Here is a 72089-nt window from a genome sequence, read left to right as displayed (position 1 = left end):
GTATTTAGAAAGTCTAGCAGTGGAGGAGTATAAGTTCATGAATATGTAATGACTGTGTATTTTTGGTAGATTCCATTTAATAATGTACTGTTTTCATACATATAGGAAGTCTTTTGGATAAATTTTAAGTATTGGATTCAATCCTAAGATCCTAGCATAGTTACCATATTTAGTTTTGGGGGAACTTCATGATTGGATTTTGTGATCTGCAGTAGTACCTAGCGATGTTGACTATGTAGCTTTGATGCCTTTGCTTTCTTGTGGCATGGGAGAAGTGAAAAGAATGAGACTGAAAAGAGGGTGCTGTAATCCAACATTGTTTCTCCACAACTGTCTTGCTTATGTCTCCATTTAGCTTCAAGCTTTACCTCATTGTTGGTTGTAGAAGTGAACTTAATTTAGTGACCTGCAAGAGCCATCAATTGTATGAAATTCTTTTTCTTTTATTGTTTTCTCAACCCTCACCCCCACGGAACTGACTGTGTAGAATTTTTTTTTTTTGGGTGAATGAATATGTATTACCAAACCCCAAGAGGGGGCAGGAAAAGAAAGAATATACAAGGGAGAGGGAGGGGGGGGGAGAACAAAACCAACCTACGCAGAGGTGGAAGAAAAAAGAGAGGGCAGGTCAAGGCCCCAAATACAGTAATATGCCTATTCCTAGGGGTGTCCCTGACAGCACGAAGATGGCCACGGCTGAGCTTGGAAGAGACTTCAAAGGAGATGGCTTTCCAAATCAGATCGAAGGATCGAGAGATGGAAGTCCATCTCCTGAGATTGCGCTCCATCCAGATGTAATGAATAGCAGCTCCAAAATCCAGCTTTCCAATGGTGTCACAAATCGAGGACCCTGAGAAGGATTTAGCCACCCAAAGCCATTCACGGTTGAAGTGAAGGGGTCTCCTGTTGCAGTGCCAGATGGAGGAGAGGGCTTTTTTCCAGATAGTGGAGGTGAAGGGGCAATCAAAGAAGAGATGGGGGATGTCCTTAAGACCATTCCAGCAAAGGGAGCAGGCAGGAGAAGCGGGGATGTGACGGTGAATGAGGAAGGCTTAGGTGGGAAGGCAAAGGCGAAGGCGAAGGGATCTCCAGGTAGTGAAACTGTGGCGGGGTATGTGGCCCTTGAACCAGACTAGGTTGTGCCAGGGTACAGATGGGGCGATGGGTCTGACAAAGTTCTAGGCTGAGCTGGTGCTGAAGAGGCCATTGGGGGAGGGCAACCAAAGGGTTCTATCATCATGGGGGGGGGGGAAGGGGGAAGGGGGAAGGGGGAAGGGGAAAGGGAGGGAGGGCAGGCCAAATCCGCGAGACGATGGAGGGGTTGAGATAAGGGGGGGGACCAGGAGCCAGAGGAAATGAGACAGGACAGGGGGCATTTTTTGGAAGGCCAGAAGAGTAGATCGCCCTGGAGCCAAGAACACAGTAAAGGATGCCAAGGGGGTGCCAAGGATCGAGCCAGAGGGAGGTGGAAGTTCCTCGAGCAAGGGAGGAAGAGATGCCACAGAGGGCAAGGGGGCGGAGGGCAAGGATCTTTCTCCAAATCCAGGAGGCATCAGAGGGGGTGGGGACAGTCCAGATGGAGTCGGATTTGAGGAGGTAAGAGTAGACCCAGTTAACCCAGATGGAATCGTGATGGGAGGAAATTCTCCAGATTAGCTTAAGAATGCCAGCCGTGTTGGAGTCTTTAATACGCTGGATCCCAAGGCCACCCTCGGCCTTTGGGACGCAGATAGACTTCCAGCTAACAAGATGGAGGAATCTAGAAACGTCAAACCCTTTCCAGAGGAAAGAACAAAAGAGGCGCTCCATCGCTTGGATGCTGGCTTTGGGCAATCCGAAGATCCCGCTCCAATAGATGTAAGAAGCTTGGAGGACAGAGCGGATGCAAGCAAGGTGGCCAGCATAGGAAAGGAGTTTGCTTTTCCAAAGCTGGAGGCGCTTGCGGATGTTATCCAGCATAGGAGCGCAATGGTGGTTAGAGAGTCTGGTCGGAATGAGAGGGAGGCCAAGGTATTTAACAGGGAGGGAACCAATGGAGAATCCAGTGAGGTTCAGAAGGGAGTCTCTGTCCAGGTTAGAAATACCAGAAAGGAAGATTTTGGATTTGAGGAGATTTATGCGAAGGCCCGAGAGGGTCTAAAAAAGGTGAAGAGAATTCATGATAGTAGCGATGGAGGAGTGAGAGGCTTTGGAGAAGATCATCAGATTGTCCGCAAAGGCGAGATGGGTGAGGTTGATGTGCCTGCATTTAGGAATGGGAGAGATGAGATGAAGGTCGGTCTTGGATTGGAGGCTGCGGGATAGGACTTCCAAAGCAATGGAGCAGAGGAAGGGGGAGAGGGGGCAGCCTTGGCGGATGCCCACTTTGGAATGGAAGAAACCAACCGGAGAACCATTGACAAGAACCGAGAAAGAGGGGGAGGAGATGCAAGCATGAATCCAGCGAACAAAGGCAGGAGGGAAGCCCATTTAAGAAAGCACTCCACAGATGAAGTCCCATCAAAGGGAGGCAAAAGCTTTGTGAAGGTCTATCTTCATAAGGGCCGCCGGAGAGTGAGATTTGCGGTCAAAACCCCGCACAATCTCAGAGCAAAGGATAATGTTGTTTGCAATGCTTCTCCCTGAAATGAAGGCGGATTGATTGGGGCTGACTAGAGAGGGGATGACAGCCTTGATTCTGTTGGCAAGGATTTTGGCAATGAATTTGTAGATGAGGTTGCAGAGGGAGATAGGTTTGAAGTCCGAGAGCGAAGTAGCACCCTTTTTTTTAGGAATGAGGCAGATGAAGGTTTGGTTGACCTGAGCCAGTTGACTGGGCTTGTAGAAGAAGCTGCAGATGGCTTTGAAGAGGTCACCTTTGATTGAATCCCAGCAAGTAAGGAAAACTCCCATGCTGAATCCGTCGGGACTAGGAGCGTTGTTGGATTTGTAGGAGTGGATAGCCTTGGAGATCTCCTCATCGGAAGGAATACTAATGAGGGATTCCGCTACAAGGGGAGGGAGGAACTTGTTGATGAGATGAAGGGGGATAGGGGGGTAGAAAGAGGGGGGGGGGGGGTTGAACAAGTCGGAGAAGGAGATGGAAGCAGATTTGATGTCATGGACCGAGGTTAGGGGGGAGCCATCAGAGGAATGCAGGAGGGTGATGAAATTGGAGTTGAGCCTGGCTTTGAGAGACCTGTGAAAGTAAGCAGAGTTTGAGTCTCCCAGCTCGAGCCACTTGATACGGGATTTTTGGCACAGGAAGCTTTCCTCAAGAGAGGAGAGAGAGAACAACTCCTCAGAGAGGAGTTTTTCCTCAGAAGCAAGGATAGGATTGAGAGGGTCAGATTGGAGTTTGGACTGGACGGAGGAAAGGTTGGATTTGTAGGTGGAGAGCCTCGAGTTGATGTTGCCAAAGGTGGATAGATTCCATCTTTTGAGGGCAGCTTTAGTGTTGCGGAGCTTCCTAGACAGGGCAATAAGGGGGAGGGAGGGGGAAGAGACCGGGGTGCACCGGGCCTTAAGGACGGTGGGGAGGAAAAGATGGTGGGAGGTCCACATGTCGAAGAATTTGAAGGGTTTAGGGCTTAAGGAGGAATAGGGTTGGATAAGGATGTGGCAGGGGCAATGATCAGAGAGGTCCTGAAGGAGGAAGTTGGCAAGAGAATGGGGAAAGGTGGAAAGCCAAGCCTCGTTAGAGAGGAAGCGATCTAACTTGCAAACGATACGATCAGGGCCAACACGCCGGTTGTTCCAAGTAAGGGGGGAACCAGTCCAACAAATGTCCTCAATGCCTAGATCTTCTAAGCACTCGTTGAAGGCAAGGACAGAGGAGGAGTCAATAGGTCTGCCGCCCAATTTCTCTTCTTGGGATCGCACCACATTGAAGTCCCCGCCTAAACCCTAAGGAGTGGAGTCCATGGAGGACTTGAGGAGGGAGAGGTCAAGCCAAAGAGAGGAACGGTCAGCAACATGGTTGCAGGCATAGACAACCGTAAGAAAGTGGAGTGGGAGTTGAGAATGGAAAACCTGAGATGGAGAAATAGGGAAGAGGAATAGGAGAGTGATGCTGATTTTGGAGGGGTCCTAGAGGACCCAAATCCAATTGAGAGGGGAGTGATTGTAATTAGAGAGAAAGGACCAGGAGGGAGCAATAGAGGCAGCAATGCGGGAGGCATTGTCTTGCAGAACGCAGGTCTCTAGAAGGGTACAAAAAGATGAATGGGTGGTCTTGATGAGGGATCGAATTTCCTGATGCTTAGCCAGGGAGTTGAGACCCTTGACATTCCAAATGAAGCCTTTAGTCATGACCACTAGATAGGGAAAGGCATTGTGCGCACCGGAGGGGTGCTACGATAGCGACGTCGAAAGAAGACTAGAGCCGGATCGCAGGCGAGAGGCCTGCGGGGGAGGAGGGAAGAGCAAGAGAAGACGGAGGGGGGGGGGGAGGTCAGAAATAGGGGGGACAAGGGGGGGAGTCCAATAATGAAGGGGAGGAGATGGATCTGGTGAGGGAGTAGGAAGGGGGGTTGGGGAAGAGTTTATGGTAGAGGTGGGCTGGAGGTTGGATGATAGGCAGGTTATAGGTGAAAAAAAGACTGGGCTTGGGTTAAGGGGGAGAGGGTAGAGGTGGGCTGGGAAGAAGTGGGCTGGGTTAAGAGGGGCAGGGTAGAGGAAGAATGCTGGGTTGGGAGGGGGGCAGAGGTTTGTGCCAGGCTGATGGGTCAGAGATGGAGAGAGGACTGGGCCGAGACCTGTGCAAGAGAGGGAGTAGATGGGGAGTCCACCAGATTGGGCCTGGGAATAAAATAGGGGTCGTGGGCTTGGGGAAAAGGCCCAATAGGGAAGGGGATGGGTTTGGGCGAAAATCTTAAAACATTAGGGGTATGAGATGAGGGAGGCCAGGGAGGGGTAGGAAGCAAGGGGGGGTAGAATAGGTAAAGTGGTGGGTAAAGAGGGGGGTAAAATTGGAATGACAGGGGCATAAGTGCACGAGGAGGGGGTAAAAGGGGGGGGAGGTCTAAAGAGGGGATGGTTGCTGGTGAAGAGGTTGCAGGTGAAAGAGGTGAAGCGAGAGAATGGCAAGGGAGGGTCTTCGTCAGGGTGTCGACAGGGACATCCGCAAAAGGAGCGAGCTTGTCGTAGGAGCTGCAGGGTGGCCCAGAGGGGGTAGGTAGGGAACCAGTTTCCCTTCCAAGCACAGCGTTGGAAGCCGTGGCCAGTTGCAGGGAGGTCAACGGAACCTCGTCATGGGAAGGTCCAAACCCAGGGATCTCTCTCTCTTGTTCTTCTGATGTTGCAGCTTGCTCAGGGATCGAGGAGTCAGACAATTGCAAAGGAGACGTAGCAGGGGTTTGAGAGACCTCGGTAACAGGGACAGTCTCTGTGGCGCAAGCAGGGGCTTCGTCGGCGACGATGGCGGAGGGGCCGCGGTGTTGATGGCTGGTGCGACGACGTTGGCGGTGGAGCCTGATTTGTTTTTGGCCTTGATTCCTAGACGTTGAAGGGCCAGAATTCGAGGCAGGAATGGTGTTGTCCTCAGAGGGAAGGACTGTTGAAGGAATCTCCGTTGAGTTTGAAGCAGGGATGCGAGCTTCAAGGAGCGAAGGCTGCGATGCTGCTGTAGCAAGAGCCGTTGTGGCAAGGGGCATCGAAGCTGGGCAAGCAGTGGTTGAATGACCAAAAATTTTGCAGTGCTGGCCGGGGGGGGGGGGATCCAATCGTATCTCACAGGCTGTTCGAACCAGAATCCATCTTCCTTGATGGAGATAGACGAAGGAAGAGGAGAATCAGCCGAGATGTCCACACAGATCCTGGCGAAAGATAGACGATTCAGCTTGAGGGTTCGCAGGTCAGTGCGAAGAGGGCTTCCAATGACAGAGCCTATACGGCTGAGGCTCTCTTTGGTCCAGTATTGCAGGGGAAGACCAGGGAGATTGATCCACAAGGGAATGGTGTTGAGGTTGACCTTGTGGAGAAGGAGATGAGGCTGCCATTGTCGAAGGAAGATTGGTTTGGTGCCTACTATCCAAGGGGCTCCATCCAGTGCACGGGACTTAGCTTCGTCAGAGAAGAATTTGAAGAAGAAAACTCCAGAGTCAAGGAGGTGGACTTCCAGCAGTCCAGCTGCTTTCCATTGTTTGGTGAGAGAAGCTTGGACGATGTTGAAGGAGGGGCGGGTACCCAAGAAGTGACCAACCAGACAAGAGGACCATTTAGAGAGTTCAGGGGAGAGGATGGAGTTTGGGCAGAGGGCAAAAGGTACTCCATTCTCAGAGGAGGGTTTAGCGTAGAAGAGGGAGGTGTCAATAGGGGAGGAAGGTGATTGCTGAAGCAGGGCTGCCCAGTTTTTGGGACCAGTGGTGGAAGCAGTGGCGGGATGAGCATTGGAAGGTGGAGCAGAGTGGGAAGGGGAAGGCGGCAGGGTGGGAGAAGGGGGAGAAGCAGAGTGGAGAGGGGAGATAGCGACGGAGGTGATGCCGGGAGATGCAGGGAGAGGTGACAGCGAGGGGGAAGGAGGCGGAGCAGGGGTGGGAGGGGGGAGAGAGGTCATTGCTGGGACAAGCAGTTCGATTGTGTAGATATTACTTTCCTTGCATGATCCATGTGTTATCTTTGCCATAAGTGAACGATGATTTAGGCAGTTATTGGTATCACACTTTTTTGCTCAATCTCTATCCAGTTCACTTATCCCATTTTTCCTTTGTCCAATTCCTTAATGTAGTTACTGTTGTCGACTATCTAATTCTGCCTTTTGTAGGGATTATACATCCAGGATATACCTGCTTTGCACAAAAATCTTATCAGCTCCCTCTTCCTACCATTCATATCAAACCTTCAACACTGCCAACTATATTCTGGTTTTGAGAAGCATGAGTCCATGAATCTGTATTCCCTACCAGAAACCATGTGACTGAATAATGCATCTAACATTCTAATATAATAATAGTAGTATGACTTCATTCGACTTAATGAAATTCCTTAAGAAAGTCATTAAGAACCTTTATTTAGTAGTAGAGATTGGTATTACTGGTCTCACATTTTAGCTGCCAGTCCTTTCCATATACACACTGTAGGCTTTCAGCCCATAGCCCATGAGGTCCTTAACAACTGTAATTAACGCAGCCTTCTTTTAGGAAGTAGGATTTGTACTGCTGGTTTCACATTTACTTCTTTAGTTCCTTGTCTTTGATATCTTTGTCCTTGATACCAATAGAAATAACACATAAAAAAGAAAACCATACTTGGTGGGAAGTTGTCACAATAAACACCCTACAACTCAAAGATAAAAATACAAACCTAAATATTACAGTGGTAGGTCACCCTTTCACCAATGCTTGGCCAAATAAGGCTCCTAAACGATCAGGAGAGTCTCTAAGGAGAGCCAAAGCCAAAACATTCCTTGCACTTCTCAAGGTTTTTGCATAGACATTCTCTATGATTTTACCAGTATTTCAATTCTTTCAGAGTATCTAGGATAGGCCTATGAAAGAGGTTTCTGTTGAGGCTGAGAGCAACCTACAAATTACTTGGCATTCTCTGAATCTTCCCTCCCAAATCGTTTTTTCCAAGCTGGAGTTGTAGCGGTGAGTTTTAGTTCACAAATGAATCATTACTTGACATTCATAGAATCTTCCCACTCAAACCATTGTTTCCGAGATGGAGTTCTAGCTGTGAGTATATGTTCCCAATTGAATTGGGTATTGAACTTGATTCTTTTTCTTTGCTTCTCTGGTCAATAGTTTAGTTTGGAGGCTTCTTTTCCAACAGTGGGTCATCATTATAGTTTGTGTTTCATCTCTTCCAACTATGTTGTCTTACTTAGCCAAAGTTGAGGTTGATGTTTCTTTGCTATCTAATCCTTTTTTTTGTGCTTTTAAGCTTGATAATAGCACCATCTTTCATAATTTAGTCAAAGCTTGGTCAAGTCTTTACCAGATTATATTCATGATAGTTTTTAGAGGTTGAAAAGGTCAGATTTTTCACTGTATCCCCTGTATTATTATTTTGACTTCATGTGAATTTTGGTTTTACTTTGTAGTATTGAAGAATGACAAATCAGATCCATCCCCTGACATTATTTGGTTTTAATGTTAGTGTTACAGTGACGACAACAGAAAATTGGGAGAAGGCACTGGAATATCTAAGTTTGGCAAACGGTGAGAATCATTCTATGCAATCAGAAGCAGCGCAAGTGCTCTCTCTCTCTCTCTCTCTCTCTCTCTCTCTCTTCTTTATGAATCTTTGCTGTTGGTGGGAGGTTCAACATTATGAAAACCTCCTCCTTTAGATTTATGTTTTATCTATTTCAATATTTTGTTCTTCATGAATTTTTTATTGTTGAAATGATGCTTCTTATTTTTGTTTTTCTTTCAATTGTTTTGAGTAGCATTAATGTTGATTGAACCAAATTTATTCTTGCATTTGAATAATGTATTTTCCAAGTAGGTGACTTCTGTTTAAAATAAAACTTGTTTGAATAACGAAGTGCTTTGTTGCAATATAAGACTAATGGCTATATAGCAATGGGTCGGAGGAAACCCAATGGTCAATGCTCAAGCATGGATTATTTGCTTTTTAAATTTGTCATTTCTAATGAGGTATTAAATTTCAATTGTTTTTAACATTTGTCAGGCTTCCTAATATGATGGTGGAGGTTTCATGCTTTATGCTGAATCATTTGGATCTACCACAAGAACCAATTTACTAATGGTTGAGTCTCTTCATCTTCTTCGTGCTTTTAAAGGTCAGATTCTCACCCCTCTCCCCCTCTCCCCCTCTCTTTTCTTCTGATGCATTAGAGAACTAGATATAATTTTATTGTTGCATACTTGCGTATATCTCCTTTTCATGCCCATATGTTATAGCTGTGAGTGGGAGAAATGAATACTATACAACAAACAAATGAGCAGATATCTGTTGTGTATATCTCCTTTGGCTGTGAAGAACTGTTAAGCAACATCACACATCCTGCTCATTTGTTTGTTATATGATTCACCAAGTCCGTAGTTTAGTGAGTCATCCGGAAGTTGTGAACTACGTTCTCCTTGACCATCTCAACTATCTAAATTTTCCTTTTTTTCCAGGTAAGTACGGTTACCAGGTTCGTTTTACAATATTTCGTATGACGCAGACAGAACCTTAGGGGACTCGTCAGATATTCCCCAGCTCGTCCCAATTTTGAATTGCTCTGTGGTTCAGTGGCCCAGCTTTTACAGGTAAGCTTCCCAACAATTGAAAGAAGCGGCTTTCAGTGTCAGAAAAGAACGTCAAGTTAGCATTCCAATTATAATTAGTTCATCAGGACCGACCACCCTGTCGAACCATATATGAGGCTCCGAAGGAGTGGACTTTAACAAAAATAATACTACTTCAAGTTTATTTAGTATTGCAGTTAGTGACATTGATTTCTGTTTGCGGGCAATTATTCTTCTGTGTCACCATTGGTCTATGGTCACTCATTATTGGGTTTGTAACGGAGTATTACACCAGCAATGAATACATGTTTGTAGTCGTATGAATTTCCATCTCTTCCATTTTTAAGTAGTTTCTGTTTTAACACTAATGTCTAATCATGTTTTTGCAGCCCCGTTCAAGATGTGGCAGATTCCTGCATAACTGGAGCTGCTACTAATGTCATCTTTGGACTTGCTTTGGGACACAAGTCTCTCATTATTCTCATTTTTGCCATTGCAGTCTGTATAAGTCTGTATAAGTCTGTATATATGTAGGTTTCAGCTTTGCTGCCATGTATGGTATTGCAGTGACTGCTCTAGGAATGCTGGGAACCATTGCTACTGGATTGGCCATTGATGCTTATGGCCCCGTCAGTGGCAACACTGGAGGCATTGCTGAGATGGCCGGCATGAGTCGTAGGATCCGAGAGAGAACTGATGCCCTTGATGCTGCGGTGAACAACACTGCTGCTATTGGAAGGTAGTATATATCCATGCCACTCTATGTGCATTATACCAAATTAACGATGAACCTTCAGAGTCAGTAACTTGAATCAAATCATTGAACCTTGGATGATCCACATTTATCAGAGCTGAAGATGTCTGATAACACTAATCTCCAACTAACGTTAATTACGAATAATTAATTGTTTTTTTTAGATTCTACAGAGAAATTGTTGAGGTCTCCTTTTTCAATTCTTTATATTAAATTTGAGATCAGATTATTGATATTATTACCATAGAGCATGGGGGATAAGGCTTTGTTTTGATCTTTACCCTTTGTCTATCCTTCTTTCCTCCTCGTTCACGTTACCTATTGTAACGCTACTGATTTACTAGAATAATCTAATACATTAAAACTTTAATAAGTAAACCATCCTAAATAGGAAATTCCCTAATATAACAATTCATATTCCCATTGTAGCCTTCCTTGAGGATTGGGCTCCTCTCCCGCGTAGCACCGTGTGCAGTGCACATCGTGCGGCTGGAGAGGTCTTGATCCACATGCCAGCACATTGGGATCTGTGCTAGTGGATCGGAGCTCCCCGGAGCTGGATCCCTCCCTTGATGATTTGAAGAAAGCCATCAATTCACCCTCTCTCTCTCTCACTCCCACACACACACACACACATTTAAAGAAGACTATTGATTTAGAGAAGTACCACTTCAGTTTTCATAGCATATTGTTGGCTTTGAGTCCCACCTTCATTCCATAAATGTTTTAAGTTTTTGGAACCTAGTAGCAATGTCACTCACTGGCATTGGCTTTTAAGATTAAGCACAGAGAAAAGATTACACAGCTAATACAATCCTTGGCAGTATCAAGGATTCTTAACTCAATCTACATAGAAAGGTCATTCAGGTTTTTTAAGAAAAAAAAACCTTCTTTGAGAAGCCCTATTCCATCTTCTTTAGCCCATTTTTAAAACTCCCGTTCTTTGTAACTAGTTGTAAACAAACCACTGAGGCCATCTCATCTCATTAAACTATAGACCAAGTAGTAGGTCGTGAGCATTCCCCAAACCGTATAAGGTATGTGGAAAGAATCAAGCTAATAAACAAAGCCATGCTTTGTATGTTCCAATTGGGAATTGATTAATTGCGATACATATTTAATCAATATGGTACCGACACCGTGTTTTACAACCTTGGGGTGAGATGCATCTGTATTAATTTAGAAAGGTGATAATAGTAACGTAAAGTAAATGTCTTATGTTTGTTACGTAAGGATTCTTATCTCAAACCATAAAGTAAATGTCTTAATGGTTTAATGAAGTTAGTAATAAAAGAGTAGTCCATTGGAAGGGAACAGTGAAGCTTGTGAGTAAGGTGTTTTTGTTTATTGGATCGGTTTCAATTTATTAGTTGGGGTCAAAATGCAATAGACACAATCTGGAATCAAATTGCAAACTAACGAGTTCTAAGTTCCCAAATATATTCAGTTTCGATTAATCGGTTCAATAGATTTCCTGTCACTTTTAAATTGTAATATAGAGAGAGAGAGAGAGACTCTGGAAGGCAGAAGAGTTGAAGTAGAGTTGTTTCAATGAGTGTTTAGTCCAACCAAACAAGAAGTAGCAAATGTTGATTTATTCGTTCACATTTGTATAAAAAACACAAAAACATTCTGGTTTAGTCTAGTCAATTCATGAAACCAAATCACACCTGAAGACTTTAAGGGTTAGGTGCATTTTTTATTTTTTATTTTTTTCGGTTATGGTGAAATGGTTAGGTGCTATTGGGTTTCGGCCGTTGTAGCGGAATCATTCATGGCACAGCATTAGCACTAGCAGCAGAGTATAGTGAGGAGTTGTTTGTGAATTGTGGGACTCTGTTGCCACATCCACTTGACAGCACAGTAACATACCACACCATACCACCACATGGAAATCATGGACTGAGGCCTGAAAGACAGGAAGAGAGCAGAGAGCAGAGGGGTTCTGTTCTGTCTTCTCAGGTTTCAGTTCATCTGACTGGAACAACCCCCCCCCCCCCCCCCACCCAAATTATTACCACTATCGAAGAAGTCAAAAATGTAAGTGGGCAGAGGACCTGAGACTCAGAGAGGTAAAAAAAAAAAAAAATAACAAAAAGAAGTTCAAAGAGGAAAAAAAAAAAAAAAAAAAAGTAGTAAAGAGCAAATCGCCAAATCGTACCATCTGGTTCTTCTCAGTGTCTCAGACTTCAAGTCTTCAGACTCTTCACTCTTCAGGCTTCCCCTCTTAATAAAGTGAACCTCTGTCATTCAATACTCTGTCTCTCTCTCTCTGTTGTTTATAGAAGAGACATCAGATAAGAGCAGCAACACAGGCAGCATGAGTAGCAAAAAAGCAACGGAGGTGCAGTCGAACAGACTCAGGAGAGAGGTGGCAGTAGCATCATCAGAGCCATTAAGTTTTACCCATGTACAGATGATTCTGCAACAACTGGACTAAATAAACAAAATGAATACAACCCACATAATCTCTCTCTCTTTTTCTCTCAGATTCCGGTCTCTGTTAACATCAACCAGCTTAATAAGTCCTTGTTTCTTCTTGGTCTCTTTATTTGGGTTTCTGTTTCATTCTTGCTTCTCCTCCACGATGAACACAAGACATGGTTCTCCTTTTACTACAATTCAATGGCAAGAACTTGAACATCAAGCTCTCATATTCAAGTATATAGTCTCTGGAGCTCCCATTCCACCTGATCTCATCTTCCCTATCAAAAGAAGCCTGGACTCTCTACTCGCTTCAAGGCTGTTCCCTCACCAACCCAGTAAGCAAACACCTTTTTTTTGTGGTCATTTTTAACTCTTGCGCCTCTTTATTTGGTTTAAAGTTTGAAAATGGGATCTGGGTATTTGTGATTGCAGTTGGGTGGGGTTGTTTTCAGGTGGGTTATGGCAGGAAAGTAGATCCAGAGCCAGGGAGGTGCAGGAGAACAGATGGGAAGAAATGGAGGTGCTCGAAAGAAGCATATCCAGATTCAAAGTACTGCGAGAAACACATACACAGAGGAAGAAACCGTTCAAGAAAGCCTGTGGAAGTTATAGCTTTAAACCCCTCAACAGCCATTTCATCAATCGCTAGAAATCAGTTCGTCACCACCACTCCTTACTCCCTTTCCTCTCTTTCATCATCAGTCGCAGCTGAAACTCATAATCACCACCATCCTTACTACAATGCCTCACCGTATCCCTTCCATTATCCCCACTCTTCTTCTAGACCTCCAGGTATCGGTTCTTCAACCCAAAACAACTCTACACATTTACTTTTAGACCCTGGATCTTACTCTCACGCGGATAAAGCTTACAGGTTTGTATTTGAAATTTTTAATTTTTTTTAATTCCTCTTTCTCTCTTTTTCTTATTCTAATAGGCAAAGACGGTCTCTTTGTGTGAAGAAGAAGCAGGTATTCTAATGGACTGAAGGGGGATGTGGATGAGATTACCTTCTCTAAAGTCTCAGAGACTGTTAGAAGTGTCCCTGATTCGCCCTTCGATAATCCATGGCACTTCACGCCGCTGAGAATGAGTTCATCCTCTCTAACTCAACCAAAACTGAAGAGTTGCTCTGCTTTGCAAGGTGAGTTCACTCAATTGCAGTTCCAGAACTTCACTGATATCTCTACACGTCAACAAGAGCTGCAGAATCAAGAGCAAAACCGCTTTGTTTTGGGTGCCGAAATAAAAAATGAAAGACCTATGAAAATGGAGAGGGAAGATGGAACCCAGCAGCAGCTGCTCCACTTCTTCGATGAGTGGCCACCGAAGAACAGGGATTACTCCACAACCCAGCTCTCGATTTCAATTCCCATGCCCTCTCCTGACTTCCCAGTGTCTAATTCCCGAACCCAAAATGGTATTTTTTTGAGGGGGTTCCCTTCTTATTCTCCTCCAATATCTGCTTCTTGTAGACATCTCTGTTTTGTGTGTGCTGAGTCCACTATTCTTATTCAAACATGCCATTTTCTTTCTGTTTGTGCAGATGCTTGAAGTTGAACTGTTGAACAGTCAAAGTGGGTGTTTTTTTCTCACTGGATCAAGAGAACTGCTCTGTTCGTTGCAGGAGCCAGAAGGATTCCCATCTTTTTCAATTGTTTGTCATTTGTGCGTTTGTGTTAACTTTGATTCCTGTCTTTTTCAATTGTTTATGAGAATCTTTGGGATTTGGAGAACGGATTCCGCATCTGTGTTAACTATTGATTCTCATTTTCTTCCATGGACCAGTCTTGCTTATTAGCATGTGTTAAAAATTGATACTTCTCATTATTATTTTAAATGGTAAGGTTATCTGAGACGCCATTACTCTGACTAAGTGGGCCAATGGTGGAAGCCTTTCAGGATTCATGGAACTGCACCATCTTCGTCTCCATCCCCTGCTTAAGAACAGTATTCATTGGACTGGGTTTGAAGGATGGGAGAGTAGGGGGGGGGGGGGGAAGATGGAAGGATGAACAGAGACCTAAGAGGGTATCCCCTTCCACAACCGCCCACACAGGATGGAAATTGATTCTCTAATGGGGCAGAAGTGCTTCATACAGATCCTGATATACTGATAAAGAAGATTAAGAGAGACCAAATCACTGCAATTACTTAAAATCAAAACAATAACCATACTACACCAAATCAATATAGGAATATACCTATATTTTATAGTCACTTTTTCAAACTTTCAATGCAGAATGTAGCTCTGTCTATCCAGGGCTTGCCCTGGTGGTTTGTTCTTTCTTTGGGAGAACTGCGTCAGGAGCTTGATCGGTGGTTCAAGTCTCTTGAGCGACATCTAGTCCACATTTATTTGCTTTCCAAGAAGTGGAGCCTATGGGTACCATATTTGACCCCTTGTGGGTTCTCTCCTTGCCACCTTGTGGGACCCTGATGGAGTTGATGGCCGGCCCTTGAATTGCATCGGAAAAAAAAAAAACACACGCAGAATGTACCTCCTCCCACTTGCTCTCGTTGGATTAAATTCGGACCGAAAAGACCAAAAAGGAAATGAGTTTTTAATATCGGAAAACAAGGAAGGGATATGAGGATTACTTCCCATGCTCTCTCATATAATGAACTGTGAGCCCGCACTAATACTCTCCTCAACCATAGTTAGGAAAAACAAAACGGCAATAAAAGGGAAATAGAGAGCAGTAAAAAATGGAAAATGGACGGTACAGGTTTTAAATATATATATTTTAAAAAATAAATTAAAAAACATTAATATTCTCATATAAATTGAGGAACTTTTACTTAAATCTACTTCTAATGTTCAAAACAACTATAACATCTAAAATTAATCCATACACATGTCAAAACCCATTGTAAATTCCAAGACATGCCATCTAATATCATCCAATATCAATGCCCAATTCATACACCATAATATCCTAAGTCTTGTTGAGTAATGTGGCTTGGCTATGGAGTTGCTAATTGTTATCAACACGGCCAACACACTCATGGAGTGATGCATGTTAAGTATGTTCAGTTGGAGTTGGGAATCATCGTTTTAGAAATTCTTTTCAGTAGATGCATCAGTTTTTAGCTTAATTTCGGGGTCCGTGCATTGACCTTGAGTTGAAAGTGATATCATGAGAAATGTAGCCCTTCGAGTAAGGATTTTTATCGTCTCAAGTGCATGATCCACCACAAGTACACATCAAGTGCATAGCCTGGTAGACGACACGTAGCAAAAGTGAATCATACGGCTGAAATTGAAAAACCAAATTCACTTCCCTAACCCGATCCAACCCGTATCGTCCAATAAGGCAATATCTGAAGCTCGAGCACTTCGTCGATTGTAGGACTAGAAGATAAGAGATTCCATATTACAGAGCTTTGCAGGTAAAATAATGTTAGAGAGTCGGGAGCATTTATCAGATTAGCAGAATGGTCCAACCGAACAATATATATATATATATATATATATATATGACCTTTCACCGAGCAGGATCTATTTAAACCAAGACTGGAGAGAGTGGATTGCGTCGGCTGGTGGTTTTCCTTTGCTTTGCGATAGGTATCTGCTGCCTCTCTTTCTATCTTCAATATTAGGTTTCTCTTTCACCTTTGGAAGGCTGGAGTGAAATGCCATTCAGATCGGTGAAGAAGAGGACGGCTAAGGGTATTGGTAGAGGCTGTTCAGATTTGAGAGATCGTGTTTGCAAGAGAAGATGAATAGTTTACCGGCTATATGGTTAAAGAGCAGGTAATAGTTTTGTTAGTGCTTTAAAAATTGAACGTTTCAATTTACAGATCATAAGATCAATGACTCATATTGATGGAGCACTGCTATCACTATTTTATAATGGCAACATCAATTTTTACCCTCATTGAAAGATAAAAAAAAGTAACATTACAGTCTTGTTGTAAACAACATTGGTTATGACAAAATATATATATTGGTTATCTAAACATGGGAACCACACAAGGTGCACGACCAGGTAGTGTTTTATTTCCCATATATTAGTTAGGCCAAATGTTCTCTGTGCAACAGCGCAGGCTGCACCCAAACACAAATGACCACCCTACTCCCCTGAATGGGCAGCCCATGTGTCTGGGCACAGCCTGCTCTGCTGCACAGTGAACTTCCGCCCTATTAGTTATGACAAGAGTGTACACTACCTTTTTGACTGCGTATGGGCCATCCCCAACCCAACAGAAATTCTTTTGGGCCCCAATTGTGCTGTGCTTTGGTTGGTCTCAGTTAGGCTCGACGGGTTTTCTCTTCTTTAATGATCTTATTGGGAATTTTAGCAATAAAATATAGGTGGTAAAGAACCCACCATGCTGGGTTGTTGTAAATTCAATGGGCATTTAAATAGTCAGGACTTACCCATAGCAGATTCAAGTGTCTTGGTGTAGCCTCTTCCAAACACACCTATGGATTACTCTACGCATTGAAGATGATTGCACACATCTTTGCTAGATAGGTTTAAATTTCTGTAGGGAAAATTTGAAAAATGGCTTTCAAAAGTTAAAGACACTAGCCTTTATAGAGCTTTAATCCAAGTAACAAATGAAAATTACCTCAAACAGCAGTTGTTTCTTCTCATATCAAGTTCTAACCTTCAAGTCTGACCTGTTGTGAGAATTTTCGATTTCTATGATTCTTGTCTACTGATTTCTGGTTAGAAATACAATTTGCTTCTGATTTAATAATTCAGCTCTCATGTTCTGATTGTCTGTTAAAACCTACATAATTTTCAAATTCAAGCCTGTTTCCTGGTTTTCACTGCTAGCTTCTACAATTTTTCTCTATCTTCTTATCTTATCGGAGGAATTGGGAATTTCCTGCCCTAGTATCTGCATTACAACCCCTCTTGAAACCATTAAAGACATCAGATATAAATGAGGTTAAAGATGGTATTCTTTATCAAAGCCCCATGCTACCAGATATTCCTAGTAATGTACAACAAACGAAACTGGTGAGAAGGTCAATGAACAAGTAGGCACAAAACACACACTACCTAAAATTCTAACTTGCAACTGAAAAGGGTAAATTGAAGAAGGAAATAGCCATGAAAGTAGGCTATCATATAACTGAAACCACTCAACAATTCTCACACCAACCAAGCAATTGCCCACCCCTCATTCATGTAAACATTAAAGCCTATGCTTACCCCAAAAAAAAGGCATTAAAGCCTATGGATTTTTAGAAGCAGTCCACGAAAAGTACAAAGCAATGGCTGATTTAGTACAAGAGGTCCACAAGCAACTTAGGGGTGTCACTCAAACGTTGTCATGTTATCTTACTATTGCCCCACAAGCGAGGAGGAACAATTAGTTTGTTCCTTTACATCTTTGGAAGTTTATGCATTCTGTAGGAACAAAAAAAAACAATTAGTTTGTCAATTGAAGAAATGTATCAGGTATGCATATGAACACTATCAAGAGTAACAGAATGGAAGTTATAACTTATTTTTTAACCTTTAGTAGGAGATCAATAAGAATTATTGCAAAGCATTTGTGTTACAAGACAAGTTGCAGTATGTGCAATGACCAGTGCAAATAATATGCATGACCAAACTCGTACGACCAACAGAGTTTTACATGACCAGTCGCTTAGCAAAGCGTTCTTGCTAGTTACAAAGAGATTCTATGACAGATTGAACTAAATAATTCATGCAACCAATTCTTGACCCTCTAATGCAACTACTTCAATTAAACAGTTAGAAGTGCAAAAGTGAGTGAGATAGTTTAACAACAAAAAAATTGCAAGAGGAAGTCACAAACAGCAGCTGTAAATAAATTAACAAAGCAATAAACCAATGTGCATGTCTATTGAATTCTGAAACTCAATCCATGAACTGTCTGGAGTGTTCACTCCTGTCTTCATCATCTACTTCCGGAAGGCCCTAACTCCTCCACAAACGTCTATTGAATTCTGAAACTCAATCCATGAACTGTCCGGAGTGTTCACTCCTGTCTTCATCATCTACTTCCGGAAGGCTCTAACTCCTCCACAACCAGACTCCACTGCTCGAATGTTTTTTCTATGGCTTCACAGTTTAGGTTCCTCAGGCCTCACAGACGAACCCATGAAGAACCGACGTGGAGCATTGTTGCCATTGATGCAGCAGTGTTGGTGACAGCTATTCCGTCATAGCAGAGGAACTATTCGTTGCCTATCCTCTTACAAGCTTGACCACTCCCGTTTCTTCTATTGCTTGTGGCAGAGGGAGAGAGTGGAGAACCTGCAGGATGGCGGCCAGAATGATCTCCCCACCCGCTGAGTTTTCTTTTGGCGAAATGATATCCCTCTCCTCTGCTTGACATATTCGGGAAAAGCTTCCGTGCAATGTAAAAAAGAAGAAAAAAAAGAATATACCAGGTTGTGGAAGCTTTGAGTTCCGTTTTCTAGTTGAAGTTTGTGAGGGGTTATTAAGGAATTGAAAGCTACTTCTCTCTTCAATTCAAACGGGCCCTCTAAAAATGAAGAATACTGATGAGGAAATTAGTCCACCTGGCTGTGGCTTTAGAGTCTACTAGAGGAGGATACGTCGGCATCAGCCCTCCATGGCATCTCTTGAGACTGATGATAAGTTTAGGGGCTATCATATTGATAGGAACCAGCTGGTGGGCTCCATGGTGGATCCCACACATGATGGACAACAAGCCTAGTCTTAGTTTTTATTTTCTTATTACTATTTCTGTTTATTATTATTTTAGGACAGGATGTATATCTTTTTTTTTTTAAATTTATTGCATGCAATTCAGTTTTTTCATTCTAGTGGTAGTATGGTGGGCAGTTATAACCATCCAATCACAGCAAGTATGGTGGGCAGTTATTTCTGTGGCTAACTTTTGTTCTCTTTTTCTTAAAAAGGCCAAGGCAGCTCTTGTAATAGTTGTGGAAGAATTAATGAAAGTAGAACTGTTTCCCCCATGTGTGAGTCTCTCTCTCTCTCTCTCTTTCAGTATCTGATCTTTTTCTTCTTCTTCTTGAATTCTGCTCCCTTTCTTCTCCTTCTTATTCCTCCTCTCTTCTCCTTCTTTGTTTCTTCTTCTATTCTCTACTCTAGACTCTCTATATTTCCCCTTTTCCCCCCACCTTGTGTACTGTTGCCTTCGCATTTCTCTGCAACATAGTGACTATGAACAGAACCTGCCGTGTATGAAGACTGATTGGAACTTGCATTCTTCAAGTCTGGGTTGATGAATGGGATGCTGAATGAATGGACTGAAGGCTACTGTTGTTCCATCTCTCCAATGTGTAAGATCTCCCTCTCCTTCAATCGTATCATCTTCCTCTTCTCTTCTCTGTCTCTATGTGATATAGGTGGTAAAGTCTGTCTCCCCTCCCTATTATTTTCTTCTTCTCTTAGCCTCTATGTTTCACTTCAATCCTGTTAACAAATGTTCCCTACCTTTTACTGTTTTACTTTACATTTTGTTATTGTTAATCAACTGACCTGTTAGTACACTGCCATCAGTTTCCACTTCTCAATTCCTTTATATTGAATGTTTGCTGATTCCATATGTTAGTTGAATGGTTAAGTCACTAACAAGGCACACATCATTTTTAGAATGTTGAAAGTTCATGCATTCAATTTGATATCTTGCTGCCCATGCTTCCCTACCCCCATGTTCCCAATTGATGCCATGTTAAGTTGATTGCATTCAGCTAGGACTATATTGCTCATTATTACTTTAATTCTGTGTTTTAGTCTCTATGTTCATCATGTATGCTGCTACCATTCCCTGACGTTAGTCCACCTATAAGGTTTGAATAGTCTTGCATAGCCTATCCTAGCCAGCCCTTGTACGATTCCTTGTTTCTAGCATTGTTCGAGAACTCGTTTCGTTTCGGTATTTCGGGCTGACCGAAATATCCGAAATATTCGAAATTTCGGATATTTCGGGCGAAATATTGTATTTTTCTGGTATGTTTCGGTAGGTCATTTCAGTGGGTTTTAGGCCAAGTTAAGGCCTGAAACTTCATGGAAACCCTATTTTAGGCTATATAAACACATTTAAATGTTCAAATTGCAAAAATAGTCACCCAAAATGGTGTTTTCGACACCGTGAAGCTGTAGATCGGCTTCCGGTGTCTAACATATATTTATTTCATCACAAACAAACATATTGATCATGCATTTCCCTAAAAAAAACCAATTTTGAGAATATGGTTTTACCTGGAATAGTGGAAAGGCTTCACAGATGTGCTAAGAAGTTTGAATCTGTGTTCTCCAAGTGGTTCCGGCGTAGATGCGGCAAGGATTCAAATGGGAAGTGGAAGAATGGAGAAGAAATGAGCAAAAACCAAGCAAAAACCAAAAAACCAGAGCTGTTTTGAAGTCTCGTTTCGACCGAGACTGACGAAATGTGGTCTTTTATATAAAGGGGTTTGACGAAAAATTCGAAATCTCGAGATATCACGAAATTTCGAGAATTTCGCTCGAGATATTGTATTTTTTCGATTCGAAGTAGCATTTCGTTTCAAGCAGCTCGAAATATCCGAAATCTCGATCGAGATTTCGCGAGATTTTGAACTATGGTTTCTAGGTAATCCCCTACATCACAAACAAAAGTGGTAAATTAAAAACCCATGAATAATAATAGAATGAGAAGGTACTGAAGAAAGTCAGTCGTTTGTACTTTCTAATTTCCAACAGTTCAAGGAAGAAGGTAGTGTGCTATTTCACAGATGTCATATTTTTGTCTACATGAAGAAGGTACGAAACAAATGAGAAACAATAAAATGATTATCAGGGGAAAAACTAATCCAGCAAACCAGATGTGAAAATTTTGAGGAATGAAAAAAGTAATTCCATGCATAATATATGACAGTTTTGAGGATTTCTCTCCTAATTCAAATGAGATATATCAAGAACTTTTGACTCTTGAATTCAACAGCAGAACAAAGGACGGTATAAAAACAGAGAGAGAGATTGGTTCTCTTACAACGAACCTCGATTTAGGAGTGATAATGTGATATCTTTACTGCAGAACTGCCCAAAATAAAGGCTTCTTTGTTGTAAATCCCCATCTTCCAGTACTCCCAGTCTACCAAAGATGCATGATACGTTGGGAAAACAGACTGAGAATTCAAACGACGCTTTAATTTTCAAGTGAAATGGCATTGATCTTTGATATCTTCCATTAATTGTGTCAAAACATACATAGAACAGAACAGACATGAGAGAGAGGGATGGGATAGGAAAAATACATATGAGAGGGAGACAGGAAGGAAGGAACTACCTGACTCAGAGTCTTTTCACTCTGATTTTGGTAGCAACAATAATCGAGTCTCCGCTTGCGATTGAGATTGAATGGGGAAATTGCCCACAACAATTCGTTTTGTTGGTAATCCCCATCTTCAGTACTCCTCCCAGTCATCCAAAGTAGCAGAATATGTTGGTCGACAAAGTCAAAGAATTCTAACAATGCTTCAATATTCAAATGTAATGGCATTGATATTTGGTATCTTCCCTTAATTGAGTGTCAAAGCATTGATAGAACATAACCAGACATGAGAGAGAGAGAGAGAGAAAGGGGGGGGTGGGATAGGAAAAATACGTATGCGAGGGAGAGAGAAAGGAAGGAACAAATACCTGACAAGGAGTCTTTTCGCTCTAGTTTTAGTTGTACAATCGATCAAGTTGCCGCTAGCTTTGTTGCCATTAACTGAGTCCCCATTCATGGTTGAGGATGAGATGTGAGAAACAGCGAATGCACATGAAGCGGAAGAGGTGTCTCCCCATAGTCAAGATGTACGAGGGAAACAACCAGCATGGAGCAGCAAACTTTGGCACACAGGAGAGTTACTTTTGAGGTGGCTCAAGGGTAGTTTTGTCATTTTAAAGGAGAAATTGTTTGACACATCCACATTCACAAACAAGAGTTTTCACTTCTTTGCAAGCTTTTGCTCTGCAGGAACAACATTTATTTGGAGAAGTGCCATGACTGCATGTGGTTTCTTTTTTAGTCAATCACAGAATTACTTTTTTCCCCATTGTTGGATACAGACATACATGCAAGCATTTCTTCTTATTCTTTTTTTTTTTTTTTGTCGGTTGGGGGGGGGGAGGTACCAAAGCATTCTGCACTTCCACTAATGTAAATGACACCCTCCCTTTGAAACTTGTACATGTCATGTCATATAATCATATTCGTTTTACACACTCTAACAAACTCTACTTATCATGTAACTCTTATTTTTCAAACATTTGTATAATAATGGAATACGTCCATGGACAATGACTTTAGAACATTCTTACAGAATTACATTAGCATGCCTGTAGGTCAGGTTTGCAATCATAAAGCATGTAAATGTAACACCTAAGATTCAAAATTCCATTAGTGACTACAAAAGTAAAACTCAAGGTCTGTTGATTTTGTATGTCTAAATTAGTTAATAAATTCCACACTTAAGACAGGAAAATCAATAGCCCACCAATAATACTACGTTGGAATTTTATAACTTGCACTGATGTGTGAAATGAGCATCATAATTTCAATTGAGAGATATGATTGAAGTGACAGGAAAAAGACTTGCTTCCCAAGGCTGATGGTCAGGTCGACCCTTGTTATCCCACAGATTTTATCACAAAAATAGTAGCAAGAACTATTTGATATTAGGTCTCCAAGGAAATTAAGATCTATCTAAGTGGTAGCATTTTATTCCCTAAAAACTAAGAAGTGATAGTTTCATGCGAATAAATTCAACAAGTAGTAAATAGGAGAATTGACCAAGTAGAAAAGCTAGAAGGTGATCATGCCCAAGTATAGAGTGTCCTGTAGTTGTTAGGTTGAGTAACAGCAAAATGAAGCAATAAATGGCACTGGATAACACATTGTTTTCAGTATCAGTAACAGTCATACAATTTTCCCATAATATGCGACAGAAAATTAAATTGTTTGTAGGAGAAAAAGGTTTGGTTGTATGAAGTTGCAAAACAAAATCATTTATGAATGAGAGGATCCACCTCCAAAAAGTGCGTGATGCAATAAGGGTGTTTCTGGTGCCACTCAATAATGGATCAATTAAATTCTAAACCCTTTTCCCTTTGGAGATCAATTCTCTCCCCATTTGATGTAAATGGCATCCATGTTTCCTCCCTGTCTCTTTACTGGTTCTTGGTTATGAATATCTAATAAGAGCACTCCAGGCTTCAGTTGTTCACAGTTGGTGACAACATAAAGTCACCGTGATCCTTGTAAAAAGATTCAAAAACCATAGAATAGATTCGTATTTTTCTCTGCTTGGGATTCAATGTAAAAAAATCACCATTACATGAAGCAAAAGATTGAAACTCATCATCATAATAATGTTAGACGGGACAAGATACAGATGGAAACATAGAAAAGTTTAAAAAAGCACAAAGCTAAAGAAAGGACAAACCTTTGAATTACAAATAGAGTAGAGAAGGAAGAAAAGAGGAAAACAACGGGGCACAAAAAATGTCAATCAATTTACCAATTTACAGAATGGAGAAGCCCGCCCTAGTTAACCAAACATCCTTCTGACCTTCCCGTTTGCCCCTAAATCACCAAAGAATTCTAATCCCAAATCAATGGATCAAACTCGAATGCGCTCTCCACTTGGGAACCGTCCCACCAAGGTGAATGATAAGAGAGAAAATTGGATACTCCCAAATCAATCACCAAGGCTAAGTGTCATGTCTGTCCTTTAATCTTTGAAATCTGCCGTCTCTTCAAAACTAGAAATCCCACCACAGCGACCTGCAATATAGTGGCGATCCCAGCAAACAAAAATCCGATCTTCTTCCCCAGATTGATCTTCCGCACCGAGGTCTTTCTAGTGGCACCATTCGCATTGAGTTGGCTACCCGATGACCGCTCATTACTATGAGGAGGTGGAGGCGTAGAATGTGTTGAACGTGAGGCTACGGGAGATTGTCGCCGTCGAGGTGGCGGTGGAAGCGATGGTGGTGGGGGTGACCGTATCCGTGGCGGCGGCGGTGGTGGTGGCGACTGCAGCAACCCTGGCGGTGGCGGGGGCGGTGGCGACTGCAGCCCTGGCGGCGGCGAAGATGGAGGGGGAGGGGGAGGGGGAGTGGGAGTAGGAGGAGGAGGAGGAGGAGGAGGAGAAGGAGGAGGAGGAGAAGGAGGGGGAGGAGGCAGTGTCGGAGGCGGGGGTGGAAAGACTGGCACAGCCGAAAGAGTAGAAGTGATGAGATCCAATCGGTCCAGCGATAGAGACCCTATAATCTCCAAGAACATGAATATTAACGTCAGCAACGTCCGTTCCATGAGTAAGACGAAGACGAAGACTAAAAACGACAATCTGTATCAAGGGCTACTAAAGTTGGATTCACGATTTCCGTCGGAATCCGGCATCTGGGTATCGCTGTCCGTCCTCCTCTCTTCCACAAAGCAAAGGTAAAAGAGAAGGATTCCGTGGCGCCGAGTTCAAGGTTTCTTTCTTGGTCATTCCTTGGAGTCTCGGTCTGAGTCTGAGTCCTATTCTGTAGAACGACAGAAATGGGTCTTTCTCACTCCAAGGGAATCTCTTCTTCCATCCTCTGGGGTAGGAAGTGAGAACCCATGAAAGTGGCTGTTTCTTCGGCTCCTATAAGATATCACGGGACCCGTGGAGAGAGAAAGAAAAATAAGAGACAGCACTCATAGGCTCATAGCTGAGAGGGAGGATTGCACGTAGAGATGTTGATCTCCACGGGTTTCAACAGTTACCAAATTTGGGTAAGTGATTGGCAAAAACGCGTCTCTTTACGATTTGCAGATTTTTCGTTTTGAAAATTGGAATTCAGGCTATGTGAGCATCATCGAACCTTTCTCTCTCTCTCTCTTAAATGATTGTTGTATCTCTACAATTGATTAGAGTGCCATATTTATGTTCAGTTTCAGTTGGAGTTAGTTCATAAAAATTCCCTTTTTCCTTTTTCTTTTTCTTGCTAACCAAATATACCTTTGGGAGCCAACCTGGTCAAGTTAATTACCAATAATCCTCAAATGGCTTGAAATAGTGAGTTGTTACGAGGAGGGCTACCCTTTACAGCTGCGTTAGTGTCAGCACCACTCATCCCCTTTCACCCCCTCCCCCCTCTTCTTCTTATGCGGCTACAACTATGCTTTTGGACTTTAGAAATCTAGCTTTCACTTCTGGTTTTTTTTTTTTTTTTTTTTTTTTTTTTTTTTATGGTTTTTCATGATATAGTCTCCAACTCTGCTTGCATTATTGATCGTTCTCTTCAAACGGTCACCCATGTTCTTGTTAAATAAGTCAACAGATTTTAGTTCCATCCTTTTCTTTTAGTTTTTTTTTTTTTTTTTAATGATATTCAATCCTTACGTTGGGTGTCCATAATCTGCCATGACCAATCCTAATTTAAACCGATTCAGGAATCGGCGAGGACCAATTCAACCCTTGATTCCAAAGTGGTGAACATCTTCTGCAGGATTCCTGCAACTCCTTTTTACTAATAAATGAAAACTCTCTTATTTGGACTATTAAAAAAAAAAAAGGCAGAAATATCTGTTACATATCTATCCACCCAAACAAGAGAACCCAGACAGGCACTGAAGTATATAGGAAAGAACCCATAAAATCAAGGGAGAGGGTTCCCCATGCTGAAGTTGTGAGGGAATCTGGATACAAACACCAATGGCAATGTAAAAAATGGTATCATCCTCATAGAATGCATATAAAACAGAGAGTTGGGCTCCTCTGTAGCGCGACAGGGAGTGTAGCGCATATCCAACGGCCTGTAGTGCTTGGGCACGCAGCCCAACACCCCACCTGTGTGTTGGGTTGCATGCCCAAACACTACAGGTCGTCGGATGATGGTGCGCTACACTCCCTGTCGCACTACAGAAAATCTAAATCCTAAAACAGAACGTACATCTCAGTATGGACTCCACATCTCATTATGTCCTGCCCTTCCTTTTCCCTAAAATCAAATAAATACTATATAATTCATTAGTGTTTTTTGATAAAATTTATAATTCATTAGTCAATCACCCAAATCTCCTGTATGGATTAGAGGGTCATTTTCATTTTTCCCAAAACGGAAAAACTCATTTGAGCAGCCCTGCTAAAATGGTCCATCCTCATTGTGACATGGAAATTAAGAGAACTAGTTTCATAATTGATTTTGGGTTGGGTTGAGTTGCTCAGAAAATCTAGAACAGATGAGATGCATCTTTTTTCTTTTGTTAATTGTTAAAAAGGCAACCGAAAAAAAAAATCCCCAAGATAAAGTTTAAGTACCAGTGTACCACCCTTGTTCCTTCAAATATTATAATATTCTAGAAATAGATAAATTGATTGCAAGAATTCTCAAAATACAACTGCAATCGATGTAAAATAGATACAATGTGGGCACAACCCCCAGTCCAGACAACAATTTTCTTCTCTATTCAATGACGAACCTCACATGTAGGGAATCTGCAGAAACCCACTACCTGCCTAGTACTGGAAAGGCAAATTCAATGACATCGAATGAGGTATCTGCATAAGAGTAACCCCCACTGAATGACAACCCCCTAACCAAAATTTAATCTCTTACAGACCTTGGAGGAACATGAAGAGCGTATTTGACATGGCTGTAGGACTCAGCATTCAACCTCAGTCATCTTCTTCATCATCATCACCAGCAGCTTCTCTATTAGGCTTGTTACTTTCTCTGATTTCTCCATCACTTTCGGGCAACTCAGTGGAATTCTCTCTATTTGGACTGGACTCTGGCTGTCTCTCTGCTGGCTCATCCTCATCAGATTCTGACCATGCCCATTTCCGCCGGTTAATGGTGGACGATGGTTCAGCCTTCACCAACAAAGAAGATGGAATTAGATACTCGGCCAAGAAAAGATGCACATTAACTTGTGGGAAAATGACAAACACAATAAACTTCCAATGAACTAGTTGAACACAATCCTAGTTCCAGTAGGTGTTTTCATGTGACAACACCATATGACTGCTTCTGAAAGCCTGAAAACATGCCCAGGACTTTTCTTTTCTTTTCTTTTCTTTTTGGATAGGTAACAGAAAGTAGAGAACCATGACAACAACAAAATTTGTCAGTATTTGGATAGGTAACGGAAAGTAGAGAACCATGACAAGGAAAACATTTTTGTCAGTATTGCAAGTAGCATTGCATCAATGAGTGCCACATGTTCCCTTGGCAGCATTTTCAGCTCAATTTATGAGGGTTCTCCAAAAGCTGATAGTCAAAAGTTGTAAATGACATAATGCTGCTTCATAAAGTCTAGGGGCGGAAAATTAACCCAAGGTAAGGAAGAAATCAACATTACTACCTCATCCTCAGCATCAGAATCTTCAAGCCCAGCTGCTACAAGAAGATCCTGAGGATTGTCTGCCCCAATATCGTCGTGGTCATTCATCTCGTTCGTTTCAACTTCCTGATCGTTCATGATGGTTGCATCTTCATGCTCCATTTCTTCATGATCATCCATCATTTCAGCTTCAGATTCATCCATGTCATATCGTGACTTTGAGCCCTTGTCATTCTTTCTCTTCTTCCCACTTCTCCTCCTCTTCTTTTCACTATGTCCACCATCTTCATCTTCAGCCTGTGGCCTGTCTTTACGCTTAGAGGCAGGCGTACTACTCTTCCATTGTTCCTACAAATACATTGAATCCAGAAGTTGTGAAAGCAGACAAACAGGAATATGTAGAAATCCTATTACTATAGTTTGCCTGAGCTTCACATGAGATAACTGAATCAATATTCTACAATTGATAAAATATGTCCACAGCAATATTTGGGAAAAATAACAATTTCATAAGCTTAGAACGGTAAGATAACCAAGCTACCTTGCAAGCAAGACTTTGCTAAAAGCTTGGATCATCATGTCAAAAGTATCGGACACGCAAGAGCATGCGTGCAGTTTGTTTCCTTAACAACCATGGTATCCTCAACATGGCAGCTTAGTTGGCAGATTTTGTCAATGGCCACAACAGTTGATGCAGTGAATAATTATTCATGAGGTCTATCAACGGATTTTTATTACTTCCTCTTCTTTGCCCCCCCCCCCTGGGGTGGAGGGATAGGTAGTAATTGTAACATGTAAGGATCTTTTCTAATCTTCAAAATATCTATGGTTCAGCAGTAATCATTTTGAGGCTTAACATTAATAGAGTTTGTATCACATGATGCATGTTCCCTTATCAGACCCATTGTTCACAAGACCCTACCTATCCCAAAGACAGTTGATATTGGAAGAACAATATATGATTTTCAATAATTTTTATGCAAAAAATTTGAAGAATCCTTAATACTGACATTCTTAATGAAATTAAATTACAAAGAATACTGATGTAGCCCCAATTTCACTCGCATAAACATGATAGGAACCATTCAAGAAGGAAAAACCCCACATACCTTTATACGTTCAAAATGCTCCTCTTGTTGCATCACTTGCTTTAGCTCATCTTCTTGTTTTCTTCTCTCCAACTGCATTTCACCAATAGAATTCAGGGAGCCACTAAATCAGAACGTGATCCCCAAAGATGTGCCTCATTCACCTAATAATAACATAATAGCAGACCTGGAATTTTCTCTGCTCTTCAGCCTTACGACGGGCTTCCTCAGCCAAGGAAACCTGACGTGCAACTTCTAGTCTCTGCCGGTTTTGCTGCTCTTCACGTTCCGCTGCTTCACAGTGAACCTTTGCAGCATCAAGTAAGTGCTTACAGTACCCAACATGGGTCTCAATTTTTCTCTCATCAAACCCATGGAAGTTTTGGCTGGACGCTGCAGACAACTGACTAAATATTCTAACAGCATTCTTTAACTCCGCGACAGTTGCACGTACCTGCAATATTAACAAACAGTCTCAAGAAGCAGTCTTTCACAGAAATATAAAAGTATAGCACTTCAATGCAACAAGTACTTTCAAGGCAAACTAATGTGAACAAAGAAATTATCTCAGTATTTTATTCAATTAACAGCTCAAAAAATATACTCATGTATTCTAAAATGAAGCAATAACAACTTTAATGACTTTCATTAGTTGTTCCTCAGACTGGAGTTTTACAATCTAGAAACTAAGATTTATATTGTTCAATAAATACTGGACATAGTGAAAATAGAAAACAGCCTTAAAAAAACTTTTTGGGGATCAAGGGACTATTCAATAAATTTGTTAGTGAAGCAACAGTAGCACAGCTTATTTTCATCACTTGATTCCTCAGACAAGTGTTTAAAGAGACCAGTATCTAATGGGGGACAGAAATCGAAGAGGATTGAAGGAGGTAGACGAAGAAACCAGAGGGGGAGGGGATAAATCACACAGAAGAAAGGGGAAGAAGGAGCCGTGAGAAGAAGGGAGAAAGGGGGGGTTGTGTGCACACTCGCAAACTCACTTTTTTTTAATTCATTCTTGTATTCATTAATTCCCAAAACGTGGCTGAGTACAATCTTAAATAAAGACAAAAAAAATGTAAATCCCTAAAATAAAGACTCCTAATTAGTTACTAAAACTACGCTAACTAAGATAGAAACCCAATAAAACTAAAATTGGAAATTTCCCTATATGTCTAATAACTACCTTAAAATAAAAGATTACATAATAATTTTCCAAATAAAATAAACTACCTAAGATCCTACTAGATCCAAACACTCAAACTGGACCCGGTTCAACTGGGTTTGGGTCGGTCCCATGTATTACACCAGTTGGGTCGAGTCGGCCTGGTCCAAGATTGTCCTGCATCAACTCTCCCGTGGTTAAGAAAAACTTGTCCACGAGTTTTAAAGAAGGAAAGGATCAACACCACTCGGTCGGTGTCCACGAACAACAGCTTTGATGGAGCGATGATCAAGCGCACATCACGAACATCAACAGTCAGTATAGGGATAAAAGGATCAATCGCTACGATCTGTTGAAGATCATCCATCAACTGTATTTCATCGATTGGAATCTCGTCGTGGGGGTTCAAACTATCATTCGGACCGTCGTTCGATTCTTCGGGTTTGACCTCAATCTGACCGTTGAGTTTATTCTCGATCACGGGGTCATCCTTGTGCTCTTCGACAACCTGTGGGGGAATTGGTTCTTCATGGGACTACGGTGTGGTTACCTTTGGCTTTAATCCTCTCAAAATATGACCCTTGGTCAAATGCAATGGCCTTAGAATACAAGTGTTGTTGAGAAGGTCAACGTTGCCACAACGCTCATTCACCCAATCACGGCCCACTTTGATGATACGCCTTGAGGATGGAAATATCCGACACCATGCCCCATCATAGTATGTGGTATGAGCAAATTCGACGAAGTATTGATCAACAAGATCATCATAACATATCTCGCCGGTCTTCGACAACATCTCTACTACAGGTTGCGAAATGAAATTGCTACTTTGCTCATTATCAACAAGGAATATGACACCTTTTCCATTGGGCAATCCCAATCGAGTGCAGAAAATATGTGATGCAGATTCATCACCTAAATGGGCTTATCTCTTTAGAAAACCTAAATGGGCTTATTTCTTTAGAAATAAGTCTAGGGTTGGGTAATATGTATGTTGGGCCTTTGATCCCATGGGTTTTCTATGTAATAGGTCACTTTCATGGGCCTAAAATATGGGTAATTAGGTTCCATACAGGATTAGCTGTTTTAATTCCTTAGTTTTGATTTTTATGTAATTAGTGGTCATGTGATCACTTAAGTAATCATGTGACTTGTTTAAGTGGTCATGTGACAACTTAAGTGGTCATGTGATGTAAGTTGGGCAGGATTAGGATTCTATAAGTCCAGCTAGGTTTTGAATCTATTTCTTTTGGTATTTTAGTTTCCAAGTCAGTTTAAGGATTGGGTTAGACCTTTCCTTTTTAGAGTAGAAGTCTATTTTTTAGTCTTTTATATAAGGTTGTAAGGGGGCAAAGCCTTGAAGACGAATTTGATTAATGAAAAAAGCTTTTGATTGTTGGCTGCCGTTGTTGCTGCTCCTGTGCTCCTTGTGGTTCTATCAAGGTGGAAAGGGATTGGTGGAATCCGATAGACTCCTTACGCCGTGACGGCCGAGAGGGTCCCAATTCAAAGGTGGTTCTATCCTTCACTTCTGTCCAAGCTGCTGCTAGTGGATTTCTGCTGCAACTTGTTCATTAATTTCTTCTTCTAATCCTCTACTCCCTTCCCCAATTGATCCCTTTTTATTTTTGCTTGAATTCCATTAAACCCTAATTCCATTCAACTCTAGACCTTTCTGCTCAGCCATATTTATCCATCAAAACCCTAATCCCTCATCCTTCATTAATTTCCCCAAAACCCATACTCGATCCTGACTTACTGCCCAGTTTTACAGAATTTCCAAAACACTTAAAACTCTAAAATACCTACATTATTAGAGTCCTATAAACCTGCCTAGCCATACTCCCTAAGCCCCCCTTCCATTATCCTAACCTAAGCCCTAGATTTGACCTAAAACTGCAATTCTGTCCTACTGAAACTGCAGAACCAACAGCCCCTTAGTTCCTTGTTATTGGTCCTGGTTTAATTGGCTTCTAGTAGGGCTTTACCCTATCTAGAACTAGGGCTGTAAACGGATCGGATTTGGCTCGGATAGTGCTATATCCGCATCCGCATCCGATTAGCTATCGGACGGATTCGGGTAGTGCTAAACAGATACGGACACAGATACGGATCGGATATTTTATCCGTTTACATGTAAATATAGATTTTCAGATAGCTATACCCTATCCATATCTGCATCCGTCTAGCTTTCGGACGGATTCGGATAGTGCTAAACGGATACGAACACGGATACGGAAACGGATTTTGACTATTCATTTACACTCCTAGCTAGAACTACATTAATATGGGTTTCCATACCCAGGGTAAAATTGGAAGATGATAATAAAAAAGGATGAATTAGGGAAGAAAAAAAAAAGTAGATGAAAGGGGTAATTCTGGAAAAAGGAATATAAAAGGACCTAAATAAATGAGAAGAATAAAGTGGGTGTATTATGGAATAGTGGGTTTAAATGAAGGGGTAATAACAGAATAAGGATAAACTAGAGGGGGCAGTTTAGGAATAAAAAGAAATAAAGAAAGAAAATGGACAAAAAGTGAAATCGTGGGTCATGACAACGTAAGAAGGATGCCCACTTTGAACTGGATTCTGCTATGTAGTCAAACCAGAGGATCAGCGAGGAAGAAGGCGGGAGAACAGCTGCGAGTTGTGAACAGGCTGGAGTTTGAGCCACAGTTGCAGCAATCAGGTATGATTGCCTTGTCTCTCGCTCTCTTTTCTTCACTTTTTTTTTTCCGGCTCTGGCGGAAACAAGAAGGGGTGGTGGGTTGGGGGTTTTGGTAGTGGAAACGAAGAAGATGGGATTGGGGGTTTGTCGGTGGGAATTGCAGGGATTTTTTTTGTGTTTTTTTTTTTTTTTTTGTGTGTGTGTGGAATCGCAGGGGAGGTTGCTAAAGTTGAGGTTTCAGTGGAAGTCAAGGGGACGGGAGTGGGTTTTCTGCTGGATTCAAAGGGAATGGGTCGATGGGTTGCTGCACATTACTGCAGCGTCAACGAAATCTCTATTGGTCTCTTGCTGCCAGAACAGAAACTGGGAACATATGAACCATAATACCAGGGGAGATAATAACGTAACAGGGAATAGTAGAAAGAATAATAAGGAAGTACCAGGAGATGTAAGAATAGATAAGGAAGAGAAGAAATAGCAGGGAACAGAGACTGAGAAGATGAAGAATGAGAGAGAGGGGAAGAGATTCACCCAGGTTTGGGCTCTGATACCAGATAATGGGGGGCAGTAATCGAGAAGAGGATTGAAGGAGGTAGAAGAAGAAACCAGAGGGGGAGGGGAGAAATCACATAGAAGAAAGGGGAAGAAGGAGCCGTGAGAAGAAGGGAGAAAGGGGGGGTTGTGTGCACACTCGCAAACTCACTTTTTTTTAATTCATTCTTGTATTCATTAATTCCCAAGATGTGGCTGAGTACAATCTTAAATAAAGACAAGAAAAATGTAAATCCCTAAAATAAAGACTCCTAATTACTTACTAAAACCAGGCTAACTAAAATAGAAACCCAATAAAACTAAAATTGGAAATTTCCCTATATGTTTAATAACTACCTTAAAATAAAAGATTACATAATAATTTTCCAAATAAAATAAACTTCCTAAGATCCTACTAGATCCAAGCACTCAAACTGGACCCGGTTCAACTGGGTTTGGGTTGGTCCCATGTAGTACACCAGTTGGGTCGGCCCGGTCCAAGATTGTCCTGCATCAGTATCTCCAAATAACAGGAACCTCTCACCATACACAGAAACCCATCAGCCTTACTAACGACCAACCATATTTTCCTCTCTTTTAATTTTTTTTTTTTTTTTTTTTGGGGGGGGGGGGGGGGGGGAAGGGGGTGAGGATGTTGGGAAGGAAGGTATAGAGGAAGTGATAACATAATATGGATAAAACTAGATATGAACTTACTGCTTGATCACTTGATCTGTGATCTCAGGGGTCTATCCTACAGCGATATTGTTGATACTTTAACGTCTTCCAACAACAAAGATTTTAAATACTTCAATAAACTCTAAAATTTCTAAAAGCATCATCATTTTATTATTGTTAAGTCTAAAAGAATCATCCCATCTTGCATTCTCACTGATATATTGGGTCGCAATATGTATTTCTTAAGAATATTCTAACTTTTTTTCACCGTCAGCCTGATGCATATGCCACTCGGGTTTCATCAATACAAAAATCTACTTCACCAATGTAGGTATTTGAAACTCCTAAGCCACACCAAACATCACAAGGGAAGAGATTTTCTAAAAACATTCATTTCACTTGGAGGACACATCATAAATACAACCAACAAACATACATTGGCAGGATTAGAAATTTAGAATTAGAAATGAACCACAAATTTAGATCGGAAAAATTAGTGAAAAAGCAACCAACCTCGTCTGCTGTTCTCTTTGTCTTCTGTAATGTAGATGCTGAGAATTTTTGCATCGCAACACCTGCATCAAATCGTAATGTGTAATTTGATGGTGCCAAATGTATGGCCCTTAGTAATGTTCTCTTGCAATCTTGCCATTGCTCAGCCTCATAATGGGTGCGAGCTAGATAAAGAAGAACTTGAGTATCTGTATTATAGAAGAACTTCCGCAAGCAATTTTGATACTGCAATGCGACAAAAACCATAACCATAAATGAATGCATAAAAAGGGGTATGAATAAATTATAAATATGATTTAAAGATGACAGAGAACCACCATTTTCACAGCCAAAGAAAAATGCCCTTGAGCAAAATAAACATGTGCTAAATTTATCCACACATCCGGCATCTGGACAAAAATGCTTCCACTTGCAGCTTCTTGAACCTGCACCCCATTTGAAGAGAACTTGAACACATATCAAGTGTTATGGCCATATGAAATAAAGGAGTAATTCCTGACCTGTGTAAAAATATCTTTTGAAACATCAAAGTGGCCTTTCTCTGCCAAAACCACTCCTGCACCATTTGCAGCATATAGATTTGCAGGACGTTGAACCAGAACCTGTCAAAAATGGAGAGTTAAGATGAATTTTACAGCAGACAGACTGCTTTCCATCAGGAAATGGTAGAATGCGAAACAGAAAGCACAAGAAGTAATAAAGATATAATCGAGAATGAGCACATGACATCAAGGAATAATAGATTTACCCAAGTGTCCATTTAATGTCACAGTGGACTTGCCACTACTTGAAATTTAGCAGGCACAAGTGGGTCCATGTTACAGAGGACCCCACATCAACCTCTTTGGTCAGGCTTCAGTCCCAAAAGAAGAAGATTTCATCATTCTCAAATAGTGTTTTCACAATCTTTGGATTACTGGACTCATTTTTACCATCTTTTCTTTTTCTTGGCCAAATTTGACTAGTTAGATGAGTGTAGGGTCCATTATCACATGCTTGCCATAAGGCAAGTGGTGACAGTCTAAATATACCAGTCATGACATTTATATTTACCCTTAATAAGACAAACTCATCTGTAAGCATCGCAGAATTACAGGAAATATCCTATCCTGTCAGAAATAAATTGAATCCATAAAAGCAAGAAAAAAATAATGTTGAAAGCAGTCAATTTGAAGATGAAGTAGTCGTGGCGCAGGTCAATGAAGTCAATCTTCCCATTTGGTCTCCACATTTTCAAAATTTTCTAATGGATAATTTGTTACCCCACTGTCTTACCCAGAACCTTAACTAAGTGTCAGAAAATATTGAAAATCATCAAATAGAAACTGTGTACCTTGTGAATTGATAAGTTTCAAATTTATATACAACCGATTCTCCATTCATGGGAAAAAAAAAATTGGATGAAAATAATAGAAAGTTTTAGGATTTATTCAATATAGTAAAATATAAATTCTGACAAAGCCATAGTTTTTTGTTTTTAATTTTTTTTTGGGGGAAGGGGTAGGTACTAGAATAAAATCCAAGACAGTGGCAAAGCTGAGCCAATATATCATGAAATATTAACACTTCTTCCACTAACAGAGACAATTCAAGGTTTCAACCCTTTTTTTTTTTTTTTTTGGGGGGGGGGGGGGGGGAAGGGGAGGGAGAGGGAATATTCTCCTGGGTCTCACTTTAAACACCTCAGAAACTGCAATCACAAAATGCAGATTATTCCATCTCAAGACCTTGCAAATGGAGAACATAGTAGTTTAAAAATCAACCAAATTTAGTTTAAAAAATAAGTAGCAGTCCAAAGCACTCCTAACAGCAACAGAGTAAAGATACATAGAAGACATGTTCAATTAAAGAAAACAAGCAATGACGCATTATACTTTGGTATATAGTTCCTTAGCCTTTTCCAAATGAGTTGCTTCAAGTTTGGGACCTCTCTTCTCAGAACGAACAGCTGCAAAGTAATTCCAATTCCCCTAACCGAATTCAAAACAAGGAAAAAAGAAGTAAAACTGTAGTGAGAAAGAATTAAAAGAATGGCATAATATAAAACACTACAATAAGAGCAATCCTGAATTGCAAAATGAAGTTGAGTTCATTCTTTCATTTTTGGGTCAAAATATCCCAATTTCGACCAGCAGTGAAAACTATGTCTCTTTAGTCGAAAACAACTGAAGCCACATAAAAATAACAATGATTCCATTTGAAATAACCGAAATCAAAATGACCAAAACATTTAGATCAAAATTTTATTCCTTAGTTGAGTTGCTGAAAATATCTCCAGTATGAATCATATGCACTGTAATAACACCAAACCCTAGAAAACCAGCAGTGAAGAAGAGAAGAAGAACCAAAAGGGAGAGAAGAGAAAACGAGAGAGAGAGAGAGAGAGAATGTGAGTCTCAGCAAGACAAAATGTCTAGCTGATACTCATAATGAACTATTTATAATAACTATGAAGTGCAATTACAAATAGGAACACAATTTAAACCACCTAAATACTATACTACCTATAACTCACTACACACTACCAAAGATACCCTTAGAATAATAGAAACACCTAATAATACTTAAGACTCCTCCTCAAGCTGGAGCATAGAGATCTCTCATACCCAACTTGGAACAACCACTAAGGAAGGCAGGTTCAAACATGCCTTAATAAACATAGCACCGAGTTGATTGCTGGAATTAAAAAACAGAGTGAAAATCAGCTTCTGCATGACAGCATTCTGCACAAAGTGACAATCGACTTCAATATGTTTAGTCCGCTCATGGAACACGGGATTACTAGCGATATAAATAGCCGCTTGATTGTCACAATACATCTCCATGGGTTTGGTGACTGAAAAACCCAACTCCTTCACGAGAATTTTCAACCACATCAATTCTGTTGCAGCATGTGCAATAGCCTTATAATCAGCCTCTGCACTCGACCTTGATGTAAATTGGCTGTCTAAAACCAGCCGCAAGTGTAGGGATTCTTCCCTACACCAGCATGAGTAGCCATCGGGTAGGTGTAGTGGAATCCCTACACCAGCAGTTAAAATCGTGGGCTGAGTTAGGATTTTTAATTTGTTATTTTTTCTTTAAGGCTGTCTTTTATTGAATTGTAGCTCTAATTAGGATTCCTACTGCAAGTTTGAATCCTAGTTAGAAGTCCTAGTTAGTATTCCTATTTCAGTTATGAGTCATAGTTAGAGTTGAGTTTTGTTCAGCCATAAGGCTATATATATGTAAGAGCTCTTGAGAGCCTCCCACAATTTAATGAATGAACAATTTGCTTTGCAAACACACTGTCCTGAGATAGGCTGTGAGGATGAGATACCCAGGCTAAGATAGCCTTCACTGCCTCTCTCCTATGATCTGCAATCAAGCTTTCAAGTTGTTTCAATTCAGCCATAGGCGAAAGTTGAAGTTTGGATTTCAGTAGCTGATTTTCTGCATCAAGTTCAAGGAAACCCTAAGCTAACAAGTTCACATCCCCATCCCTAAACCCTTCTTCTAATCCTCTAAACCTAACCCTAACATTCCCCCCATACCCTAAACCCTGTCCAGCCCAATCCACCCATCAAAATTCCATCTTTCCAAGTTCGATCTTTCTCCCATACCATAAGGGAAACTCGATTCTGGTTTTAGCCCTAGGTGACCACTTTAAACCCTAGATTTTCCTATATTCCATTTTCCCAAACCCCAGAAACCCAAACCCTAATTTAATATTCATCTTTGGTTACATACCCAACCTCCATAAAACATCTCAAGACCTTCACTGGAAGACTTCCCTTAATTAACTTAACATAACCCTACCTTCAAACCCTAGATCCCATCTAACCCTAACCCTAATTTCAGAATTTCATCTGTTTTAACCTAGCCAATTCCCATAACCCTTATCATCTATTTTACATACCCAGCCATCTAGAATTACATTAGACCAAGCCATTGTAGTTTGCTTCTTACCACCAACAAATATGCAATATACAGTAGTACCTATGATCATTGTTGGCACCAGCCCAATCAGCATCAGAGTAACCCACAATATCAGTATGACCATGACAGCGATATACAAGACCTTTCCTGGGATAACCTTTAAGATATCTCAAAATGCAACAAGCAGCATCCCAATGAGCCTGCTTAGGATTCTCCATAAACTGACTAATAAGACCAACAACAAAATCAATATCGGGATAAGTAATAATCAGATAAATAAGGTTTCCAACCAACCTCTTGTACTGATGTTTATCCTCAAATTCTTTGTTATCACACACCCTAAGTTTCAGATGAGGATCCATAGGGTTATCATCCGGCTTATAGCCCAACATGCCAGTTTCAGATAGAAGGTCAAGTGCAAACTTTCTCTCAGACAAACTTACACCCTTTTTATTATGAATAACTTTAATTGCCAAGAAATATCTGATAATCCCTGAATCCCTCATCTGAAAATGTTGATGTAAATGTGCTTTGACATCTTCAAAGCCAAAAGAGTACAAAGGGCGTACCCAGTGCACGAGGCTCCCACCACTGCGGGGTCTGGGGAGGGTCATATTGTACGCAGCCTTACCCTGGTTTCGCAAAGAGGCTGTTTCCAGACTTGAACCCGTGACCACTTGGTCTCAATGGAGCAACCTTAACCTAAAGAGCCATTACAAAAAAAGATAATATCATTAACATACACAACAAGAATGAGGATTTTGGCACCATGACGACGACCAAATATAGAATGATCAGAGAAACATTGTGTGAACCCATAACCACCAATAACTTTACTAAACTTGTCAAACCATAGTTGATGATTTAATTTCATAAAATCATCAACTAGGGTTTCGTAGGATAGATATGGCAGCATAGTTTGCTGCAAACTACAAAGGAAATTCCCTAGTAGACAATCAAAACAAGGATTGAAGAAGAAGACTGATCAACTGTCTCTAATACCATGTAATAATACCAAACCCTAGAAAACCAGCAGTGAAGAAGAGAAGAGAAAACAGGAGAGGACGGGAGTCTCGGTTAGTCTAGCCGATACTCATAACGAACTATCTATAATAAAAATGGCGTGCAATTACAAATAGGGACACAACTTGAACCACCTAATTAGAAAACTATCTACATTCACTACACAACACCAAAGATACCCTCAGAATAATGGGAACACCTAATAATACTTAACATACAAAGGAAAAGCACTTCCTCAATATAATAAAGTAAAATACGCAGATATACAGTTATTTCATCATCCAAAATATGGGTAACCAATTACTTTAAAAAATCTAACTGGACCATGTCTCAACAAGCTTTCAATAATACACCAGCATATGACTATATCAAACAATGTAAGAACAATAAAATTATATAAAAAGGAAAAATACATACCAGGGAAAGAGTAGCATAAGAATCCTTCCCATCAGTTGCATCTCTTGCAGCACGGAAGGTATCTTTTGCTTTCACCCAGTCATCACTCTTAAGCTCCAAGTTTCCAAGCATAGACAATGCATTTGGACACTTGTCATCGACCTTAAGAGCATCCCCAATCTGCAACCATAAATCATTTCATTGTTAAGTAGATGGCACAAGCCTGGAACGAAGAACATAAGTAGGTAAAGCCATAAGGGCAATAAGGTACCAGCTCTATGCTTAGCTGAATGTTATTCCTTGCTTTTGCTACAGCAGCGAGTCTCAGATAAGCATCTACATAGTCCGGATACTGTCAAAAAACAAAAAATATGTCAGAAGAAAAACCCAGTTCAAATTTGATGACACAGAAACATGTTTTCTTGTGCCATTCTTTCATTGTTTTCTTCCCCAGTCCCCAAAGGAAAAGGGGAAAAGACAGCTAAACTAAGTTGCATCCCAACCAAATGGCTTGGTCACACAACAAATAAGCTCAAATAAAGTCATCCAAAGCAAGGTTCAAAATTTCGCAGAGGGTGACATCCACCTCTGTCAAAACCGAGAAATTCCACCATTTCTTGGTGTAGCAGAATTGAGAAATGTTGTTGTCCAATATGTGAATACATTATAGTATCTGCATGGCTTTATTTCAAAAAATTAAGAAAAGAAATGGAATATAATTGCTAGGTCCATCACATAAGATACACCACATATCAAGATATACCACGATACACTCTTAACATGCTTTAAATGCATACAGTTTAAGAATTGAGATATTTGAAAATAAAAGTTATCAATTTTATAATCACTTATAATGGTTTGTTCCACCAATTATTTGTCACCAAGTAATCTCGTCCTTATTTGTCATTATGGCTTACTTTATTGATGAATTGGAATCTCTATATTGCACACAATGGTTATCATGGAAATAAAACCCTTTGATTTTCTTCACATTACATCACCATTCTGAACCAAGTAAGATCACTCTCTCATATCTTGTAACAATAATCATGCTTCTCTTTCCCTGAGAGTTAACTCTTCCATTATCATCTTTAATAATCTCAAAAGAAACAACCGAGAAAGAAAGACACACACACACACAGAGATAGAGAGAGAGAGAGAAAGAGACCTTATACAAGATCAGTCGGTATAGAAGACTTGCTTTTTCAGTGTCATAATTTTGCTCCAACAATCTGGCAAGGTTAAATACTGCCGTGACTTTATCCCAAGGTAGTTCCACAGAAGTGCCATCTTCATCAAGTTGTTGAAATAATTGCATATCCTTGCATTGGCAGGTAGCAGCACCTGAGTCTACAGTAGAATTATGTATTTTACCATCCAAGATAGCAAGCCAAATGCCATCACCTAGTGCCTCCTTGAAGGTCTGCTCAGCCAACTGAGAAAGAAGAAATCAATAAAGTTAACTTATTCTAGGCAGCACAATTTGAAGATGTGATATGGACATTCTTTTCCGCATGGATGTGAGGTACTCGATGTGATGTGGATATTAGAAGGGTGACATTATTTCACCCAGGAAGGGACTGGAAGCAGTTATAAAGATTTAATCAGAGTGAAATGCAGGTACCAAGTAAGAACATGCATATTGTTGCATCCTAAGTTGTGACTAGAATATTGTAAATATATATATATCCTGCTGTTACGGACCTCAAACTCCCCCCGTTCAAAATGAAGGACTCCAATATTGTTGAGCAGATCAATTGGTACCTCTTCACCTCCCTTTTTTAGAAGACCACGTGCCTATCAGATCATAGTAACGTCTAAATCATATGAGGAAACAAGAAGCAACGATCATAAAGTGCAGATGAACTTATCAAATTAAATCTTGGAAACTGAAAATATAAGACAAAGCAAATGTAAATAATGGCATTGGAAGAATAAGCAGCACAGTTCAACAATACCTACTGCAGATAAATTCAGTGTATACTAAACATAGTTGTCAATGCGTCGCCTAGGTGTCCAGGCTTTCTTTCTTGGGTACATAGTTGTCAAGGCACCACCTAGGCATCCAGGCGGATTTCTAGGGGTTTAGGCAACTGTCGCCTTAGTGCAGGGCGCCTTGCACTGGTTTAATTGGCATCAAACCAGGTTGAACCACCTTATTTATGCAAATATCATTTAAGTAAATGTTTTAATATCTTTTATGTCATTTACTTAAGATATTATTCATAAATAAGCAAATACCCCAACCCCTATTTGAATCCAATAAAAATAGTTAAAAATCAATCAAATTCCAAAATGATAAAAAGTCAACCTCCCAGTTCAAGAACAAAAAACTGGATTTTTGGTTGTAGATGAAATTTTCACCTTTCTAATGCTGGGGTTTTTCTCAAATCTAAAAATTCTATAAATCTTAATATATGACAAAACATTGCTAAAAACCAAAAGTGCGGTAAAATATTCATTTGTTTTGATATCTAAAAGAATATTTTCATTCAGAGCAATTTTAATAGCATTCGTGCACACCAAATAAGGTTTGACCGGAACATAACTCTTTTAATATAAATCAGGTTTAAGCAATCTTTGATTTGTTGGAAAGTTGGTTTGTTCTCTACCTAATACAAAAAGTCACATGTAAAAATAAAATCATCTGATGAGTCAAATTTCTTAGAGAACAAGAACATTTCTCTAAATCGAGAGCAGTTTAATTACTTATTGATAAGATCATATTTTCTAAGAACAATATAAACCAAATGTGAGACTAGGTATACTTGGACTATAACCAATTCCAAGAACACTATAAACCAAATGTATGTTTTGATTGTTTCAAACTTCCAATAGCTTGCTTCTTCAGTTCTGCTGTCTTCTAGTTCTATGTTGATTTTTTATGACTTGATGTGGCTTAATATTGATTTTGTGATGACTTGATGTTAATTAATGTTGATTTTTTATGACTTGATGTGGCTTAATGTTGATTTTTTATGACTTGATGTGGCTTAATGTTGATTTTTTTATGATTTAAAGTACATATTGTAGCATACTAAATAATGTTAGAACATAGGGGAAATAAAAAATAACACTTGGGCGACTTGGTCAACTAGGCAATGTGATGCAGAACCAAGTTGTCTGGCAAGAAATACTCTAAGGAGATCACATGGGGAAAGAGCTAGTTCACTTCACCAACTGGTGGACCAACCCAATGGGCCATAAGGCCAGCCCAACTAGGGTGGGAGTTGTTGGGTCTCTCAAACCCAGAATCATGGGGGTATACTTGTCAAATTATTGACAAAATTTTTGTAACTCAAGTGTAGGCCGATTGTCACTTATGGTGGTTCCCACTTGAGGAGTGAATATTTATTTTATTTCTAAGTTAGTTCAGTCAGCAATTATAGTAGTTTCGAATTTTTATGAGTTAATAAGTCAAGTTTCTATTTTCTGTTTTACTTGAGGAGCAAGTCTTTGCCCTCTACTTATTGTAAAGTTTATTCAAGCCTTCCCCATGATTTTACCAGTTGAATGAAAATTAGCTTTTATTGCAAAGTGTGTTTATTTCTCAAGTTATGTGACTTGAAGGGCTGAAAGAGCCTAGCTAGGAGAGCCAAATCCACCTATCCCAACCCCTTCAGTGTCACTTTCTGCATTCTCCTTTATTCTCCATCAAGCCAGGTCTGCAGTGTGAACATTCTTCTGCCCAGGAGTTGCTCGAGTGTGTTGCTGCTGATCCAAGTGTCTGTTGCTGTTGCTGGGGATCCATATTCAAGGCTGAAGACTTCTCTCCCCCACTGTGATTGTTACTGTTGGAAGATCCATCGATTGGAGTTGTGTTACACCTTCTGCAACCCTCAAGACTGCAACCTTCTAATTTCAAAACACCTTCAAATCTTCACCAACCTTGCTGGGGTTTGAAACTCAGTCTCCCCCTTCCATCACCTCCATTCGATTGACACTTCCACCCCATCCCTCTGCCTGAAGCTTCCATATTCCACATACTTTCTATTTTCATTCTGATCCTTCCATCTTCAATTCTAACCATCAGAATTGCCCCAAAGTTGCAGACCAGACTCCAATCACCAAGTTTGACACTCGATCACTGCTGGGAGTCCAGAACAGCATTGTTTGGAAGGTTTTCCAAACTTTCTATTTTGGTGATCCTTTGATATCTCTACATCAGGCCATCAGAAGTATTCCAATTTTGGAGATAAGTTTTCCCTTGCTGGTCTCTACACTCGAACCAAGTATGGTGACCATCACTTGGCTGGTTTGATCATAAACCCTAAGCTTCTAATTCTGGTTCTGTTCTTTATTTGAATTTTTGTGGGTTTTTGGGATTGGTAATCTAGTCTTAGATTACAACGCCTTGGTCGCCAAGGCGGGCGCCTTGTCACCTAGGCGCTTAGGCACACCTCCATCGCCTTAGGTCGCCTTGCCAACTATGCTTGGGTCCAAGGCGACAACACACCTTGTTGACAATTCACGCCTTTACATTGTTTTATGTTTATTGTTTGGGCTTTTTATGCATATACTTATATTATATCCTATGTGTTGTTTATTATATGTTGGTTTTCTTATATTCGGCCATTACTATCATGATTATATCATATTGCATTGATAAGAATTAATTATATAAATATTAGTATATTATTGATGTAGATAAGTCACTTAGAGGGCTTATTTTAATGAAAATAAGCCTTTGGATGGGTTATGTATTATTGGGACTTTGATCTATGTGTTTATTTTGTAATTAGCCAATTTAATGAGCCTAAAAGAGGGGTAGAATGGATGAGATGCCCAGGCTGAGATAGCCAACCCCATCTTTCCCCATTCCCTTCCCCCATCCCCATCCATCGATTATTGTTCCTAAGCCCTAATTCTGCCCTAGCCGATCTGAAGGAACTCTACAAGTGTGCTGTAATTTCTTGTCAACAGATTGTCACATCGATTTCTTGAAGATTCTACATCAAGATCATTGCTGTCAGGGTACATCTCCATCAACCGAATCAGCAGAGACAACCCTACCATGGGTTATCAAGAGAGAAGTTAAGGTTTCTTTTGAGATCCCATTGTTCTCTTTGGTTATCTTTTTTTGGTTTTCTATTTGATCCTGCCTGGGATTAGACCTATTCTGGTTCTACTGTTCTAGTCTTACATTATTTATATATAGTCATATACTGCACGCCTAGGCGGTCCTCCAACGCCTTGGGTCGCCTAGTTGTCGTGACAACTATGATAATAAAGATCTATAACAAATAGAAACAACATTCAAGAGATAAATCCACTAAACCATTTTCGCAACTAACAATTTCAAATTTTTTTTTTTTTTCATTTTTTTTGGGATGAATAAATAAATTCATTACCAAAGGAAAAAAAAAAAGAGGGGGGGGGCGAGAGAGCCCACATGGGCACAAAGAGCGAACAAGCCGCAAACAAATTACAAGGCCCTGCCTGAAAAAAGGAGGCTAGGGCCTGCAAAATTCAAAAGTCCACATGTGCACAAAGACGAGCAAGGAAGCCCGATAGAAGGAGAAGGGCAACCAGGACAATTCCAGGTAGGGAACCACAAATCCTAAACAAATTATCTCAACTCTACATCATCCAGCTGCCAAGACAAGAGTTGGAGCATCGCCGGCAAACAAAGAGCCACAGCTGAGGGGCGCTGGCCTTGCGGAGGGCCACGGCCAAGCATGATAAGTTAAAACTGCATTAGTCTCTTGACCAAGGTTTTTGCTCCATCTCTAATAATAACTCCTTGATTTATTTATCACTGCCTTAGCATTGGAAAAAAAGGCATCCAATTCATCTCTGCAAAAATTAATTGGTCAATTGTAAACTAATAAGGGAATTTTGGGAAGGTTGCTTGATGTGAAAATAGGTTTCAAGCCTCAGTCATGACTGATTGGTGCACAGAGTTGGCTGTTTGTAAGTGAACAGAATGACAGATCTCACAAATCTCTGATACTTTTTTTTCTTTTGTGGAGGGGGGAGGGGGGTGGAGGGCAGGGGTTGGTTTATGTAAAGACGACAGTATAGTCTTCACTCTTCAAATCAAGCACAAGCCATGTATGTACTAATATACATCTTACTTTAAACATCCCAGACTGAGAAAGGGAAAGAATCCTAGACATTGCCATGAAGTATGGCATCAGCAGAATTTTTGGTCCATTTAAGAACTGTAGGACCACTTTTCAATTTTCATTAGGGGAAACTGAACGTAAAAAGGGGTGCACACATGGGAAAAGACCAGCAGAAGGACCACTTTTCATTAGGCTGAAATGAACGTAAAAAGGGGGTATACTTGTGGGTAAAGATCGGGGGGGAAATATTCAAATGGTTTCCAATTGTAAAATAGAGGTGATCATCCTATTAACCAATAAAATAAATCAACCATCACATATAGAAAAACCCGGTTTGATACCAGCATTGGATGTTTAAAACCTCAAGGTCTTAAATTGGGACCCTAATATGCCAACCTAAGTGTAGCACAATCTGCAACGATCTAACAGTATGAACATCAATGGTTAAAATGCAAAATTACACATATAGAAACTCCTTAAAGGCAATGAGTTACAATCAAAGCCCCTCCATGGGGAGTGGCAAAGTTAAAAACTTAAAATCCTGGTGGGGGTAACAAAGCAAAAGCTCTTACAGTACGAAAGGCATCAAGTGCAGCTCCTGCATCAGATGAAATTAACAATTCACCAAGCTCCAGAAATGCCTGCACAATGGTTGAATTGTTAAAAATGAAATATATATATATATATATATATATATATATATATATATATATATATTCTTTTTTTCTTTAAAAAATAATAATGCATAAATGTTATGTACAGAAAGGTAGTGTTCCAAGTGTAACTCAAAGTAAATATGAGCCAAAAATTAAAAGCAAAATTTCAATACATTTGAATGCGGGCAAAGATGGAGGAAAAAATTGCAAATAACCACAAGTCAATATACTTGCAGAAGGGAAAGAAAAGGAAAAAGAAGGAACAAATTTATTCCCATGCCCTTAGTTTTCCTTTAAAGTTCACATCCTCCTATGCCTACTCATTGACAAAAAAATAAAAAAAGTAACATGTGAAGAATTTACAAGATACTGTTGGCCCATCCATTCTCATGCCAGTAATTCCAAAAGAAGAAAAATCTTATCAATATGTCTGATTTTTTTGGAGTCTCTACTAATTAATGTTCTGGGAATGTGTGATTCAGGAACCAGGACACCTGTAAAAGATGCCGGGCGACTCAGGTTCCCCTGTTCCTAGCAAAGAAAGGTAGTGCAACATGGACCACCAGCAAATGCAACCCAAACACAAAGAAAGGGGAAAGAAATTCAATGAACCTCTATTGTTACGATGTTGAAATAAGAGGCAATAAAGCTATAAGGTGAACACTTTCAGAATAATATAATTGTTATTTTTTACGAATAAAATAATATGATTATTCCCCCCGAAATGTCTACTCCTATAACCAATACAACCTACCATTAGTTTAATAACCCGTTTCAAATATTGAAGCATCAATCCTAGGGAAAACCTGAAATATAAAAATATCTGGAAGCTACCCGCAGTTCGGAAGCATCCTACCGATTGATTCAGAAACATGCTACATTGTTTATCCTCACTTCTATTGCAAGATGACCCATATTCAAGCATCCAAAATTTTACCTTCAGAATTACTTTTAATGAACTAGATCTCTGTTAAAGGATATCTATCTAAAACCAGAGTGAGAGAGAGGGGAAAAAAGAGGACCTCAATAACGCACTCTGCATCAAAGTTTTCCATAAAAGTGGACCACAATGTAATCGAACAATTTTACTGTAAGTGGTCTAGTCACATGAATAAATGCATGCGGTCAACCCATTCATAAAATTGCTATGGGATGACCTAGATGTGCTCTACCTGAACACACTCAGTCTATAACCCAGTGTCTTTGTAGCATCAATGACATAAGCACACCTTCTCATACATATGCATCTGTGTCATTGTCATTTAGCCTAGAGAATAGAAACATATCTTGAAAAGAACAGAATCTATTACCTGTGCATCACGTGGATCGATTCTTGCTGCTTTCCTAAGAATCTCCAAGGCTCTCTCAGTCTGGCCAAGCTGAACATAAATGTGCCCAACAGCCTGTCATAGGAAGGAGGAAGAACATCAACTAACTGGATGATAAATGCAGAAAACTAAAAAGAGTAATAAGTCATCCATTTTGTTCTCACGCACTTTCAAGCTTTCACAATTTTCTGGGTAAACCTCCAAGACCTTCTCAAAGTTAGAAAGAGAACTTTTAAAGTCTCCCAACTTAAGTTGGACTTGTCCCAGACCTATTCCACAACAAACCAAATCACAATTAGGCATGTCATAAATGAAAATGGAAGCTAGAAAGATAACGATTAAACCAACAAAATGACAGTTGCAAAACAATTCTCTTTAACCATCTTAACCTGAATGGAATTGCATTGTTTCAGTACAATTTGAAACAGAAGGTATAATGGCCATTAATGTATTACAAGTGTTCATAAAGAAAAAAGGAAAACAAGATTACTCAACAAAAAAAATGCATTGATGTTCCTTTGTCAGGCGCTGTGGTTACATAGAGAGAAACATGCCTTTTTGCCAGTGAAACAAGAATGTCTTCTCCATTGCCAGCCGTTTCTATAGGCCTACCACCCCCACTCCAATTGCCAGGCCTGCATAAATACCCCACCGCCAAATGGCACAGCACATAATATGAAACTGAGTACGAAAACTAGGGCTTTCCATCCATGTCGAATAGCTCATCAACAAAGAAGACGACAAATGCAATGAGAAGGCCCGTCCTCCCATCCTTCCCACTGAAGCCGCTAATGCTGAATACAGGTCATACGTCAACTGTATCCCTAACAACACTGCATCAATCTCTGGTTTCTGTAAAAGGCTTTAAGACGGCCTCTACCACTCCAAGCGGGTTGCAATTATTCACTTCATTCACTAGCAGAAATAACATAGGGCAAGGGGTCATGACTCGTGCTCACTCGTAGAAGGATGAAGAAGATAGTAATAGTTGTCAAGGCGCCGCCTAGGCATCTAGGCGGATTTTTGGGGTCTGGGTGGTTTGTTGCCTTAGTGGTATCTAACACCTTGCCCTTATTTATGCTAAATATCATTCAAGTAAATGATTCATTAACTTAAGATATTATTCATAAATAAGCAAATAACCCCCTCCCCCTATTTGAATCCAATAAAAAATAGTTAAAAAATTAAATTCTAAAAGGATAAAAAGTCAACCCCCCAATTCAAGAACAAAAACTGGATTTTCATCGGTAGGTGAAATTTTCAACTTTCTAATGCTGAGGTTTTTCTCAAATCTTAAAATTTCATAATCTTAATATGGTGAAACAATGCTAAAAACCAAAAGAGCGGTAAAATAATCATTTGTTTTGATATCAAGAAAAAATATTTTCATTCAGAGTGATTTTGACAGCATTCATGCATACCAAATAAGGTTTGACCGAAACATAACTCCTTCAATCTAAATCAGATCTAAGCAATCTTGGATTTGTTGGAAAGTTGGTTTTGTGCTCTACCTAACACAAAAAAAATCTCAATTACCAAAAAAAAAAAAAAATGTCTCATGTAAAAATAAAATCATTTGACCAGTCAAACTTCTTAGAGTACAAGAACATTTCTCTAAATCAAGAGCAGTTTAATTACTTATAGATAAGATCATATTTTCTAAGAACAGTATAAACCAAATGTGAGACTAGGTATACAATGACAATGACATTCTTTTTTTTTTTTTTTTTGTGACAAACACTTTTATTGCAAAGATGGGCAAGAGGAGCACAAGGTATCCTGATTACAAAGTTCAAGAAGCCATGGAGAGGAAGATGGCCATACTATCTTAATTGCCAACGGTAGGCCTTCTAGGCTAGAGAATGTGCGACAACATTCGCATCTCTAAGAATACAAGAAAATGAAGACGGGCAGTTGTGAGGCCATATGACAAATATCCTCCAGCACGCCGGCAACATTTGTTGGGGGGAGGCCTGTTTGATCCGAAGAGAAGTGACACAAGCTCTGTGTTATCAGATTCAACATATAACTGAGAACAATTGGATTCCACCGCATCAATAACTCCCTTAAGAACCACCACAACTTCTCCCATGATTACTTCATCAAACATAATTGGATCAGATATTGCCAAAATAGGAGCCCCGGAATGGTCCGAAACACAAAGCCCACTCCATCTGAAGTGGAATCTATCAATAAGGCGGCGTCACAATTCAATTTGATGCCACAAGAGGGAGGAGGTTTCCAAATACGAGAGGGTTCTGCACTGGGACAGCATCTGCAGGGGAGTGAATAGATTGACTTTCAGCACTGATAGAGTCAAATTCCCAGAAAGCTCGATGGGCTTTAGAAAACACCTCGACGGTAGCCCATGCCTGGTGATTGAAAAATAAAATTCGTTCCTTGCGAGCCAAAGGAACCAGCAGACAAAGGAAAAATGGCTAAGCACTTCTGCGCTTCTCCTCTTACAGGGGAAATTAAAATTATCCCACTTCTGTGACAAGCTGTCCAGACGAGGTGAGTTGTTTGTTGGAACAATGAACAAAAGCTTACTGCCTAAACACGTAGGTTTTGCAAAGGGGCACTCCAAGAGCAGATGGTTTGACAATGACCAAATCAAAGAACAGTATAAACCAACTGTATGTTTTGATTGTTTCAAACTTCCAATAGCTTGCTTCTTCAGTTCTGATGTCTTCTAGTAATCTAGTTCTATGTTGAGTTTTGAAGACTTGATGTGGCTTAATATTGATTTTTGATGACTTGATGTGACTCAATGCTGATTTTTGATGACTTGATGTGACTCAATATTGATTTTTGATAACTTGATGTGACTTGTTGATTTTTTATGATATAAGGTATACATTGTAACATACTAAATAATGTTAGAAAAGAAGGGAAATTAAAAAAATAAAAATACTTAGGCACCTTGTAGCCTAAGCACTTAGGCACCCCTCCACCGCCTTGGGTCGCCTTGCCTCCTTGACAATTATGGATGGTATAACCTCCTTATCCCTTCATTTTTGAGATATTGTAGAATCGAATACAAGGGTGGTTAAAAGGCCCGATTAAGACCAATTTGACACCTCCCGAGATGTCAACAAGATTAACCCTTACTTAATAGCTCCAGCTTTCAGGATAAGCAGTTGTAACATAGTATCAGAGACAGGAGGTCGGGTGTTTGATCCCTAGTAAGTGTGAGGGGCTTGTGTTGTGTATTGTTGTGCCCCTACCCCTCGGTACCATGTGATGGTGCCACCACGTGTAGAGGTGTGTATTAGGGGGGAGGGGGCTGCATTACACCAATCACTAGTTTTTGTAATACCTTTATGGTCTTTAAGATGGCTTATAACACTGTTCAATTCACGGATTGCGAATATTCTCTTCGTTCACTGTCAGAAACACCATGGGGAAAGGGCTTGTGCAGTAGCACTCACTTGTAGATGGATAAAGAAGATGGTATCACCTTATAATCCCTTCACTTTTGAGATATTATAAAATGGAATACAAGGGTTAAAAGGCCCGGTTAAGATCAATTTGACACATCCCGAGGTGTCCATAAGAATAACCCTAAATTAATAGCTCAAGCTTTCAAGATAAGCAGTTATAACATGGTATCAAAGCCAGGAGGTCAGGTGTTCGAACCCTAGTAAGTGTGAGGGGTTTGTGTTGTGCGTTGTTGTGTGGCTTGTGCCCCTACACCTTGTACCCCTCAGTGCCATGTGATGGCCTCACATGCAAAGCCGTGTGTGTGTTGGGGGGGTCTACATGTGTGGAGGGTGGTGTTGGGTGTTAATATAAATTGTTGTAACCCTTACTTAATAGCTCGAGCTTTTGGGATAAGCGGTTGTAACATTCACTAACTTAAACATGGTTTCTACCCCCCCCCCAAAAAAAAATAAATAAATAAATAAAACATGACTGATGCAACCCTGGGGTTGGAAACCCTTTTGGAGTCACTTATGGGCCCACAAGAATGATAGGTAACTCAAATTAAGGATTCAGTGGCAAATCTGTAATTTTTTAAGCAAAACGGGTCGTTAAAAGTAAGTAATCAGTAGCTGGGATATATCTGGAATTAGAATTTTAAAAGAATAGGCTATTCTAGGAATTAAAGAAGAATGGGAATAAACATAACTAAAGTTCAGAAACAGGGGGTTTTGTGAGATTAGAAGTAAGAGGCCCTTACTTGCAAATTTAAAAAAAACTTGTCTTCTTCTTCAACCTCCGACAATATAGAAACCCAGAATATGAAACGGTAAAACCTGAGCTCCTCAAATCATCCAAACTCCCTCTCTAGCTGTCCATTCCATGTGCAACTTTGGGAGAGAGATCGCTAGTCAAACCCCTCTTGATTCCAACCAGCATCAGACCAGATCAACAAGCAATAACTTCAAGAAAATTCTGTAACTGGAACCTAGCGGACAATGTAAGAACCAGATCTGAATTTGGTTTGATTCTCACAGTCAAGGTTAAGTCTCTTAATGTATCCGCCGATACGTATCTTATTTTTAGGGTACCGATATGATACGGCACGATACGATACCTAAAAAAGTATCAACTATATAGGGTCGATACGTGACCCAATATGGTTCACACTGATCGATGCACTTGATACATCTCTTATAAAAAACATTTTACATATTACTTATTTATAGTGTTTTATGCATCAAAATTGTGTTTCACATGTATCCTAAACATTTCCATGTGTATCTTGCATCTCTTCGATACGATACGATACGTCTCTTAAAATCACCCTTTTGATTCGATACCCGATACTTTAAACCTTGCAGCTGGTAGGGATTTAAGGGAAAGATGTTCAGGGATTTAAATCGCCTCAGCCAACAATAATTCTACCCCAAATACCAGGTCGAGATGGAGTTTAACAATGGAGTTTCAATGATTCTCTTCCAAGTAACAGTATCGTTAACAAGGGGAAAAAAGGAATAATAATGAAAGTAAACGAAGAAGAAGCAGTCGTTTAGAAAGAGGAAGCAAGCATGTAATAGAAGCTTGAGGAGTTCAGATCTGAAAATATAGAACCTGAGACGAGAAGAAAACATCTGAGTAAGGAGAACAAGAGGAGCACACAGCTCTTGGCAGCACTACGGTAAGAACCTTAACTTTTATTCCAAAACTCATAAAATTTTAGAAGAAAAAGAAATCCTATTCCTATTTTGAAACTGAAATACAGTTCAACTCTACCTTGGACTCAAACTGAAACAAAATCTACCCCTAACTCTACGTACAACTCTATCAAGAATGAAATAATAAAAAGAAAATTACAATTTTTTAACTCAAAAGATAAATCCTAATTCCTATGCATAACTGCATCAGTGATTCAAAATAATAAGAGTATAAGCAGCATAACAACATGCAAACATCACAACCAGAGATAATAAGATAGATTTCCTTTTTTTAAATAAAATAAACTTCTAATTGTTAAATAAAGTACTAACCATAGTAGGGCAATACAAATTCATGAGGTTTATTGATTTCCTTGACAGATGCCATGTAGTACAGTCCAGCTTTTTCATAATCCCCCTGCAGTCAAATATGCTGACATTATTACCCCCAGCATAACAAAAAGGTCGCCAAAGTTGCTATTGTAGCAACAAATCAGGATGAATTCCTTAAGCAAAATGAAGCATCGGAAGTAAACATCCCAAATTAGGCTATTTCGGACCTTGCTATGGTAAGATCGTGCTAAATTGTAGTATGAATGTGCCTTCATTGGGCCATGGTTGGTAACAGCAAGTGCAGTCTCAGTAAGTTGCTCAACCAGAAAATGTTGACCAGTGAAGAAAAAGTGATTCGCTAAATAATTCAATGCCACTGCACAGTAGGGGTATATCTCAAAAGCCTTTTGCATGTTTTCCATGGCCTTTTGAATTCCATCAGCTATGTAGAACAAAAGAAGGCTCATCGTCAGAAAATAAGATTGCAATAAATTTTTACTTGAACTGAAAAACAAGTCAATATAAAAGTACTCCAGACAAAAAATTATTATGTTATAAACTGCTGCGTAACATACCTTCATTTGTGTGCAAGTCCATGATTCCAAGTGCCACAAGAGCCTCAACATTTTCCAGATCTAACTACAATTACAAAATTGAAAAACATAACCTCACAGAATGAGTTTAATTTCTGTTTTTCTTGATGAATAAATAATTCACAAGGACATATTACAGCAATGGCAGTTCACTTGCCTGCAATACCCGCTGAAAGGCCTGTCGAGCTTTTTCAAACTGACCCAATTTGTAGCGACAAAGGCCTATACCAAGCCTTACAGCTGCAGGACAATGAGGATACACTTGCAAGGCCCTCTTAACCAAAGTTTATACATACGAACCAAGTCAGTTGCAATAATCAGGTTGAAGATCATGTCCACAAATAGTATTTCAACAGTAGCATCAAACGCTTATGGCATAACAAAAGGCACTCTGCTTGCCTAGAGCAAGTGAGCATGAAGCGTAAGGTCAAACTCCTTTCATTAATGAATAGATAAAACATGTCATATGTTCATAAATGAGGAGGAAAACTCAAATATGAATGTCGATAACATTACAAGGACGAAAATGGATTAGTTAAAAGGAAATACATGATAACTTAAGTGCTCTCTATGCTAACGCTTAAAGAGTTCGAACTTTATTCACAAATCACGCTTAAAATATTGAGTTATGAAGCATAAGACTCAATCTTTTAAAATATTGTAGCTCACATGCTGAGAAAGATAATAAATAATCTGCCAACTAGGTAGATAACAGGAGCAAACAAACCTTATACAAATCCAATGAATCAGAGAAACGACCACGATTAAACTGAACACAAGCCTGCAGTAAATGAGAATTTGATTAAAAATCAAGAGGAAAAAAACACAGAAGAATCAGAACACACTTGATAGACTTAAACTTATAATTCAAATCCAAAGGCCTAAGGCCTTTCGGGTTTGTATGATAAGAAATAGAACGTATCAAATACTTGGGAGAAAACAGCCCAAAAAATAAATAAATAAAGTAATCATACACATTAATGCCTGATCCATATGGGAATACATAAATGAAAAACAGATGTTGATCACTGAAAGAGAGAACAACCCAATATACCTGACCAAGAAGAGCAGGAACATTATCATGGTCTCCATCCAGAACAATCTTAAATGCAGCAGAGGCTTGCTCTATATCTCCCTTAGCCAGTAAAAGCTGACCTGTAATCAATAAAAAACAATTGAATTTAATGTAATATTATATTTATTGAGAACAACAATCTTTGAATTTTTGTCACTCATATTTGAACAATAAAGCTACTTCTAAGACTCGAGATGCACAATTATGTTAGAAGCCACAAAACAAATTTAAGGAGCCAAAGAACATGCTAGCTTGAAGGGAGTACAATAACTTGTCTGTTTGCACCCCATTACCTAAGCCCAAGCCATCCGTTGATTGAGCCAGGTTGAAGCAGGTTAAGGGGTTGTGTTGAGCATTGCCACCCTTAATTGCAACCTCTGAATTCCAACCCTTAAATGTCCAGTACGCTCATTACCAAAAAAAAATATATCCAGTACGCTAGTTTACTTCATTCAAAACTCTTGAGCCATTAAAATCCACTTCAATGCCCTTAAGCTGTTTCAAATCAGTCCTCACCTGCAGGTCAGCTTCTCATTTATTTTCTTTCACAAACCACCAAATCCCCATATTTATCCCATCTTTTCCTCCCTCATGTCTGCTTCAGGCTCTGGAGGTACATGAATGACCTTCAACGAGGAGACCCCAACACCTAAAAATTTATAGACGGAATAATACACTTGGTTGATTGGATTCCATATGCCACAATCAAAACTAGAGCTATCTCAACAGCATGGCCAACAGGTGCATCTAGAATAACCTTAAAATATCTCAATCAGGTTTCCAAAAGACATGCAAACCAACAATTGCCCTTCAAATGACTTGCTTCGACCACCTTCCTCCTCCCTACCACTCCTCTGGTCTTTTTATTGGGAGAGTTCATCATGTTGAAAATGGGATTGCAGGATCCACACTAGTTAAGGAACGGTTTTCTAGCTATCAGATAAAAATAATAATCATAAGGGCAAGAGATACACTGCTTGGTAGTGTAGCCCCTGCACCACCACAGGGGCCATTGAGAGCACACAAAGGGGTATCAACATTGATGGGATTTTTTATTTCAGGAGGGGCTAAGCGGTAATTTCATGTGCTCCTGAGTCCAGCCATTCATTGCCACTATCGCTGCATCGCTCTGGTACTGTCCTCTCGAGACAGCCACATCATCCCTTCATTTTATTCGATCCACCGACGATCTGGTACCGTCCTCTTCCTCTTCCGCCTCCCCTTTCTCCCTCTTCTTAGAATCTCTCCACCGTTGCTACTCTAACTATCCTTACATGCCAGTGCAACCAACCGCGCCACTCTCTCTCTCTCTCTCCCCCTCCCCTGCAGGCTGCAAACACTTGTATCCTGTATTTCCTGTTTGCCTGCTCTTCATCTTATTTGATATGACAGCCACATCATCCCATCCTTTTCCCGTACCTCACATATCTTAGATGTAAACGGATCGGATCACCCCCTCAATCCACAAAGGCCTATCTTTACGAAGACTTCTTCAGCATTGAATTAGTTGAATCAGCAAAAACGAACGGGTCAAAAAGTAATGTTTCCCCTAAATGATTAGGGCATGTGCAGATGGGATAGGGAGGGGAGGGGAGGGGAGGGGTATGCAAAGGAGAGAGAGACCAGAGGACAAAGATGCGGAGAAAGGGAACAATGGGGGGAGATGTGGCAGGTAGGTTGCAACAGTGAGGGGAGAGAAAGGGGGTGTACCATCTGTGGAAGAGAGAGAGAGATTGTAGCGGCAATGAAGATAATTGGATTGAAATAACAGACGAATCAAACAGCTGCAGAGGAGATCCAACGATCAATAAGATGCTAGTGTGTAAGATTCCAATACGTGTCCACTAGCATATATATCCCTCTCCCTAATAATAATCCATCTTTCCAAATGCTACATCTTCCCATTGCATCCGTCTTCAAGACAATATAACCCATACAGGCTCCTTGCGGCACTGTCTCATGCTCGTGCTTGCTTGAATGCCAGTATGTTATGTTACTAAAATAGCTGGCTGCTGCGCTACATATCTCACTGGAAGCGTCTTTTCCTTTAATTGTGGAAGTGACCCTGCTTGCTATTTAATCACACCTCGCATTGCACAACATATTTAAATATTTTATGCGATGATAACTATGCATGACACTATATGATAGATTTTTAAAATTTTTAACCAAAAGCTTTTAAATATTACCTGAACCTAACAGGCAAGTAACTCCAGCTTCTTCCCAAGCATAAATTTTAGCACGTATAGGTATTCTATGTCACTCCTAACTTCCTCAGCCAAGGATAGGTATATAACTCGGTCCTCCGGTCCACTATTTGCTACGAGTCCCAAGAGGAAAGTCAATCGGTTCTCCACACAAGGCAATATCTTTTGTATCCTAAACAGCCTCCTTCTTAGTTGGGCAATGTAGATCATGCTGCTGGAGTCTCCAGACTGGGTAGGGTGGTATGGTCTTGTCAGGAAAAGTTTCTATCCATCAGGTTATACTTAATTAAAAGAATTGTGCAGGACTGCAGGGTTTAAAACATAGTATAAGGTTTCGACAAAATTTCATGAAACCAACCAAAATATTTTGGTTTCGCAGACTGTCAAAACGAAATAGCCTACGATACTGAAGGATTGCAATGTTTCGCTAAAATTTCGGCCTTTTGTTTCGTTTCGCCGGTATTTTGATCAAAATATTCAAAGCCTTTAGTATAAATTCAATACTAATTTTGACCCATTTCGGTCATTTTGTCTGGTTTCAGCAGTGAAGGTTGAACTCCCACCCCCCCCCCCCACGAAAAAAAAAAAATTTGTGCTTTCTTGGCCAAATCACTGTTGTACAAGGTTGGAACAAGTACTTGGGCAAGTAGAGGAATGCAGTGGAAGCGACGATTTGTTGCGTTCAAAGTTGGAGGTATATCACTTTTCACAAACACTAATTTTTGCAACAAAAAAAAGGATAAATACTTAGTAGTTGGCATTCATTTTTTTATATGTTGCACACTGTAGCCTGATCTATGACGTCACGAAGCTGGAATTCATTTTTTGTTTTTAAATATTTTTTTAAAAAATGATTTCTTGCAACCAAATTTTGAAAAAGAAAATAGGGTTAACACTAAGGGGTGACTTGCTTGTAATGTTGACTACGTTATATTTAACTCTTTGTAAAAAAACCACGTATGATTCATGATTTATGATATGGTGTATAATTTGATGTCTATTCATTCCTAATGCATATTTAAGTTGTTTAACTGGAATTATGTTTTCTAATACTAAACATTGTGAAATAGGCCATATTAGAGAATGTATACAGCGTACTCTACCAACCTAGGGTCCGAAGTCAAATCACCATTTTGGGAATGATTTTTTAATATCTAAGGGTTCCACTATGTTTAGAGTGCCTAAAATAGGGCGTTCTAGAAGTTTCAAGACCTAATTAGGTTATTTGGCCCTTGAAACCAACCATCAAAACTTGCAGGAAAAAAATGTACAGGTTTCGAACGAAATTTCAGTTTTGGTCGAAACATTTCGATTTTGAGCCTGCCTGGAACCTTGGTTTAAAATCTGGAATAGATATGCTGTTCTCCTTGAAATCAATGTGATGAACTCCCTGGAATCAATGTGCTGAACTCATATCAGATATTTTTCCTGTGATATACTTCTTAACACTTCTCTAAACAGGAATCACCGATTCACAAATAGAAACCTATTAATGTAGTCCTAGATAGGTAGGAGACCTACTAGGAGCCAAACAACAAGATCAAACAACAAAAGGGGCTGCTGGATCGAATGGACAGCACTAGGATTTAGGTCAATTCCTAGGGTTTGGGTTGGATATTGGGAAAGGAGTTTATAGGGTATTAATGGGCAGGTCTAGGGGGTCAATATGGTATTAAAAGGTTAGGGGTTGGATGAGTTTTGAAATTCCGTAATTTTGGGCAGAATTGAAATTTAGGTCAAAATTAGGGTTAAAGTTAGGTCTAGGTTAGGGTTGTCTTATATGGTAATGATAGGCAGGTGTAGGGAAGTCTAATGATATAGGTTTTATGATGTTTGAGTGAATGGAAGTAGGTTACATGAGTTGGACAGCAAGATAAGGTTATTGGAGACAATTCCTAATGGAGGTAGGAGTAGGGGATTCTAGGGTTTAGGGTGGTGGGGGTTTGATGAAACTTGGATCGAGTGTCAATAATGATGTAAGGGATGTATGCTGAAAGTTTGGTTTAAAACTAATGGACAGATTTTAAGTTATGGAGGAATCCTAGTTAGGGTAGGAGTGAGAAGAAGAAGGTTTAAACAAAGTTCAGATTCAAACTTACTGGATTTGAAGAGATCTTCAATGGCAGCAGCTTTGAAGATGAACAATGGGGTCTCCCGATCTACAAGATGCAAGGAGATAAGTAGCAGCCCTCCCAATCTTCACGATGCAAGGAGTCAATTGGAGATCCACCAATCCCTTCACCTTGATATTACTCACAAGGCAACCTTGGTATTACTCACAAGGCACACTCACGATGGAGCAAAGGCAGCAACAAAGGAAAGCTGAGTTTTTATTAATCAAATTCGTATGTTCCATACATAGCCCCTTTAGAACCTTATATAAAAGACTCAAAATTAGACTTAGACACTAAAAAGAAATGGCCTAACCCAATTCTTAACCTATTAGCTAACTTAAACTGACTAGGAAACTGAAATAGACTCAAAATAGAGTCCTAATGACTTAAAAACAACTTAAACTACTTAAAATAAAGAAGATTCCCTACTAGCCAATAGGATATAAGAACATCTTAGCCAATAGGATCACTTCACTTAAATTAGACCAATTGAACCAATTGGATGCAACCAATTTAAACCGGTTCAATTAAAAACACACAATAAAAACTAAGTATTGGGCTAATCCCGTATGCAACCTATGTACCCCTATTTTAGGCCTAGAAAAGTGGCCTATTACATTGGAAACCCATGGGATCAAAGGCCCAACATGTATGTAACCCAACCCTCGACTTATTTCTAATGAAACAAGCCCTATTTAGTGATGAATCTGCATCACCTATGAGCCAGCTCCTTGCTTTAGTAACTTGGGGGGTTGAATGATCTCAAAAAGCCCTAGGGTTCTGAAAACAGGCATGCTCAGGATGAGCAAGAACATACAAATTTCAGACCAAATACATGGACATGACTGAACAACATAACATAAATACGTGATCTGATTTGATAGGCTGCCTGCAAATATAATAAATATTGTTACTAGTAGTATATAATAAAGGACTCATTTGTCAATTCACCAACTAAAACTTATACAGCTTCAATTGTCTCAATTCCCACAATTATTAAAAGAGACAGCTTCTAGAGTAAACAACTTGTGAAAGCCATCGTGGTTGGCAAAACTAAGTCTAGGTCCTCCATTTGATTGAAACATAAATTTTGCAGCTCCGTCTTGTGCATCACAGTGTAAGACCTTTAACTAGTTAAGAGCGTAAGTCTGCAGCAGTTTCCAAAAGCTATGAAAGTACATCAGCTCTGGCCAAAATGGGAATTGAAGACACACAAGTCAAGTGTTTGCCAACTCATTTTTCACACCCCGACCCAAAAACACCAAATAGTCCAACATAAATCAATTTAAAAGATATTAGGTTTTTGTTTAAAGCAATTACTGTCACCCATGTCTCCATGGACTCCAAATGACTAAAGGTACAAGGGGAAATAAAGGTCACCAACAGAATCAAACTATCTAAAGATGCTACAAGGGTCAGGTAATCAAGATTCAAATTTTCAGTTTTGATTTCAATCTGCAGAGAAGCTTTCTTTTTTTAAAGAAAATATTAAGATTGTATTAATACTTCAGAGTAAAAGCAATCTGTACACTCGGGATGCTCTACACAGTAAACAGTCCAACTTGGAGCCTCTATGACCCACCAAAATAACATTTGTTTCACAAATGCAAAAAACCAATCCCTCACCCATGTAAAATTTCATCCCAAGAATATCTTACATGTTTGCCCCCAGAAACTCCAGAACCACGGAAATCAGTTTCTTAGCACTCCCTATCATATTGCTGGATTTTTTTTCTTTTCCTCTCTTCAAAATTTCTTGCATGACTTTCCTCCAAACACTCCAGCAGATAGCAATGGGACAGATTCTAGAAGATTGCAGCCCTTCACTCCATTGGATATCCTTCCCATCGCTCCATAACCAGCAGCATAATGTTTGAGAAATCCAGGCCACATCCACCACCTAGAGAAATTCTCCCATACCTCAAAAGCAAATTTACAAATGAAAAGTCGTAGCAGTCTTCTTCAACATCATTGCACATACCAAACATGGATCAGTGGATACTGTTGTAATGTCAACATCAACATAACTAGCATTTAGACCTTCGGCTCCAACCCCAGCAGCAAGACAGAAACTCAGGCAGTCAGGCCCTTCAATCAAATCCAGGGGGTGGGGAATGGAGGATCAACATATCTGGCATTTTCCCTTCTCAGATCGATAGTGCTCTACCAGAGATACCATGTCCCAAACCAGATCACCTTAATGAAGTAAAATGGTTACACCATCCTTAAAGATGACAGCAGTACCATTCCCTTCGAAGATGGTTCTAGATAAGAAAGATCTCTATTATTATTATTTATTATTATTTTTTTTTTTTGGGGGAGGGGGTTGAGGGTGGGGAATTAGCAGTTAAGTCCTAGAATTAACTGGAAAACAAAATATAGAGAAACATTTACACAAGGAAATTGAACACAACATTAAAAATGGTGTACCCAGTGCACGAGGCTCCCACCACTGCAGGGTCTGGGGAGGATCATAATGTACGCAGCCTTACCACTGCTTTCGCAAAGAGGCTGTTTCCAGACTCGAACCCATGACCACTAGGTCACAATGGAACAACCTTTACCGTTGCACCAAGGCCTACATCAAAACTTAATTTAGTTCAAATGTAACACCCCACTGTTAAGATCAGCAGAACTTCAAGCTCCAAATTAACATAAATGAATATAATCTTCACCAAAATTTTCTTCAAAAAAGAAAACCCTAGATGGTCTTCTCCAATTGTATATAGAGAGAACACCTCGTTCATTTACTCCTCCCTCATCAAAACAACAGCTTGGTTTCTGACTTAAAGGCATCAACCCACCAACAAAGACTCCACTTCTAACCAAATTTATTTCAGAACATATTTTTGCTTTATAGAATAGAACTTTACAAAACCATGCGGAACCTGGTTAGGGCAGAGATGAGCACAACCAGAACAAGAAAATAGCAACCAAATCAAAATACCTAAGCAAAACACGACATCCAGACATGAGTGCATCCAACTTTACCATAGCCTGATAGCCATAAGAGATCATACAAAAGTGAACGATGCTGACCTTTTCCAACCCAAGTAGAAGGTTCATGCATATCAATTCTTGAAGCTTTGTTGTAGTATTGTGTTGCTAAAATAAAATGATCCTCCTTCTCTCTTTGTTTTGTCTCAATTTTACCAAGATAACTATAATAGGCGCCTAAAGCATTTAGGATGGCAATCCTTTCATATCTTACATCAGCATAATAGTCATCAATTTCTGCAACAAAGAAAATGACAGAACCAAAACATCAGAAAATTTTTGAATAACCAAGAGCAAAGCACCATGAACATAAACCATATAGGCCAGGCAACCACAGAAACCGGCATCTTGCTTAGAAACGGATATGCTTGAAGAAAAGGGCTGCAAATACTAAGAGAATGAAGAGTACCAGGACTAGACCCTTCTTCCAAAATTTGTTTGAATTGTTCAGTTTTCCCCTGTTTGAAGTACTCCCTCTGCATATCCCAATAATGAAAACAAATCATAACGATTGCATACAAGGAAGTATGAGGGCAAAACTTATTGACATCCAGCAACCAATGTGAAGTACAGAAAACAGGAAAAATATAGCTTCTATGCTTGCCAAATGGAATGATGGAAATATAAAATCTAGAGATTTATACCCGTAGAAAAGAGAACAAGTGTTTGTAGTAAAGATCAAATTTTAAAAATTAGATTTTAAGACTATTAGCCAAGGATTTAAGTATCAATATCAGGTATTGCATCGGAGTGGTGATTGTATGGACATATCATATCGTATCAGGGAGACGCAAGACACACATAGTCAATTAATGCATGGATGTGCTTATGATACTTATAAAATACAGTTTTGAAACATAAAACACCTTATTATGTAATAAATAAATATAGATCAGCTTGATGCAAGGATTTGTGTCGTTTTTTACCTAATCTAGTGATGCATAACACACACAAAAAAAGAGTAAGCAAAACTGTTTTGAGAACTGCAAGTCCCCAAAACTTGTTGAAATGGTGAAGATTAGGATCATTTCATATGTTACATGGTTTTCTCCAACTCATATCGAAGAGAAAAACAAGTTTCCAAGGCCTTCGGCTGCTCTCAGTTTAGTATCTCACTCACAGTTTCTGTTTTGCAGGTTTAAAGTAGGCGTAACAAGTGTATCTTAACCCTATCAGCCCTGTATCAGCCCCGTATCGGTTGATACAAACATTTTTTGAAAAATAATTATCATAGGTAAATATCATATAGATACCCATTGATACCAATACATATCAGCCGATACGATATGATGCCTACCGATACTTAACACCCTGCTATTAGCCACATTATAAGGAGCTAAACATTGGACAATCAAGAAGAAGAGCATGTCCGTGGAAGCTAACAAGACTGAACGGCAGGACTAGAAAGGATGATGATATTAGGTGAAATGAACGAATGGCAGGTCTTAGGATGGATGAGATCAGATGAACACATCTAAGCTATGTAAAACAGGTGACGAAACAAGGGACCATCCACTAAAATGGTTTGGTCATGTTGAACAATCAATGATAATAACAAGGCAAGGGAGTAATATTGTGCAAGCCCAAGGCTGTAAAAGGACAAGAGGGAGGCTAAAAAAGGTGTGCTGAGGTGGAGAGGATACCCCAAATAGTTGGGATAAGGCTGGTTGACCGATGATGATGATTATAGTGATGGTACGATCCTCCCATGACAGAACCATAGCATCAGCACTAGATAGCAATAAAATCAAACAAAGCAAGCAGTAACCTCCCCCCCCCCCCCCCCTCCCCACACAAAAAAGGAAAAACACTCATAATCCTAAGATCATGCTTAGGATGTCTCCATTACCCCTTTCAATAGACTAAAACAACTCAAATTCCTATAATGATGCTAAACGCCATAAGTTAACTCCTTTTAATCCTTTAACTCTCCAACTTGAGCTTTACTCGAGCTCAACACTCCCCCAGCTCCCAATCAACTAGAACTCCCTATACTGCTAGAAATTCAAATTTATATGACCCAATGCTTCTCAACTAAGGTAGAAATATGTTCCCCTCATTTGATTCCATCTCTTATCCTTATACATCTACTAAATTTACTAATGGATTGACTCACATCAACTGAAGAATTTCCCCAAGCTTGTGTGAAGGAACATAGCAACTAGGGCCCTCTTCCTCCACTTTTCCAGTAGGAAAACCTATAATAAATAGGACAATAGATCCAACAGTAGCCCTATTCACTAAATTTCCTAGGAATGACAGACATATAACTGTACCCTCTTACCCTTAGTTCAGCTTGGTACTTTCTAAAAGTCTGATTCTCGAAATATGGTCACCTCTAAATAGCATATTTGCAAATTTTAATTGATCTAGATCTAAATTTCGTTTTCTGGTAGAAAATTGCAGTAAGGCAGCATTTCAGAAGGTATTTCATCAATGCAACATTTATCTGTAGAAGAAGAAGCAGAAAAAAATCATACCTCTAAAGGAAAATTACAGAAGAACCTCCCCAACCTGGGTGGGGGCACTCTTGCTTAGTTCATTGATGCAACCACTCATTTATTGTTAGTAGCCCTAGATAGCCTTAGAATCCACAAATCATGTCTAGACATCAACTGAAATTATGGAACCAACTTAATTTATTATTATTAATTGAAAAATTAATACGACAGCAGATTTTAAAGCTATTTCAACTGTTTGCTGGAGGGAAAATCCACTAGATTATATGATAGTTATCTTAACAGTTTAAATGTGGGGGAAAGACACTTTTGTTGAATTCATACCATATATGCTATGTCAATGGGTAAGAAGATATACTATTGTAGAAGACAAGCATAGCATTAAAGGAAGAAACACCCGTTGGGCAGAGAGGGTTGAGCATCTTCCTCACAACTAGCTTATGTTAAGAATTCTGGATTCTACTTTAAAACTAGTTATGGCATAAATAATGTGCTATTACTCCACCTGAAATCCTCATCTGATCTTAGGAAAAGTGAAAAAGATTATCCCAAACTCCATAGTTAGAGAAATTGAACAAGCCAAACCAAGCATCAAACTCAATTGGTATCTATCAGCTAATACCAACTAACTTCTCGGGCCTTGCATAAAGTCTCATAATCCTAATTCCTAAGCATCCCGTCATCACTAGCTGTTATAGATTCCGTAGTTTAAATTCAATATTTTCATTAACAGAATCGTTGTCAGTTCAACCAAAACCATGTCCAAATTCAAATTCTACAAAGATGCCTGCGATCGAGTAGATAAATAACAACCATTGTATTTCACATAAACATGTAGACAACAACTTCACGTACAAACATACTCGTATGAATAAATAAAAAAGCTTTGTTGTAACCAAGAAGAAATTAAAAAAAAAAAAAAACATTGAGATAGAGACAGAGAACGAGAGCACATAGTAAGCAAAGAGTAAGAAAGAGGGAATCAGAGACGGACCGCAATAATGAGCCAGAGGTCGAGCGGAGCTTGTTCGGCCTTGAGGATGTCAAGAATGTCGGAAGCGTCCCTCGGTAGCTGGTCGAGAGCAACCCTAACCTCCTCTTCGGAGTTTTGTACGGGAATGTATACGCATGCCATTGATTAAGAAAATTATAATTCCAGTAGTTCAGAGAAGGCAGATAGAAAGATCTCTATAATAAAATTAGAAACCCTAGCTTTTCTGTCTCTTCCGCGAGCGAGTATAAGCAGCAGTAGATGCTTCGTCAATAAAAATCCTGTAGGAAAAGGGAAACGGAGGTGCTGTTTACCAGCAAGCAACCAGGTCAATCGTCAGTCGTCACCGTCCGGCCCTCAAGATCGGAAGTAACGTACGAAGTATTTGAGGTGGGGCGGGGGAAGAAAGAGGAGTGTCGCTAAACCCGATTCCGGCACTGAGAAGTGGGACTGGGAATTTAAAAAAACGATACCGATATGGCTGAATCGAACGGATTTCCCTTCTATGTTTTTTTTTTTTTTTTTTTCAAAGCGTAAAGAAAAGTAATATTACTCGGAGAAATGTACATTTGAGTTTCTTATACAAAAAGAGTGTTCCCCAAGCTTGATACGGAAAAGATGTCAGACAGAAAGTGAAGTAATTACTAAATAGGACAGAAATTTTGATGGCCAGAATTCCTTAGAAGGAATCAGTAGCAAAATTGGAATCACGTTGTTGTAGTTCCCTAACTTGTTGGTTGGGATATGGTCCTTCTATACTTGACCAAATCCTACTAGAATACCGGTTAATTCTGTTTCCACTTTACTTTTAATATTTTCAGAATACATGATGGTAAGAATGTCACTCTCAGTAGCTCTGTAAAAGATAAAAGTATCATCGGTAAAAAGAAGATGAGAGAGATTTCATGTGCATATCTGGCAATTTTGATTCCTTTAAACAAACCTAAATCTCTATAAGTTGAGAGGATACGAGAAAGAACTTCCACCGTAGATAAGAAGACATAGGGATTTAATGGACACCCTTGACAAATACCCTTGGAAGACTTGAAAAGATCGAAAAGGGCTACCATCCAATTTGATGAAAAAAGAAGCGGTGGACATAAGATTAAAGATCATGGAACACCAGCAGTCTCCAAATCATAGAAATTTAAAAATGGAGTTGATCAAACCCCATTCTACCTTGTCATAAGCCTTAGACATGTCAATTTTAATGGCCATACATCCCATTTTTCTTTTTTGTGTCGAAGGTAGTGATAGTTTTCCTGGGGAATTATGATATTGTCAAAGATCTGTCTTCCAAGTATGAATACAGATTAGAAGATTGAAGGAAGATGACATTTCAGTCTTTTTGCCAGAATTTTCACCACAATTTTATAAATTACAAAGACTTATTGGGTGAAAATCTACCACTTTCACCACGTCATATTTTTTGGGGATGAGACATAGAAGAGTTTGGTTACAATCGGCTGGTAGAATGTGAAAAGAGAAGAAGGAATGAACAAAAGTGACCAAGTCGGGGGGGAGATGAGATCTCATAATTTTTTATAGAGACATGCTTGGAAACCATTAATTCCAGGAGCTTTGTAAGATCCCATGGAAAATACAAAATTACGGATTTCCTCCAAAGATGGGGTCAATCCTCACAAGAAATAATGGAATCAAAAAGGCATTCAATGAAGCTTGGATCAAGGGGGTTTGAGGTTGTAGATAGAACTCATGTGAGTAATGAATTCATTGGCAATCCCCCTAGGATCAGAGATCTGGTTACCCAAATCATCAAGAATATAATTTAGTTTTCTCTTCCTAAGATTGATCTTGAAAACCAAATGGTAGAATTTTGTGTTGTGGTCCCCATCTTTGATGTCTAGATTTCTAAAGCCAGAACACTTCGTCAGCTGCAAAAGTCCATTGGATCTGATGGGAGAGAAGGCAAGAATCATCAGGGGAGATTAGATTAGAATTATGTATGACCAAAAGTTGATCCATGAGATTCGACTGAAGAATATTAATATGTCCAAAAACAGACCTATGTCAGACAGAAAGAAGATGGCTAAGGCTAGACAACTTAACTGGAAGATTATCCAAGTCAAGGCCATTCCACTTGTTATGACAAAAAGAGAAAAAATAAAGTTGGTAAATCCAGGCTTCCTAAAAGAATTCCTATTTTACAAGTATTAAGAAATAAAGGGTTATGATCAGAACCAATAGAAGGAAGTTTCGAGAGAGCAACCTCCGGAAAGCATGAAACCGTAGAAGGTGAAGTGAACACCTTAGCTAAGCATTCTTTAATGAGGTCAGGAGGTTTCTGCTTATTGGACCAATTAAAAGAAGATCATATAAGTTTAATCTCTTCAAAGGAGAAGCAACTAATCAAATTTGTTAGATGATGGGCTGCAGGAGAGGGGTGGTAAGAAGCACCACCCAAATTCTCCGAGTGGGAGAGCACCTCATTAAAATCTCCAATGACTATGAACATGTAAGAGACGGAGGCAATAAATTATGCAGATCAAACCAACAAACAGAACAAAGATGGGAGTAGGGGGGGGGGGGAGCATAAACACAAATTAAACACCAAGTACCAAAGAGAGGATCAGATTTAAACAAAGCAATAAAATGAGCGAAGGAAATATTAACAGAAGCTAACACGCAAAGCTAACCGGCTGTGTAGCCCTTGCACAGTTGCACTAGCACTGTAGCCAATAAAAGTACACACAGAGGCATTTAGTTTGGATGTGATTTTCGTTCATTGGGGCTAAACGGTCAAAGACATTGGTTTTTGCCTAGGTACAAGAACTTACTAACCATGCGACTGGTCTACATTCTTTTTCCCCAATTTTTTTTACACAAATTTACCCGTACATGATCAGGCAGGTACCGATAGGGCACGGTCGATACCAATATGTATTGGCCGATATACACGATCCAATACAAATATTTTTTTTTTGTAAAGATCCAATACCATTTTTAAAACCATGATAACAGCGAGATGGATCGATCATCCAGTCCACTCATGGTTTTAAGAATCAAGAATCGGATCAGTGAATCGATCGATTCGGATAAAAAATCAGCTGACACTGATCTCGGTTTCCACCAATCTTAATTGTTGCTTCTTGAATCAGAATCGGATTGTCCAACTTAGTCATTTTCTTTATAAACCACCTTGAATTGGACCGATTCATGGGCCGACTCCCGATTCCCAAACCGGTTCAATTCTCACCATAAAATTAGGCCTGTAAACCGATCGGATTCGGCTTAGATACAGATCGGATATAATCGAATTCAGATATTTCCTGGTCAAATATGGATACCTCTAAACGGATTCGGATGGATTCGAATGCATATCGAATTCGGATTTTCGACCATCTGTTTACACCTTTGCCTTGTGTAAGCCAAGCCTTCCTCCCCCTAGTGGATACAATTCACTCTCAATCCATAGTTTTAGATCATGATTCTCTTCTCCTCATATTATAGAACCTGTTGAATCTTAAAAAAGCCTCAAGATCATTATTTACTTAATTTTTTATAATTAAGTATTCGGATTTTTTTCCGAATATCTCTAATCGAATACGAATGCCCCTAAACGAATACGAATACAAATCGAATTCAAATTTTCGGTTATCCATTTACAGCCCTACATAAAATAGCTTAGATTCATGATTCCTAATCTGATTTAGGATCGGAGTCCTCTTTGACCAATTCTGTCATGATTCTGAGTTTTAAAACCTTGAGTCCACTATCACATTGAACCTCAGCTCGAGATGCCATTGGTATCGGTGTCCACATAAATCATAAACAATATCGATATTGATACAATATGGATTGGATTGGATTGGCATGTCTTGAGCGTAATTCAAAAATTGATCACTTTTTGGCCAATACAGCCTGTCTAAATCAATATCATAAATCAGTATCGTTCTTCGGCAATATGAGTATTTAAAACCATGCCTCAACTTGATCATTTGAAGTCGTTAGAATATGTTATAAACCTATTTTAGATTCTACTCAATAGAAGAATCATTTTCCACCTAAATCTATTACTTTTCTACCATTGTGCATTGATGATATTAGCAATCTTTTCATTGGATGGATGTGGTTAAACTGTAATGGTTGTTTGTCAAATTTGGTAATCTATTTCATTCAAATAACTCATCATGTAAGGTAAACAATTATTATTCAGATCATTTTATTTGGTTTTCAAATTTTGAAAGACATGGGGAAATATCAAATTCGATTAAAATTTTAAGCATGATTAAATGATAGGGAGAAAGAATGCTACTTGGTCGCATGAGGCGCGTGACCCCTACACCAAGACACAGGGCCATGCAAATAACCACCGTGCCTCATGAAAAGGCAAAAATCCCTAAGGATGTGCAACAATCATTTCACGCGGCCCTGAGTCTAAGTGCAAGGGTCGTGCACCACACACTACCAGGTAACATTCTCTTTCCCTAAATGATTATAATTGGAAACATGTTCATCAAATTTCTACCCCAAATCAATCACCACAAATAAATAATAGAGGCACGGTGGAAGGGATTCCTTGATTAAAGTATGGTAAATTCTTTCCCTATTTCTGGAGATAGGAGGGGTATCTGACTTTAGGCCGACTAAATCCCCCCTAGGATCGTACATGACCCCCGTGCCACGCACGAACCAGGAGCTTCTGGGCCCTAGTGAGCCTTAGGCGGGTGGCCCCAAGAAATTATGCAGCGACGAAGGTTTGATCAGGAGACCTCGCTTCAATTCTTTCCCTATTTCTCTTCTATCTTTTTCAGCACCAATAATTGAATTGTGATCACAAATCATAACTTGCCTAAGTAGCGGTAAGAACTTTTTCTACGCTCAGTACCTCATGAACTTGCGTTTTGGCTTGATTGTACTACATATTTACTACTTACCAAAAAAAGTACTGCAAAAAAAAAATGCACTTGTTGCCCAATCCCCCACTACAACATGACTGATTAAAAAAATTTTAAAAATTATTATCCAAAACAAGAAAAATCTAGTACATAATGGGCATATGGGTGACAATGATGGTTCGATATTTTGGTTGAAATGGTCGAAATCTCAATTTTATTTCAATTTTGATATGAAATTATCGAATCGAAATAAAACATAGATCAACCCACTAGCTATAGAAAGTTTCGATAAAAAAAAATTAGTATTTTCGATCAATTTCAGAATTGTTTGATACAAAAGTGGTATCAGGGGCAAAATGATCATTTTATACCATGTAATATTTGAAAACAATGTCAGATTCAATTCAACATTACCCTAGAGTTCTTTTAAGGTGACAAAATTTCAGTAAATACACTCTTTAGTTGTCATCATGTAGATATCATTTATCATCCCTATTATCGTCATTGAAAAAAATAAAACGAGGGAGATGAAGATAGAGGAGAGTCAAACGAATAGAAGTTGTAAAGTCAAGGTAGCAATAGGGCCGGGCTGAACCGGGATGGGCTTAGCTCGAGGCTTCAACCCTGCCCTAACCCGACATTGACCTCGGACTTGAAAATTTCAACCCTAACCCGCCCTCAAGATTGAAAAATCCAGCTCAAGCCCTCTACGGGCTTAGAGTGGGCTCGGAATGATAGGGCTAAACTTACAGAATTTAGATCGTCTCCAAAGAGCCCAGCATGTCCAGGGTGCAGCCAGCCGTTGGGCACACGTCTCCCTGGAGACGATCCTGATCCAAACTTACTCCCCTACCTATAGCTTATAGAGAAGTTGTATGAGGTTTCTAGCGCGTAAGCGTGAGAGGGTAAGCGTGCAAAAGGCTAACACCAAATCTACAAAAACTATGTTTTAGGCCTTTTTCCACTAATCCCTGCCGAATCTGGACTGACCCGGATCTGGATTCCAGGTTTTTAAACCCTGCTTTACCCCACCTGTAGCCGTATTTCACTACTTGAAAGTTGAAACCTAGCAGAGCTCGCATTGGGCTTGGGTTTGGTTGGGTCTCTTACAAGTTGGGTTGAGCTAAGTTTGGGGCTTTGAAATTAATAGAATTAAGTTTAGCCAACATTGTAAGTATGTCTATATTCAAAGTATAATAACCTACTGTTATGAAATCCATATATCATCTAAGACTAATAATATGTGTATATATTCATCTTATTTTTGATACATGAAATGAAGCTCAGATTTTTTTTTTAAGGGAGAATGTTTTTTGTGTCTAGGCGTAAGCTCCGCCCAGACACATGGGGGCGGGTGAAATGATCATCCTACCCCCTGAATGGCAGGCGGCAGGTCCATGTGTCTAGGCGCAGGTTGTGCTGCAGCATAGAGAGCATCAGCCCTTTTTTTAATATTCAAATAAAGCTTAGGTTTTAGAAATCTCATTGTAGACCAACACTGAGCCCAGCTAGCCTGCATTCTATTTTGCCTAGTGCATTTAGCTACTACAGCCTACAACCATATGTCATTAACCGTTTCAATTCAAGAACGGGATTGCTTACAAAAAGATACAATAGAAAAGGATTTCAAAATATTATTGATATCCCAAAGAGGTGAAAATATTCCACGACCACT

The 72089-nt window shown here is 39.8% G+C and overlaps 2 protein-coding genes across 4 annotated transcripts; one reads left to right on the top strand and one right to left on the bottom strand.

The window, feature by feature from the left end:
- Window positions 1-12269: 12269 nt before the first annotated feature.
- Window positions 12270-13976, top strand: LOC122666999 (growth-regulating factor 1-like). Of its 2 annotated transcripts, none has more exons than XM_043863141.1 (5): window positions 12270-12329; window positions 12402-12695; window positions 12793-13234; window positions 13326-13780; window positions 13907-13976. In XM_043863141.1, exons 2-5 carry the CDS (start codon window positions 12521-12523, stop codon window positions 13912-13914), a joined length of 1080 nt encoding a protein of 359 aa, XP_043719076.1. In that variant the 5' UTR covers window positions 12270-12329; window positions 12402-12520; the 3' UTR covers window positions 13915-13976. The 2 variants fall into 2 exon arrangements, with proteins under 2 accessions (XP_043719076.1, XP_043719077.1); XM_043863142.1 differs by having other exon boundaries at window positions 12271-12329; window positions 13332-13780.
- Window positions 13977-21778: 7802 nt separating this feature from the next.
- On the bottom strand, window positions 21779-65819 carry LOC122667641 (protein CTR9 homolog). 2 transcript variants are annotated; one of them, XR_006333827.1, is made up of 25 exons: window positions 65559-65819; window positions 62515-62581; window positions 62148-62342; window positions 54767-54867; window positions 54440-54493; window positions 53870-53986; window positions 53695-53758; window positions 53347-53561; window positions 53120-53204; window positions 47835-47935; window positions 47649-47741; window positions 46255-46323; window positions 41319-41411; window positions 40783-41049; window positions 39886-39966; window positions 39636-39794; window positions 36152-36247; window positions 34778-34879; window positions 34595-34702; window positions 34278-34502; window positions 28906-29172; window positions 28740-28811; window positions 27652-27978; window positions 26737-27160; window positions 21779-21791 (listed from the first exon to the last, which is right to left on the bottom strand). XR_006333827.1 is itself a non-coding variant. In XM_043864010.1 (24 exons), exons 1-24 carry the CDS (start codon window positions 65697-65699, stop codon window positions 26963-26965), a joined length of 3297 nt encoding a protein of 1098 aa, XP_043719945.1. In that variant the 5' UTR covers window positions 65700-65819; the 3' UTR covers window positions 26632-26962. The 2 variants fall into 2 exon arrangements, 1 of the variants encoding a protein (XP_043719945.1); XM_043864010.1 differs by lacking the exon at window positions 21779-21791 and having other exon boundaries at window positions 26632-27160.
- Between the last annotated feature and the right edge of the window lie 6270 nt (window positions 65820-72089).

Source organism: Telopea speciosissima, chromosome 7 (assembly GCF_018873765.1).
Source record: "Telopea speciosissima isolate NSW1024214 ecotype Mountain lineage chromosome 7, Tspe_v1, whole genome shotgun sequence".
NCBI classification, from domain to species: domain Eukaryota; kingdom Viridiplantae; phylum Streptophyta; class Magnoliopsida; order Proteales; family Proteaceae; genus Telopea; species Telopea speciosissima.
Note: the sequence above shows the minus strand (reverse complement) of the source record. Positions and strands in the feature narration are given on the sequence as shown.

Excerpts from the sequence above, each read along its gene's own strand:
- LOC122666999 (XM_043863141.1), top strand. The coding sequence starts at position 12,521 with ATGAACACAAGACATGGTTCTCCTTTTACTACAATTCAATGGCAAGAA. Across the intron at positions 12,696-12,792 it reads GCTGTTCCCTCACCAACCCA|TTGGGTGGGGTTGTTTTCAG; the intron begins GTAAGCAAACAC and ends TTGTGATTGCAG. Across the intron at positions 13,235-13,325 it reads CACGCGGATAAAGCTTACAG|AAGCAGGTATTCTAATGGAC; the intron begins GTTTGTATTTGA and ends TGTGTGAAGAAG.
- LOC122667641 (XM_043864010.1), bottom strand. The coding sequence starts at position 65,699 with ATGGCATGCGTATACATTCCCGTACAAAACTCCGAAGAGGAGGTTAGG. Across the intron at positions 47,742-47,834 it reads AAAATTGTGAAAGCTTGAAA|GCTGTTGGGCACATTTATGT; the intron begins GTGCGTGAGAAC and ends TTCCTATGACAG. Across the intron at positions 27,161-27,651 it reads ATTCTGATGCTGAGGATGAG|GCTGAACCATCGTCCACCAT; the intron begins GTAGTAATGTTG and ends TTGTTGGTGAAG.